The 72,089-nt window shown below is 48.4% G+C and overlaps 1 long non-coding RNA gene across 1 annotated transcript; it reads left to right on the top strand.

Moving 5' to 3' along the window:
* The first annotated feature begins 48,071 nt into the window (after positions 1–48,071).
* Positions 48,072–63,335, top strand: LOC311605463. Its single transcript, XR_014781965.1, has 4 exons — positions 48,072–48,388; positions 59,059–59,248; positions 60,226–60,358; positions 62,857–63,335. It is a non-coding gene; the product is annotated as an uncharacterized lncRNA (long non-coding RNA).
* Positions 63,336–72,089: the final 8,754 nt, after the last annotated feature.

The following is a 72,089-nucleotide window of genomic DNA, read 5'->3' as shown; positions in this document are numbered from 1 at the left end:
AAAAAAATAAGAAAGAAAAAAACATCCCTCTATTTTGATGATTTAAGTGTTAATGACTCAAAACCATATGGATCACATTTCCCTCCCATCCACACAGTTTTAAAAAGTATCAGAGAGACTGCTCAGGGCAAAATGCATTTATGATTCCATCGATCCAGCAGCACTGTGGAGGGCTGCACTCCAGATTTGAGGGGAACAAGGCCCACTGAGCCAGGATGTGGGTCCCCCTCCTCCACTCCAGGCCTCTCCACATGGTCTCCGGGGAAAGCCACACTGGACTTCTGGGAAGAGTATTCGATATACAAGTTGAAAATATCCCAAGGGTGTGTGTGTGTGTGTGTGTGTGTGTGTGTGTGTGTGTGTGTGTGTTTCAAAACCTCCAGAACTAATTTTAAAATGACTTAGGTTTTGGCAGACTGAAGAGGTGTTAACTCAAACCCGGGTGGATTTCAAGGGAAATGTAATTAGAAAAACCCTTTCCTAGTGAGCTGAGAGACGGCACTGAGCAGTAAAGGCACTCGTTGGAGGACCATTCGGTGAGATGAGAACGTGCTGCCGCAAGGGCCAGTGTGCAGACAGGCGCATGGGCCCCACCCCAGCCAGGCCCTCTGCCCATACCCAGCACTGGGGCCATAAAACCCAGCATGGAGGGGTTACCAGGCCGCAGCTAAATCATGTGGGGTTAGTAGTTCCAGTAACTGAAGTGGGGTGAAGTGAGGGTCACTGATGGATGGAGAGCACACATTTTGATCCGTTTGATTCCTGGGCCTATTCTCTTTTCAGGCCTGTGAGATGACCCTGACGATTGGCTAGATTTGTGCCTCTGTATCCTGGGAGCAGTGAGGTACCAATTCAGACCCTTCGTGGTAGGTCGCAGGTCTGCTTGCTGATGTTACCTTCCCGCCGCCGCCGCCGCTGCCGCCGCCGCCGTCAGTTTCTTCTGCTAGCATCCCTTCCCAGAATTCTTCCCTGTCCAGCTTTAACATCCTTCTTCCTGGAGACCAAGCTCTCTTTACCTCCCAGGGTCCTAATGGGAGTTTGTCTCTCTATTCTCTGTGACTCTTGATCATAGTGGGCACATATCTATGCCCAGTACACTGCACCTTATTTCCTCACCAGGACCTGCATCCTGTCATTGGCTTTGACCTCCTGTGGCAGGAGGAAAAGCACCTGCCATAACTCTGTATGGACCGTGCTAAAGCTGAGCTTAATCAGGCTTGGCATGTGGCTTGGTGCCCAACAAATGCCAGGTGGACCAACCAGAAAGAATCCTGTGAAAATCTCTAGCACTATTGCATCAACTCATTCATGTACTCATTTACCTACCCATCCATCTCCACCCTCCACACCTGTCTTTCCATCCATCCACCCACGCATCTGTGTTGTCTACCCATTCATCTCTCTACCCATCACCGACCATCCATCCTTTCGTCTACCATTCATCCATCCTTCCACCCACTACCCATGTACGCCCCTGTCCTTCTCCCTGCCTCACATCTCACCTGTCTAGTCACTCATCAGACGCAACAGATTTGGTACCGTTACTGTAATCCTGTTGTATTTCATATCAAATGATCTTGGACTATTTCAAACACGTAGAGTCTATTGACATACTGCAACAAACAGCTAGGGACCACCCACTGATCTATATCTTTTATTAGTATTATACCATTTGTACTTGAAATGCCCCCTTTTTAAAACAGTTTTTATGGCCCCATGTGTAGGCTTCTGTAGTTCCAGTCCTTTGTCTTCTTCCTGGGAGATGGTGTCTCTCATTCTCATACATGTCTTCATGTTTTTAAATCATGTGTGCTTGTGTTCACAAGTGGCATAGAGTGTTTTTTCAGGTTTTAAACTTTTATGTAACTGCTGTCTTGCTGCATCTGTCACTTCATAACTTGGTTTGTTTTTGTTCATTCTTATGATTCCATTGTATTTTAAAATATCTTTTGTGCAGGGTAATTTTATGTCAACTTTCTAAAGCTAGAGTCTTCAGAGAGGAGGGAGCCTCAGTTAAGAAAATGCCTCCATAAGATCTGGCTGAAGGCAAGCCTGTAGGGAATTTTCTCAATTAGTGATTAATGAGGGAGAGCCCAGATCATTTTGGGTGGTGCCACCTGTGGGGTGGTGGTCCTGGGTTCTATAAGAAAGCAGGCTGAGCAAGCCATGGAGAGCAAGCCTATAAGCAGCACCCCTCCATGGCCTCTGCATCAACTCCTGCCCTGCTTGAGCTCCTGTCCTGACTTCCTTCAGTGATGAACAGAGATATGGAAGTGTAAGCCAAATAAACTCCTCCCCAAGTTGTTTTGGTCATGGTGTTTCATCACAGCCATAGCATTGTGACATCCATTTTCATAAAAGTACAATGGTGTGTCATGTGATTCTTTGTCTCTTTGTTTGAGTCACCAGTTCCTGGATGGTAGAATGCTCATCTGTGTATAACTTTCTGCCATGCCTGGCAGGGTCTTTGAGGGGTGGTTGCATGGATCATGGGTAAAGTTTTGTGATGCCTGCAATGGCCCAACCTCCGGGGCTCTGTGGTGGGTATCTGGGAGTGATGGAGACTTACTCCTAGCTCTTAAAGAGCATCATATTAACAGACAGATGAAGTGTTGGCCTAGTGGTGAGGATGGCAATCTGCAATTATAGGTAGGAGACCTGGTGGAGGAAAAGGGTCAGGGAAGGGGAAAGGGGAGCAGGCCAGTCTTGGCAGAAGAAACAGCACAGTGTAGGCTGGTGGAGGAAAGCCACTTGTCCCTCCTGCTCTGCTCTGGAGGGACCCCCCTAGCAAGATGGTTTCTTCACCCAAGGCATCCTGCCTCCTTTGGTAGGTGAACCTTCATACCCAACTCAGGCCCTTGAAACTCTTTCCCATTCACCTATGCCTTCTTCCTCCATAAAGCCAGCAAATTTCCTGGACAGCTACTATGTGCTGGACTCTGTACTTGTGCCCGGACAAAGCGAGTCACAGGAGACACTTCTTGTTCTTAGTATCAAGGGATGTGATAAAGATCGTCGATGGCAAAGATTCATGCAGCGACTCAGATGGGTTATTGATTCATAGCTAGGGTGGTCAGATAGTGTCTCCAGGAAGATATGTTAGTCAGCTTTCTATTACTGTAACAGCAAACTGTAACAAAGAGATTTATTTAGCTTAGTTCCAGAGGCTGAAAGCTTGCATATGCAATATTCCTGGTGAGAACCCATATCACACCAGGAGAGATGGCATCATGGCGGGAGTATGACAAAACAGGAAGCCAGACAGTTCTTAGTGGGGCTGGTTTTTAAAAGATAACTGACTCTCTCAGGAAAGAAGTGAGGTTCCACAAGAGTTACCTTAATCCCACCAGAAGGCAGTGTCCCAGAAACCTACCTACCTCCTGCTAGACCCCACTTCTTAAAGGCTCACCACTCCTCCTATCAGTACACTGAGGACCAAGGTTTTAACATATAAACCTTTGGGGACAAGCCACACTTGGACCATTGCAGGAGGGGACACTGGACCTTGAGCTCTGAATCTAAGGTCTGGGAAGAGTGCACAGACGTGAAGGAACCTTGGCTTGTTCAAGGCTGCTTTTGCTCAGGGCAGAGGAAGAGTGGTGGCCCAGGGCCAGCAGTCGGATTGCATATGGCTTTGCAAGGCAGAAAAGGGGCTCAAGTTTTATTCCAACCAGATGAGGAGACTTCAGAGGGTTTTAAACAGACAATTGATGGGATCCAATTACTTTCCAAATTAATTGAAAGTAGAGGATCGTGAGTTGAAGTTGGAGGGAGGCCAGGAGGCTCTCTACAGTTCAATTCCAGGTGGCTACAGCGTGGCCCTGGTTGTGGACAGCAGTGATGGAGAAAGGGGGCCTGGGATGTGTCCCTAAGGTGCAGCTGAGAGGAGATGGAAGCAGAGATGGAGGAGGTGAGGGAGAGAGAGAGGTGGGGGAGGCAGCGAAGAACAAAGAATGGAGACTCTGGCTGAGTCGGGAGTGGTGGTCATTAGGAAGAACAGATTTGGGGTTGGGTGGGAAGGGGGAGTTTGACACTGGTCCCACTAATTTTGAACTGAGTATGAGACAGCCAAGTGGAACTTATCAGGTGAATCCTGCAAGTGTCCCAGGGAGGTCATGACAGAGATGCTCTGCACACGTGTTGCAAGAGTCCTGATCACCTGTCCGGTAGCATAGCACACAGTCCATTCACTGCCTATTTCCTGAGGGTTAGGTGGAGCAAGTTTTAACATGCCCATTTTGCTGCTGGGAAGACTGCTGCCCACAGGTCAGTGACTGGCTGAGACCACTCAGGCGGAACCTGGAGCCCACCTTGCCTCAGCCTGGCTTCTCTTCTTTATTTGCAGCTCAACATTGCACTCTGGGAGACTGAGCAGGGCCAATGCCAGCTTGTCTGGCACTGTTTATTTCTTTATAGACCCCTTTTTCTGTTTTCATGACATAGCCAAGGTCATTGCAGCCCAAAGATGTCACAGCCAGAGCCCAAGGCCTTCCCTATGTGTGCTCCATGGTGTCATGACATCCTGATGCCCAGTGCCAGCCAGAGGCTGACATCACCCATCGTGACCATGACATGCTTCTATCCTCCACTGTGTCAAGTAAGGGCATGAGAGTTCACCTTCCTAAGTACTTAGGGCTAAGTACTGCCAATAACCATAGGCCTAGAAAGTAAACAGAGTGGCGGCTCCTCACTTTACAAAGAGAAAGTGAGGTACAGGATACACACAGCAAGGACCAAAACTGGATTCAGATAGGTAAGTTGAACCCTTTGCTACTTGCTTCCAAAACTGTTGTGCTCAATCAGGAAATAGTTGTTCATTTGCTTATTTAGGGAGAGGGAAACTGAGGCCCTGGTGTGAGCAGCTTCTAGCAGCCGTGTGAGAAACCAAAGATCCAAGGACCTGAAGATCTGTTAGGTGGTTCTGGGGCCAAGGGTCGCTAAGACCAGGTCAGCTGTTTGTGACAAGTCCTCGACAATGCAAACAACAGTGCTCTGAGGAAACAGGAAGGGCAGACAGAGGTGCTGGCTGAAGAAGGACTCTTTGGCTAGGCTAGGCTTCTTCCCTGGAGGAGCTGCTTATAGGAGAGGGGGCAGTGGAGGCCTCTTAGGGCTGGGCAAGCCTGTTCCCAGCTCAATGGTATGCCCAGGGCAGGTTTGCAGTAGGTGGGACTCACAAAGTAAGGCTGGGTTAAAATTAAATCTCCAGCCGGGCATGATGGTGCACGCCTTTAATCCCAGGACTTGGGAGACAGAGGCTGGTGGATCGCTGTGAGTTCGAGGCCAGCCTGGTTTACAAAGCAAGTCCAGGACAGCCAAGGCTACAGAGAGAAACCCTGTCTCGAAAAACAAAAACAAAACCAACCAAACAAACAAAAATATTAAATCTCCAAACATTGAGTACCTGCTGTGTGCTCTGCTCTGCCTAGGACCTGCCTTCAGCCAGTCTACTGTTTAGTGACGGTGTTGGCAAGCACATACTAAGCAGTCTGTTACTGTCTCTTCCTGGAGAGAGGAAACAGCCAACTTGGGCCTTCCCAGGAGGAGTGTCAATGGAGCCATGGAGGAGCCTGCTTTTTAAAATGAACCCCGAAGTAGCCAGGAGGGAGTAGGGATAGCACTGGCAAAAGCTCACAGGCAGGTAAGCAGTCACATCCACTGTGGAAAAGAGCTTGGTTTCTCAAAAAAAATTTAGTTAAAAATTTTATTTTTTGCATGTATATGCACACATATGTATGCATGTTTGCATGCCCGTGTAGGTGAACAAGTGTGCAGGTGCGGGGTGTGCACGTTCACTGGACCTGGAACTTTTTCATCTTAATAGTCTAGCTGACCAATCTGTTCCTGATAGCCTGTTCTGTATCAAGAGCCCTGGAGGGGAGAAGGGAGGCGGTTATAGGTTGGTCATTACGTTTGCCAGGCTTTTATGTGGGTGCTGGGGTGCCAAACTCAGGACCTTAAACTTGCAGCGAAAATGCTTTATCCATAAAATCTTCTCCCTGGTTTTAAAAAAATCTAGGTTGAATTCACATAAAACAAAACAAGCCATTCAGGGACACAGATCAGCAGTGTTTTGCATAAGCACATTCTTGTGCGGCTGTGCCCTGTCCAGCCTCATTGTCTGCTTTCCACAGGTATCTGAGGTTTCCCGGTCTAAACTCCACACGCCTCACTCCTCACAGGAGAAGTAATTTGTGTGTGTCATGACAGCACACATTTTGTTCGCAGGGGTGCTGTTATATGCATAAACTCACCTGGAGGTAAAATTGATATACTTATTGCACAGATGAAGACACTGGGAACAAAACTGATGTGATGTGTCCAAGGTCACGTGGCTGGGGCAGAAACAAGGTTGGCATGCAGGCTAACATCTCAGGTCCTTCCGACTTCCAAAGATGCCCCTGCAGACCAACAGGGCACTGGTAAAGAATCCAAGATTCCCAACTAGAGCCCAGGTATCCATCCCTCAAAGCTTCTCAGGCCTAGGGCCTCACCAGCCTCCTGAGAGCAGACAGCTCAGTCTAAGGCCCCAGGCACAGTGATCTGGGGTCATGATACCCTTAAGGTGACATCAGCTGGTAGTGGGAGTGTGGGGACAGCAGGGCACACAGGTGGAGCAAGGACAAAGGCCCCACCCACTGCTGGCCTCCCCAGGCAGGCATTGGCTCTGCTGACACACGGAGTCCAGCATCTCTCATTAACTTGTGGAATGGTGTGTGATAGTAAAACGCCCCTTAAACCTGCCTGTGAGCTTTTGCCAGTGCTATCCCCACTCCCTCCTGGCTACTTCGGGGTTCATTTTAAAAAGCAGGCTCCTCCATGGCTCCATTGACACTCCTCCCGGGAAGGCCCAAGTTGGCCTCTCTCCAGGAAGAGACAGGACACAAATGACTACTTTCTCAGGTCCTAATCAGGATCATTATGTGTGTATGGAAAGATTTTATAAGTGTTTGCTGAACTCCCGGGTTCACCGTGACCATGTCTTGGCTAGCAGGGGCCTCTGTGAAGAGACATATCCAGAACCCAGGATTGCCTTGGTTCTCTTCAGAGGCTTCTCCATGCCAAGGAGCCCTTCTGTGTTCTGCATAGGACACTCTAGGTCTGAAACATTAGTGGGTAGACGGAAGGGAAAAGAGCTGAGCCTACTGCTTCCTAAATCTGGACTTCTGAGCCTTTCATTGTCTGTCTCTGAGCCTCAAGCCCCTCCCTTATACAGAAGAGATAATATTTACTCCCCATGTTTCTCAGAGACCATGTGGGGTAAAGGACAGTCGTGGGATCCTAGGCCTCCTGCCTCGGCCCTTCCCGCCTTTCTTCCAAGCTCTGTTTGCCCTCAATGCAGATGCTGCTCTTCAGTGGTCTTCCCCTTGTTTTCCATCCTACTGTGTGTTGTCATCCCTTCCCGCCATGGTTACAGCTCATTGTGTCTGCCTGCCTCTGGTCTGTGAAAGGTGTGGGTCTGAAGCACCCAGGGCTGGAACCAGGACCCTCTCAACAAGGGCAAGTCCAGAAGAGAAGCCCCTCCCCCACCTCCAAATGACAGGAAATTGTAAACAGGGGCGGAAGCTCCTGGAAACCTGCCAGCCAGGACTCAAGGCACAGGTGGAGAAAGAGCGAGAACTACAATGGGGACAGGGTAGCCATGCTCACAGAGTAGATGGCTATGGTTGGAACTTACTGGCTATTCCCCTACAGTAGCTTGAAATAGCTAGAAACTGCAGAGTGAGCCTGCCGCTGAGCAGGGGCCAAGGGAAGGAGTGAGAGTCAGGCTGCAAACCACACAGTGCTCTGAGCCGTAGTCTCTGAGCTATAGCAGCACTTAGTATGCTTAGATTTACTTTCTGCTCCCTTCTCTCAGATTAACATGTTCTACCTCAAGTGTCTCTGGTGCAGCTAGAGGGAGGGGCAGGAAAGGATTATAAGATTCTGTTTTAAGAGAAAAAGAAAAGAGAAAAAAAAAAAAGTCCCTCCCTGCCCTTAGTTCTTTTCTCTCCCCTTAAGGGAAAAATATGGAAAGGCGATTTTCCCCTCCCCTTACTGTGGCTTTGGCGGTTTGTCTAGCTCCTCCTGGGCACTGTGAATTTACAGTGTGGCCTCTCTTGAAGTAGCTTTAGGGAGAAAGATGGTGGAATTTTATTCTTCCTAATTTAAAACAATAATAATTGTTCACGCGTTAGGAAGCATTCCTATTAAATCAATCCAATCTTTCAGAACAACTGGGAGAATATGAAGCCAAATTTCCAGACTGGGCCTCTGCTGGCTTCTGGGGAGCTGTTTCTTCCTTCAGCCTCAGAGCAGACAGAAGCCAGCTCCATGCTCGGCATGTGGTGGGTCAGGGTGATGGGCAGAAATGACATGGGCCAGTCTAGCTGTGGCATTGTCATGATGAGAAGGGAACAGACCTATGTGTTCCTCGCTGGGATGCAGCTGTGGTCCTGAATGTACAAAGGCCACTGTGTGGGTAGGTACCTGCCAGTATTTTCTGGTGCTATCAGGAATCCCAAAAGTCTAAGCTCTGGGAGAGATAGCACAGTATAGGGTGGGGACTGAAATAAGGTAAACTGAGGCACGAGTCAGCCAGAGGTGGCTGTGAGCAGTTTGGTTACTTAGAGAATCCAGGGATACAGAACGAGATCTTAGCTCTGAGTCAAACTGAATAAGGCAAGAAGACAAGGTCGTCAGCTGGAGGACAGACTCAAGGCCCAGGCAGGGAAGATGAAAGCATTAGGGAGAGAGCTGAGGCCCTGTCCCCATTTACAGCTCCTTGTGCACGTGGTGGGCCTGGTCAGGTAAACAGGGAAGGGACAAGACAGGCTTCATCTAGAAATGAGGGTTGGTTGAGCCAATAGGAAGGTGACCTACATGCCATCCTCAGAGATGCTCAATGTCAATGGTGATTTTGGGTTTCCTTGAGGCCACCTGGGGACCTGAAGCTTGGAGGTCTGGGTAGAAGGAAGCATGCACACCCTACTTGTTTTTTGAACCTGTGGCTGGTGTGAACAAAAAGAGCTCCTTTCAATCACGATAACCCAGCTGGGTTAACAATGATATCATCTGCATTGCCATGTTCCTTGGGCTGGGCCACTGCAAATCTGGGCATCCAAAAAAGGCTGCTGTTAGCTCTAATTGGCCTGGTGGTCTCTTGGTGTTGCAAAGGATCATCCATCTTACCAGTGAGACTAGAGTGTGTCTTCTAGAACTAATGTGATAGAGAAGTGAGTAAGGAAGATCTTTATGGGTGATCCCTCAAGGGCTCTCCGGGAGACCTCCATCTTGCCTGGTGCCTGTGTGTCTCCTCCTCTCTCTCTCTCTCTCCTCAAGCTCGATTTCCGTGTCCTTGTTAGTCCCACCATCTCTGCTTGTCTCTGTGGCTGTCTCTTTTGCTCTCCTCTCACTTTCTGACTGTCTGTCACTGTCACTCTTGGACTCCATCTCTCTCTTGTCATTTTCTCACTGTTCGTCCTTCCATCTCTGTCTGCTTCCGTTCTGCAGAGGTCAGTCCCCTAGTCTACCCATTCCTGCAGCAGGGAGGGCTGAGATGACTGCTCTGGGACAGGAAACACAATGTGTTTGCTTTTCTCGCCTCCTCCTCCTTTCTTCTTTCAGTTGAGTGTCTTTGGGTTCCTAGGAAGGTCAATGGAGCTTTTTGGATAGTGAGCAAAGGCAGGTGGCTCAGGGGTATCCACACCCTGTGACAACATTTCTTTTGCAGGCCTCAAAGAAGGTCAAGGGTTGGGGTGTCCCAGAAGTAGCAAAGCCTTTATGAAGAGAAGTACGGATGTGGAGGGAGATGGGAATTCTGCTTTCTCTGGGGATGGCACAGGGGTTGCCATAGTGACTCAGGAGAGGAGGCCAAGTCCCTCGTACAGTGTCTGTGTTTAAGAAGGAGGGACATTTGGCCTGGAGAAGGCTTAAGGGGCTGAAGTTCACTGCTGTTTGAGAGACAATGTGTTCCCTTCTAAAATCAATCCATTTTCAACAACCAAGTGGTATGGAAAGGCTGCTATAGAGGCCACAAAACACGCTAGGGGTGGGACTGTTGGCTTCCAAGGTTCTAGGCCTGGGCTTGCAGGACTGCCCCCACTCTTGTCCTCTCTTCATCTGTCCTCTTCTTTGGCAACCAGCTCCCTTATAGATGAGTCAAAAGACAACCTACTGTGACCTCCTCCCCAGCTGGTGCTCCAGGATCCACCAAAGCCTTCCATTCCCTCAGTGCCACAAGGTCACTGCATTCACAGTCCCTAGGCTGCCCTTTGCAGCCACAACCCTCCTGTACACACAGACACACACACAGACACACACACAGACACACACACACACACACACACACACACACACACACACACGGAAAGGCAGAGTTAAGTCTGGTATGACAAACACCCTCGTGTGCTCTGGCCTTTTATCACAAGCCCGTGGAGATGAAATTCTGACCTAATAATCAAAACAAGCTGTAATTGCAAACAGACCCTCCGAAGGCTGCCTAGGCAGCTTGGCCTATGGGCCTGGGGAGAGAGGTACCTGCTGAGAGCAGCAGGCTGGCCCTTGTCCTCCTCCTCTTCCCCCATGGATCAATGTGGCTGCCCAGCCACCCACCATGCACTATTTTGCTGGCCTGGCTGGCTGAAGCCCTGTTCATATTCTGTCCCTGTGGGAGCCTAGGGCTCCCTGTGCAGACAAATCAGGTTGGAGAAAGCCAGCCCCAGTCAAAAGATGACTGGCTGCTCAAGAGGAAATGAAGGGTTAGAGCGGGTGTTACTCCAAGCCTGCCTTAACTCCACCTCCTCCTGGCTTTGGAAGAGGTTCTCCTGGGTGCAACTCCAAAGCTGGAAGACCTTTCTGTTTCTTCACAGCCCCCATCTTTTCTTTGTGTGTATGTGTGTGTTTTGTTTCAGGCACACCCTCAGCTCAAATTTGCTTTGAAGGTCAGTAATTTCCATTCCTGCTTTTCAAAACAATTGCACAGTTCTTCAGGGACTCGAATGTTGATTCTCTTCAGTAAGGAATGAGTCTTCCCCAGCAACAAATACATCCCAGAACTATCCATCTAACACTTCCAATGGGCCAGACATCCAGAAGAGGCCAAGGATATGTCAATCTGGTCTAAATTCCCCCTCTAGGGAAAGCTCAGGCAGGCAACGTGTGCCACATACTAGGTCAAGGTCTTTCCATAGGTCCTGAAAGGATCCCTAAGTTGGTGACATTAGGTGCTGGGTTAGTTTTAATGCCGGTACTATAGCCTCAGTCTTTTCATTCTAAATTGTTTTAGCGTCTTGGGAACTTGCAGAGCTAAGGCCAGGTGCCCTCACTTAAGATGCCCCAGCAGTCACAGCTTGAGAAATCAGAGTACATTACCAAAAGGGACCAATGCCATTTGAGGCCACCCAGAGGACCCTGTCTGGAGAGCTTGGGTTGGGCTTGGGCACATAAGCTCTGCTTCTTGATGGATCACTTTTCGGAAATCTTGGTCGGATCCAGACTGCATAGTCCTTTCTAGACTGGGAAGCTGGGAGGTTGGTGAACAGGTGTGTTCTAGGGGATAATGCAATGCTACAGAGCATATGCCAGGGCAGGGCTGCCTCAGGAATGTCAGCCCTATAAACCCAGTTGGAAAGTCCCTGAGCAGTTATTGGCTGGGGTGAGCTGCCTTGATTCCAGCCACATGATGGGGCCTCTGCCTCTACTTCCTTTCTTATTCCTTCAGGTCCTGCTCAAGCCAGAAACTGGCTCTGAACCCTAAGCTGCCTCCTTGAGTTGTGTCACCCTCTCTGTCTTATCCCAGACTCATCTTAGAGAAGGAACCTGTCCCCTAACTTTCACAGTACAGTGTCACTACCCACAGGGGTCTGGAGTCACCAGGGGCCTTGACTATAGCTAAGCTGGCACGTGCTCTTTAGCCTTGCATTGTCCCCTAGAACAGACCTGTTCACTAGCCTCCAAGCTTCCATACTCCCAAGAAGAGGGCAGAGAACACGCCCCTCTGGTCCCATGTCTTGGGACTTTTCACTAGGGAAGCTGGTGGGTCTTGGACTGGAAGTCAGGGACATATCCATAGCCAGGCCCACCTCTGACCTGCTCTGTGCCTGCCAGCAAATGACTAGTCCTCTCCTGGGGATGACTGCGATACTGGCCCCACGCATTCTGGACCCACCAGAAGAAATGACTGACACCGCTGGCCTTGGAGAGCAAATGGCTACAAAACTGGAAAATTTGGGTCTAGATGTTTTGATTACTTGCTGACTTCCTCTCACTGTTTGCTTGGTTTCTACTGATTCTTTTTTATCCACAAAGGATAATTAATCATGAAGCAATTTGTGGTACTCTTACCATGTTCTACAAATATCCCTAAAGTGACAAATTTATAGGAGAGAGGACCAAGGCTCAGAGAGATAGAGGAGATCTTGCACTCCAAGGTCATTTATAATCCCCATCTCCGACAAGCATTAGGTTAGACTTGACATTGAGACCTTGGACCAAACTCATCCTTACCTATACCTATCAGCCCAGGATGATGCCAAAGATGGCTTCAACTTCAGACTGTTGATCTCCAAAGTCGAGAATGCTTCTTATACTGTCTCTGTGCTGGCTCTGTGAAGGCAAGCTTTTCCCAAGGGCCTGGGAGGGCTGCTTTCAGATCTCTTTCTAGAGACACAATGGAGGGACATGTCTGTAGACTGTCTCTCAAGATACAGGACACACGCCTCTGTGAGGATTTGAAGCCCTCTCCCCAACTCCCCCCTCTCTGATCGATCCTGCGGCTCTGTGCTGCCCAAAGTTTGTTGAATTTGGTAGGTTGCTCAGCTGTGGTTCTGATTCTCCTCAGCATGCCATAATGCTTTGTTGTGTGACACTCTCCATGGGGAGATGTGAACAGACATCTACTCACCTCAGAATAGGAACCAGCAACAGACCAAAGTATGGATACCACCAAAGTCTGAGTTGGGGAGCCAATGAGTTCTTGTGTTTGCTTAGAGGAGTGTGGGTGAGGGGATAGTTACAGCAGCAGAAATGACTCAAAGGCAGCTGCATCACCAAACCCCATCCCAGCACAGGGGACAGCCCACCAGTAGCACACCCAGTACACAGCCTGCAGGAAACCCAACACGTTTAACAATGTCAGTTCCTGGTGGCTCAATTGCTCTAGCCTTTTCTGAGTAGCTTGGTTTGCCTTTGTTTCTTCTAGGCTATTTGGCTGGTCTCTGCTTCTTCCAGACTGCTGGGTCTGAGCCTCTTCTAAGAACCTTAGCCTGTTTGAGAGTGACTTTCAGCAGTACTTACTGCTGAGGAATCACTGCTTATATACTCTCATATACTCTTATAAGTATATACTTATATACTCTTGGGGAGGAAGGAACCTAATAAATCTGGTCAGTTTCAGGGACTTCCTGAAGCTATTTTGAGTGGTTTGCTTCCTGTCTTAAGGAAGGATAGAATATTTCATCCCCTCCCCACCAACATCTCGTTGTGTCACCTTTTAACATTCTGTCCTATGTATCCTGTTGTTTTACTTCCCTTTATATCCTGTGTCTTAAGTTTCCCTCCAAGGTGGAAGGTTTGAACCTCAGAAGGAACTGTCATACAACACGTCTCTTCCTTCTTCTCTTTGTAGAGCACAAATATCATATAAACCCCGTGATCACTGTGGTTCTACCTGGCAGTAGAGAGGGAATGAAACACTCTTGTTATTGGGCACTGGAGGGCCTCCTTCCTTCCTTCCTTCCTTCCTTCCTTCCTTCCTTCCTTCCCCTGTCTTCTGTGCTCCATGTGGACTCTCACTAGTGCTGGGAAACCATCCTTGGCCTGATAGCACACTACCCCCTGTAGGACTTCTCCAAGCTGTGTGGCTGCAAAGAAGGGACCTGATACCTTCCCATAAGGCATGAGATTTCTGAGCTTCCTTCAAAAGCCTGCGCTGAAGGGTTGACTATGGCTGACAATATCCATGCACGCCAACGAAAGAATGGTGATATGGTGAACCACAGCGAACACAAGAAGCTTGCTGGGGCTTGGGTAGGACAACCACAGTGTGAACCATGGGGGCCAGGGGGACTGGTCATGCTCATAACTGCAGAAGTCAAGGCCTGGTAGGGCACACATCATACCGTGTTATGGAATGCTACAGGTAGGTGCCTGGCCCAATTTCCACTCTTTGAGGTTTGTGAAGGAGTCTGAGATGTCCTATCTTTTTGTTGTCTAGATCATAGAAGAAGAAAATATGGCGACTCCTGGCTTGTTTCTTTGAGTGGCACTACTTCTTTTTATCTGTTCATTATTCTTTCTTGTTGGGGGATGGGTCTGCTGTATTTTGATGTTAATTACTGCTTTCTGTCTGTGTCCCACCTTTTGCTTAATAAAATGCCATCCCACCTGGGCAGGGCAAAGGAGATAGGTGGGGCTTGGAGAGAGAGGAATTCTCGGAAGAAGAAGGACTGCCAGGGGGAGAGAAAGGAGAGAGACCTGAAGGGAAGAGAGGAAGGCCGCCATGGGTTAGCTGGAGGAGAAGCACATGGCCAGCGTCGTGGATGGAGAGTCCAGGCCAGATGAAGAACATTAGCAAGTATTTGGGATTATGGATGGGAGGTAGCTTGATCAAGGTTATTAGAAGCAGACGGCATGGGATTGAGACTGGGATCCCATGCCTGTCCTACTATGGGAGGTAGTTTAGAGGATTGATATCTGCCCTGCCCCAGGTTAACTAAGGCTATTTTAAAATATAACAAGTGTCTGTGTCTTAATTGATCGCTAACCAGGCCTACAGGTAATACAGATAAGTTTTAAAAACAATACTTTCTTCTAAGAGAAGTTCAAGTGTCTTAGTTTCTTTTCCTACTGTTGTGATAAAGGGAGGGAGGGTGTATTTCAGCTTACAGTGCAACACAGAGACCAGCGAGGTGGGAAAGTCAAAGCAGCAGGAACTGGCAGCAGCAGGTGACATGACATCCACATCAGAAGAGAGCCCCTCAGCCATCTGTGCTGGAATCTCAACTGGCCTGATCTCCTGTAGACCTTGTGCAGGTGACAATAGCTGCTGGCAGTTCAAAAGTGCGTGGCTATGCCCAGAAGACAGCATGTTATGGCACCCTCTCCATCCACTGGCTCTTACTCTTTGTGGGAATCCCATCTTGTCTCCAGGGTGGGGTTCAGCAACCTCCTCAGGAACCCACAGGCCCCTTCTCCCTACCTCCACCTGTGTGGCTTAGCCTGTTCTCCCCAACACCTTGGCAGTGGCAGCAGCTAAACCAGTTGTCCGGGTCTGAGTAACATTCCTGGTGGCCCTACAGAGGACCCCTTCCTGCAGCTGCTTCTCACCAGCTACAGGTGGCCAGTGGCTTCCCAGTGCCCCAGCACATTGCTCTCATCCCAATAGCCTCCCCTCGTCCTAGCAGTTCCAGGGATGGGCCACCTGTGCGGTATGGCAGGCTCGGTGCTCAAGGCCAGCAATCCGGGACTTCTGTTCTGCTGAAGGCATGGCAGTGGAGAGGGTACCTGGAAAGGCCTAGGGTATAGAAAAGGGGTGCGGCTCAGTACTTGGGAGTGGAGAAATATTCCACAGCGTGCCCAGAGAGCAGGCTGGGAGATTGATGGTGACGCGGGCCAATGGAGAACCCAGGCAACTGTGAAGGCCACACTAGGAGAGCCTGACTTGAACTTGATGGGGTCACGGCAGAGTTCACAGAAAGGGAATGATGCTCTTTTACTGATTTCTTAGGTCAATGTCCATGGAGGCCAATAGAAGACATTCAAACTAATGGGTGAACGAGACAGACAGGAAGATCTTTGAATAGTCCTGTGTGTGTATATTATGACTCCTCTACCCCATAGCCTCTTTACACACACACACACACACACACACACACACACACACACACTCACACACAATGGCTACATCAGTAAAGCACTTGTACAAGCATGAGGGCTTGAGCTCAGATCCCCAAAACCCTTACAAAGAGTTAGATAAGATATTATGCGCTTATAACTCCAGAGCTGGGAAGGCACAGACAGCCACGGCCCTACGGCTCATTGGCCATCCAGCTTAGCCCGACTGGTGAGCTACACACCAGTGAGAAAATCTGGCCATCAAGTTGTAGCTCCAAAGTTGACTTCTGCTTCCATATTCACACGCACACACTCCATACATGTGTGCACCATATGAACACATACAAATAAAATTAAAATTTATTTAATAAAGTCTGAAGTACTGATAAGAGGCAAGCAAATAAACAAACATAAAAACCAACCAAACCAAACCAAACCAAACCAGACCAAACCAAACCAAAAAAACGCAACAACAGCAAAAAACAAAACAAAACAAAACAAAACCCCCCAATATCCATTATACCACACTGGAGAGAACAATGGATTTTTCCAATTATTCTGTTACTTATACAGAATCAAAGAGATCATTTCCCCAGTGTGCCCTGCCTGTGATTTTAGCAGCAAACACTCTTGAGTATTTTTCTTGACGTTTCTTTTGGCTATAACAGAATAAACTGTTTTTCCTATGATCTGCCTATGTGCTCACCAGAAGATAGTAATTCCCCAAAGAGCCAGTCTCCTGGCCTAGTTTGCTAAATGGCACATCAGATTTCCTGGACGAATGAGGTGCATGGCCACATCACAGATTTGGCATGCCACAATACGCACACGTTGAATGCAGCTCCCTGGAGCTCCCAGGCATATTCATGCAGACTGGGGGTGCCATGCCTTTCTCAGACTGCTGACACCCTTTGAAAGCCAGGGAACCTAGACCTGATGTGTTGATGGTCTATGGTTGGCTGGCATATGATGTCAGGTGTTGTGGAAAATATTTGGCTCCTAATTGTTATTATTAATATGTATAATTATTTTGGCAACTTCTTTCATATCAATAAGACATACAGACACCTGATAGATTTTAGTAAGTCTTATTTCACCTGGGGCTGGGCAGATACTAACCCCCTAAGCTATGTTGTTACCTCCCAGTGCTGCATCCCAGGCCATTTGCTCTAATCATTCCTATCTGGGCTACTTCCCATCCAAACTAATATAAATACTTGCACATGTTTTCCATCTGGGCTGCTTCTCTTCAGCCAGGCTGATCCTCAGAGTAAATTCCTCCCAGGAACATGATTCTTCTGTATGCTAACCCATGGCAGTCTGCCTTCCCTTCTCCTCCTCTCTACCTGTCTCTTCCATCTCCTTCCTCTCTTCCACTCCTCTCCCGTCATCCTCTGTCGTCCAAGCCTGTGAGCTTTAGCTACCTCACCTGTGCCCTGCCTAGGTGTGCTGGCAACTTTATTTAACTGGTCAGGGATAATTTTGGAGGCAAGGTTACACAGTATTCTTTTGGTATACTTGAGGGGCTGCTGGTAGAGCAGTAAGAATGTTGGGGTTGGGGCAAGCAATTAACATCTAATATGAAGCAGCAGCCCATGCTGTAACAGTGAGGCTTGCCAGCCAGCTAAGGACCCTGCAAATAGACAGACATGAACGTGTGTACACACGCACATGCACACACACACACACACACACACACACACACATACACACAAGCACACACACACACACACACACACACACACACACACACACACACACACAAGCACACAAGCCATTATCTGGCCCTGCACCTCAGACTGATGCTTAGACCTGTAGGATATTATTGCTGGATGAAATTATAACATCATCTAGGGTGAGCCCCTTATATTTGTGATTTACTGCACCCTCCAGGGAAAGGGACTGGCCTACAGTTACCTCAGCAAATGGTAGGATACGGGTGGGCTTGAATCCAACAGTGGCTAAATCCTTAGAATTCCCTAGAGTGGATGGTTCCTGCTTGGCTATGCCTTTAAGGAAGGCTGGCTAGTTAGTGTGATGGGACGGGAATCAATTAGGAGATAAGCTGCTGGGCACACCTGTGAGAGATTTCCTTGACCAGGTGTTTTGAATTGGGAAGATGTACCCCAAATGTGGCCAGCACATCCCAGAAAAAAAAACATATAAAAGGAAGTCTGAGATGCACTTATCCTTTTGCCTCTTTCCTTTTATGTCTCACTGGTGAGTGCATCCAGCTTGCTGCTGTGGCTGCTCTTCCGAGTTCCTTTACTAGTATCAGAAGCCAACTTCTTTGAGCTTCTAACATGAACTGGAGCCCAGTGACTCTCTTGGCCTTTGGTGCCAGACTGGGACTGTTAAGACATCCAGACCCAAGAGTGACAGTCACTGCCTTTCTGACTCTCCAGTGTGAAGACAGCCTTTCTCTCTCTCTCTCTCAAGATTTATTTATTATGTATACAATATTGTGTTCACATGTACACCTGCACACCAGAAGAGGGTACCAGATCTCATAGATGGTTGTGAGCCACCATATGGTTGCTGGGAATTGAACTCAGGACCTTGAGAAGAGCAGCCAGAGCTCTTAAACTCTGAGCCATCTCTCCAGCCCAAGACAGCCGTTCTTGAATTGCCAGATCATATCATGTAAGCCGATCTGATAGATGCCCTTGTACTATGTAAGCCACTCTGCTGGTTCTGTCTCTCTACTAGACACCCACTAATAGATATGGTCATCTTTTGGGGAGGGGCCCTTCTTAGCTGGGAAGAGCCACTCTTGGAAACATCAGCTAGGGCATAAATCAGGTTTTGTCAAAGGAGCAGGACACATCTCAGAATGTTTTGTTTGTTTGTTTTTCAGTAGGTTCCATTCCCCAAATCCTGTTTATTGGACTTAGCAGAACACTCTGGTTGCAGGTTGTAAAAGCCTCTGGGGCGCAGTGTCTGAAGCCTGGGGCTGTGTTGGGCTGGCATCCCTTGTCAGAATTGATGGTTATCTGAAGTTTGTGCCTCTTGAAGTTTGAACACGTCCTTTCCCTTTCTCCTTCAGTCTCTCTCAGATAGATAGATAGGAGAGGAAGGCTCTGCTGGCTTGTCTGTTAGTGCTTAACCTGGCAAGAGTGTCAGAGGGTGGAGTGGCTGGTACTTGCTGCACATGTAATAATTTGCTTGGAATGGAATGTGTGTGTGTGTGTGTGTGTGTGTGTGTGTGTGTGTGTGTGTGTGTGTGTGCATGCGCGCGCCTGTGCCTGCGTGTGAGTGCGTGCATGCTTGTGTGTGTGGTGTGGACGTTCACCCGTCACACTCCCCTTTGTCTGCTCACTGACTCTTACTAAACTGAAACATTAGCGTTTGCTTGCTTTTTAAAAAAAGTGATCATTTCAGCATTTTAAAACAAACTTCTCTCTATTCTTGAGACTTTCACGAAAGAGTACAGTGAAACATGAACACATCTACTTCCTATTTACCTCTTTTAACTCCTTCCAGTTTCACCCCGATGAACACTTTTTAAAATAATCCACTGAGTCCAATTAGTGCCGCTTACATGTGCATGGGGTGTGCTATCCACTGAAGCTTGGAAATCAACATTAAAAAAAAAATCACATTAAAAAAAAAAGATTCTCTGTTCCTAAGCAGCTGTTGCCTGCCAATAGCTTCTCAGTAGGGGATGGAACTAAAGATCATCTGCCTCATCCACGCTTAGATTTTGGCTGGCTTGATCTTGTGTAGGTCTTGCACATGTAAGCAGAGTTGCTATTAGTTCATGGGTATGATACCCACGTCAAGCCCTTCAGTTTGCATTTCACAGTTCTCTCCCCATCTTATACTTTCACTGCATCCTCTTCCATAGTGTTCACTGAGCCTTGGTAAAGGGGAGCAGGTGGGGTGGGAAAGATGTCCTATTCAGAGCTAAGCCTCCTGTCTCCTCCTCTCAGTCCTTGGACCAGTTATTCCTCTCAGCATTGGCTGCCTCCCACTGGAAAAAGAAGCTTCTCCAACCAAGGCTGAGGACAGCCTGGGTCAACGGGTATAAACATAAATATTTAGATGCCAATTTGACAGTATGAACATTTAGCAAGGTAACATGTGCCTGCTTACTTCATAAGGCCTTGCTTTAACACCTTGATTCGCATTGTTTTTGAGGACTTTTATAGTCTATTGAATTCTCATTGCCTCACAGACAAATGAGACCACAGATGCTTTTCCTGTGTCGGAACAGTTTCTTGCTACTACGGCCCTAGGAAGATTGTTATTACTATAACCATTTTCTCAATGACAGTCTTACATGAATTTTGCTCCGGGTCAAACAAGCCAGCAATGATGGAGGTGAACCTATTTCTAAAGACACTGTGCTACATGGTTAGAAAGAGGTAGTGAACGCCTGTGTGTGTGTGTGTGTGTGTGTGTGTGTGTGTGTGTGTGTGTGTGTGAGAGAGAGAGAGAGAGAGAGAGAGAGACAGACAGACAGATAGACAGACAGACAGACAGACAGAGAGAGACAGAGACAGAGACAGAGACAGACAGAGACAGAGACAGAGATAGAGACAGGGACACAGAGAGAGAGAGAGAGAGAGAGAGAGAGAGAGAGAGAGACAGACACTGAGCACCCCTGTGTGCATGTGTGTGTCTGTGTGTGTGAGAGACAGACAGACAGACAGACAGACACACACACACACACACACACACACAGAGGCAGAGAGACAGACAGACAGACAGACACACACACACACACACACACACAGAGGCAGAGAGACAGACAGACAGACAGACAGACAGACAGACAGACAGACACACACACACACACACACACACACACACACACACACACACACACACACAGAGGCAGAGAGACAGAGGAGAGAGAAGACCTTTAGTTATAGGCTCACTGCCTTCGAGGAGCAATTCTAGCCAGGCAGATTGCACTATGGGATACGAGAGAGCTTGCAGCAATGCGCGAAGCTGAATAGGGAGGGGCCCTTCATATTCCTGAGACACCCCCCAGGAGAACTTACCAGAAGTATTTCTTAGTAGGGGTTGCTTTGTGTCTAGAGGACATTTTGAGGAATGTATCTCCCCCCCCGGCCCCCCCCCCGTGGCTAGAGATGGAACCCTCACACATGCTAAGCAAGCACGTTACATTTCCAGCTATATCTACGTACTGAGCTACATGCCCAGCTCCCAAGATTATTTTGACTGTCACGAATTGGGGATGTTGGTGTCTAATGTACAGAGGCCAGTTGTGTTCTTACACATCTGTACACACATAGGACAGGTCTTCAAAGGATCCTCCAGCCCCAGACTTCCATAGACCCTGTTGCAGAGGTCAGACAGAATCTTCAAAGGGAAAGCCAGAGAACATCTCTCAAAGAAAGGGAGTTTATTATCTTCTATCTAAGGAGCTTTAATACATCCCGAAGAGGACCATTGTCCCCTGGCTGTCATGATGACAAGCAGCAGTATGTGGCATGTTGCCTGTCATTGTTCACATAGGGCAAGGCAGCTGAAAGTGCCCTGTAGGGAAAGTGAAGGAGGCTTGAGTCAGGACTGTGCCTTGCCTTGCATGCGTGTGCACGGCTCCGTTCACTGGGCTCTGATTCTGCCAAATGAACACTTCAGTCACCACCAGCCTGCTTCAGCTGTGGCATTGTCCTCTTACCTCTCATGGCCTTGTCTCTCTGTCCCCTCTGGGCTGCCTGGGAATTCCCAATTCTGGTGACCTTTGATGCCTTTTCTCTAAACACACCTCAACTTACTGTCGATCTCATAAAAAGCCAAACTTGGTAGAGAGAAGATTAAGTTTGCTTCTCATAGCAGAATTTGATTTAGGGCCAAGAAGGTGACAATTGCTGCAAAGTGGAGATCGGCTATTTTAGGAGTACTGTGAGTGATTTTTTTCCCCCGTCTCCAAATGACCTTACATACATTCTGTCTCCTGCTGGCCTCCCGGTGGGATTGATGGGGCTGCTGGGCTCGATTTTCTAGGTGAGCCAGGCTCTGCTAGGCTCCTGCTGCTCTTAATAAATCTGCCTGATGGACAGAGGGGGAGGGGACCGTGATGAAGGTTTGCTTTCAGGAAGTAAGTGGAGTTCTTGTCCCCCAGCAGCCTCTGCGATCACCAGGGCATGTTAACCTGGTCAGATGGGGGCTGTCCGCTGTCCCCAAAGACTCTGCTGAAGCAGGTGGTGAGGTTGTGCTTGCCTTAGTTTACCGAGGAGGGGGTCGTCTCTTTATTCTCCCTGGCTTTTTGCTTCCTTTGTCCCTACAGATACCTACACTTCAGCTTCTCTTCCCAGGTCACTGTCATTTCTGTCCCAGCACCCCAGAAGGTGCCTTATTGGAGTTTCCCGAGTGCTGTAGATTAGAAATCGAAGCACTTGGGTTTGGATATTGAAAAGTGGGATTCCTGGGCAGATGCGCTCTGCTGCCAGGCTCACTGTCTTTAATCTGTAAGCTGGGCAACAGTAGCAAACCTATCTCCTAGGATAAGTGAGAGATCTCTTCTTTTCTGCAGGTTATTGGATGGCAACTGTATCTGGGATCAGTCTTCCAGAAGACACAGAGAAGGGAGTTTTCATAAGGGGACATTTTGACTTGGCTACAGCCAAGCCTGGTTAAACGGAAGTTGTTTATCTTTATTTTCAGGTACTGTTCCCAACAGATGTCCCTACAATCCACCCCCAACTTTTGCACACTTCAGAGCACCCTTCTTTAACCTCTAATACAACTCTCACCCCTTTATAAGAGTCTCCAGTGTGGTGCCGGATAGGAAGAAGGAATTAGTGATTGTGGAAATAGCTAAGAGATCCAACGTTTGCTTTTTAGATGGTGTCTCAGCATCTATACAGCACTGTCACAACTTGGGATCACAACCAGCTGCAATGGGGCTGGGAGATAGCTCAGTAGTTAAAAATGCTTGCTACTCTTCCAGAGGACTAAGGTTCTGTTCCCAGCACCCACATAGAGACTCAACAAATCTGTACTTCCAGTTTTAGGGGATCCAGTATACACCAAGCATGCACATGGTGCACAGACATGCCTGCAGGCTAAACTCTCCTACGCATACATTAAAAGTAAACATGTTTTTGTTGCTTTGATTTGTTTTGTTTTGTTTTTTGAGACAGAGTTTCTTTGTGTAGCCCTGACTGTCCTGGAATTCACTTTATAGCCCAGGCTGGCCTCGAACTCAGAGATCCTCCTGCCTCTCAACCTACCCAGTGCTGGGATTAAAGGCCTGTACCACCACCACCTGGCAAAAATAAATAACTAAATCTTAACAACAATGACAAAGTCATAATGACACACCTACGGGGCACATGGGGCCATGAATACTTCTGCGACACAGGCTGCTCTACCTGAACTTGTAGGAAAGGATCCCAAAGGAGCTCAGTGGGCTTCAGTCTTGGCGAGCAGTCCCTGCTGCCACACCAGGCCACGAGAGAGGAGCAGGGCCATGAGCAGGAGCTGCCAGGCACATGCCAAATCCTGCCTCTCTACCCATCCCATCGTTCTCCGGTGGGCGCATTTCATACAACCGGCAGGATCTAGGGCACACAGGGACCAGCCAAGGGACATTTCCCTATAGCTACCTGGGAAGGGCTGCCTACCTGGAGGTGGGACTCGGGTCCCTGCTTCTTCCTTCTCACGACAGCACTTCTGGTGTGGGACCATTCTCTCTTGTCAAGCTGACAGTGTTCACATTAAAAAAGTTTCTCTGTGCTAAGTCTTTACATATGGCCAAGACCAAGAAAGGACGATGGAGGGGAAACAGCATGGCGTACCTGCTGCATGTCCCAGATGTGTGATGGCATCCTGTTGATAAATAACAGTACTTATTAGCGGCTGAAGAGCAAGGGCCCACAAAACATGAGCTGCTTCCCCAGAGCCACCTAGAAAATAAGGACATATATGAACATGCAAACAACCCACCACTGAGACATAGGAAAAAAATAGTCATTTCATACAACTCAACCTGGTAAATGAAGTCTCCAGATGTGACTAGCACTACGGAGAATACCAAAGCTGTTGGGGTGGGCTTCGGAACTCAAGGACACAGGGACACAGGGACACAGGGACACAGGGACACAGGGACACAAACGAACAAGCTCATTTGACGGCACCATAGTCCTATCACAGGGGCTGAGGGTGCAGCCCCAAGTCCTCTTTATGTCCTTAAGGCTTTTCAGGTACTGGCCTGCTCAGCTCTGTCCTCCAGGCAGAACTCAGGCTTCCAGAAGAACCTGCTGTGTGTGCCAGGCTGTGGACATGGTGATATGACCCTTGTGTCATTGTGGCCCTTCAGGCCCAGCTGGAACATCAGCACCCAGCCGCTGGCTGGCAGTTTTAATTGCTCCCTCCTCTGCATCCACATGCCACTTTATTACAGCACTCAGAGCTGCCCTTCTCTTCAGCGGCCGCCCTGATTTATTCATGCGCCTTATTAATGGGTCTATTCCCAGTGGCTGTTGCAGTGCCTGGCGTGCAACAAGGCTCAGGGCAGCTCTGATGAGCGAGTGGACGAGAAGGGATGCTGAATGGGAGGCACCAGGGATGCTGGGCATAAAAAGGTGACAAATTTGGGAAAGGAGTAAGGGAGAGTGCAAGGGCTGCCTACAGCCCAGGAAGCCTCCACCTGCTTCTGCCTACCCACGCCTGTCTGCTTGTCTCAACTCAGCCTGCCTGCACCTGGCCTGCTTGTGTTTTCAACTGCCCACATTTGCCGGTGCCTGCTCACACCTGCCCTCACCTGTCCATGCCCACACTTGCCCATGCCTGCTCACACCTGCCCTCACCTGTCCATGCCTGCTCATACCTACTCTTAACCTGCTTGTGCCCATACCTGCTCGTGCCTGTTCATAACTGCCCTCACCTGTCTGTGCCCACACCTGCTGACATTTGCCCCAATCTGTCTATCCTCACATCTGCTCATGCCTGTTCATGCACGCTCTTACTTGTTCATGCCCACACCTGCCCATGCCTGCTCATACATGCTCTTATCTGTTTATGCCCACACCTGCTCGTGCCTGTTCATACCTGCCCTCACCTGTCTATGCCCACACCTGCTTACATTTGCCCCAACCTGTTTATCCTCACATTTGCCCATGCCTTCTCATACCTTCCCTCACCTGTTTATGCCTGCACTTGCTAGTGCCTGCTCACACCTGCCCTCACCTGTTTATGCCCACACTTGCCTGTGCCTGCTCATACCTGCCCTCACCTGTCCATGCCCACACCTGCCCTCACCTGTCCATGACCATGCCTGGCAAAGCTCCATCCCTCCCATGCCATTTAGGATTACTTCCTGTTTTCCAGCCACACTGCGTTTAGTGTTCTTCCTGTTTCAAAGGCTCTTATTCCCTCCCCATCTCTCTCCTGGCTTCCTGCCAGTTACCCCCAGCCTCCTTTGGGGATGATTCTCCTGTGTGCTGGGGTAAGGAGCCCATTCTAGAATGAACCCTCCTCCCCACCCCCCACCCCACCCCCACCCTGAGCATGGCCAGGTCTTCCAAGGTCTGACACAGGGGAAGCAATGGCTGAGCTGATGTACAGACTGCTCGAGTCTGAGTGTTTGCTGTGACAGGAGCAGTGGGCTATCTTTCTTGTTTTTGCATTGCTTGTCATCAACTCTCTAGCTATTCTGACCATGTCTGGTATTGGGAACCCTGAAGGAGCCATGACATGTGGTGTGCCAGCTCAGAGCTGGGCGTGCAGGAATGGCTCACTTGGCCCTCTCTCCCATTGCCAGGCTGTCTCTGTCTCTCAGAAAGTCAGGACCTGAGTGGCTTCTTGGAGGCACATGGAGAAGCTGGAGGGAAGCTGAGTTGAGTAGTTCTAGGAGCAGTGGGAGAGTGCAGCTGGGCCCTGCCGAGAGGAGCCTGATGTGGCTCCAGTTCAGGGGAGCACCCTTCCCTGTGAGATGAAATATGCTCTTCTCCCTGCCCATTTGCCCCAATCTGTCTATCCTCACATCTGCCCATGCCTGCTTATACTCGCCCTCACCTGTTCATGCCCACACCTGCCTGTGCCTGCTCATACATGCCCTTACCTGTTTATGCCCACACGTGTTTGTGCCTGTTCATACCTGCCTTGGACCCGCCATGAGCACCGTTGCCAGAGAGCACAGTGAGGTCCTGAGTCTCCTGCCCAGGCTTCTGTGAGATTATATGTTCCGCTCCAGCCCTCGCCACAGTTCTCACGTGCGTTACCCCTTTCCTTACTCGTTCATCGTAAAAAATCTCCAGAAACAGGTTTTGTATAAAGTGAATGAGGTTGTAGATTCTGCATTTCTGACAGGTCAGCAAGAGAGGAAAAGCCTGTAATGGGGATGCACCCCCACTCTTATGCCCTGTGGAGCTCTGGCTGATGTCAAGGGAAGAGAGACCATATAACAAGGAGGGGAAGAGGCTGAGGTGGGCAGCTGAGCCCACCCTGCTGCCGAGCCCAGGATATTTTACTGACAGTAGGTCTTCTGGTTTGATTATCTGGTTTATTGAGAAGCTGGGCAGAATACACCATCCATCCATCCATCCATCCATCCATCCATCTATCTATCCACCAGTAATCACCTTGCACAGAGGGGAGGTGCTTAATTCCTTCAAGTGTTGCCTTCTTTATAAGAAGCCTTCATGCAAGGACCAAGAGTACTTGCAATTCCGGTCATAGGGGAAGATTGATTTCCCTGGTAAATAAAGAGCTCCTACAAATCATTAAGAAGAATAAACAGCCTAATAGGAATTGGGGCCCGGGCTAGGAACAAATACCTCACAGGAGAGATGAACTACAAACAGCTCCCACACCAATTACACACAAATGCAGCCTCACACTCACGCATGACAATGGTGGCTGCCGTGGAAACATTGCCAAGATGCCACGAACCCCTCCCCTGCCCGGTTGCCCAAGACTAGGTTAGTAAAGGGGGCACAGACGAGCTTCTGGGGGTGTGCATTGCCACAGACACTTGAGGATCAGGTTGCTCAGGCTTGGGTGATGATGAATTGGCAGGATCTCAGCTCCCTGTGTGTGTTCAACAAAACACCTTTAGAAATTGACCTCCTGTCTATATGTGTAAGATGACTGTTTATGAAGATGATTATTCAGCTAAGTGTCTTCTCTATCAGCGAAGGCTGGAGCTAGCCTAAATGCCCATTACCTGGGGACCAACTAAATGGTGGATTTATACAACTGAGTGTGATACAGTCATCACAAGTATATGACTATCACACATATGCACGCACACATACACACAGACACATGCACACACAGACACACAGACACACACACACACACACACACACACACACACACACACACACTGTTTATTTGCCCTTATATATTTCCCTCTGGAGGGATAAAGATATGTGAGCAAAGGCTGTTCTGGGGAGTGAAGCCAAGATCCAGGAGGCGTCCCAGGTGACTGGGAGCAGGAGATGCCTCCCCTCTAAACCACTCTCTTTTGGATTTTGAACAGTCTGAACACATTACCTAATCAAACAACTATATCATTCCCATTTGAAAAAGAATATTCCAGAAGGGAGATCAAGACCTGGGAACTGAGTAGCCGAGGAAGAGAGGAAGAGTCTGCATAGATGGAATAGAGACAAGGGTTCCAGGAGGCAGGGGCAGGACCTGGAGGTCCAGGACAGGGAGCCAGTTGGAGCATAGTTTGGGTCTTTTTGAGGAAGAAGATGGCTGATAAGAAACACAGGGCATGGACTTCCCCATGTGAAACACTGGATTTTATGAGGTGGCTCCTGCAGCCTGCATGCAGAGTGGCCCAGCATTTGCCACTGTTTGTTACTTCATCATGAGTAATTCTAATAGCTAGTTGGAATTTTGTTACCCATGGGGAAACTGAGGCTTCAGAAAGAAAGGCATTTGGCCTGAGCTCTTAGAGCTGAGGGTCCAGACTTGAGCTCAACTCTATGTGTCTATAAGTGTGTGTGTGTGCATGCGTGCGAGGGTGTGTGCGTGCGTGCAGGTCAGAAATCTTGTGGGAGTCAGTTCTCTCCTTTCACAATGTGGGTCCTGTGGGTTGAGCTAGGGCTGTCAGGTCCAGTGTCAAGCATCCTTACCCACTGATCATCTCTGCGGCCCAAGCCTGGATTCTGAAGGCAGCGTAATGCTTGCTGGCTTCTTTGTTACAGGCTCCATGTACCCTATGGTATTCATAGGGCAGAGACTCCTGGTTCTGATGGGAAAGTGCTGTGTCTGCCTACTGCAGATACACAGCCAGTTCTGTCCAGAGTTTGCAACGGGAAGGTCCCAGTAGCTTCCATCAATGTTGAGAACTTCTGTCTACCACCTCTCCCTCTCTCAGCGGGGGGTGGGGGGGAGCTAGAAAGGTCTCAAGGACTGGCTTTCCTCTCTGAGGATATCACAAGCTAGAGGCTGCCTTCTCATGGGCAGAAACAGGAAAGGTTAAGAAGCTTCCTTAGGATAGAGTCAGGGGAGACACATTTGGCTCCAATTATACGCAGCTTTCTAAACTTTCTGGTCATTTGGTTTGCATTTCCCCAGGATTTCTTCGCATACATACACCTCTCCTATGACAGCCAATCTAACCCTGTGACAATGGAGAATCTGCCAGGCAGCAGTCCACCTAAGGCTACTCGGTTTGTTAGAGGATGAATTGGTTCTCTACTGGGAGCCATTCATGCCTTGGGCTCCAGATGGTTCTACCACAGCCTACTCTTTGTTACCATGAGTGTGGATATATTTTGTTTCTCTGAAACAAACCCATACATGCTTTGAGATTTTTTTTATAGACAATAATAAAATTCTTAATAATACAAATTATTATTTCTTTATAAGAAGAAATTCTTAATAATAGCTGTCTCTGTGGTGATAAAGGGATTTGTGCCCCTTGTGGTCAAGTGTTGGGCCTATAGATGCTGGGCCCTGGAGCATCATGGGTGCCTACTGGAGGCTGGATCCTAGTAGCCAGGGTGGAACAATGGGCAGCTCAGAAGCCTGGGCCTTTGCCTTGAAGGACAACCATTGGCTGGCTTAGGAGCTGGGCGGGTGTGCCAGGAGAAGAAGGGTGCATTGTATTGTAGGGAGCTGCTAAAGTCAGCCAAGGGAGCTGGGCCTGGGAACCCGAGGCCACCGGGTCCTTCTGGAGAAGGCCCAGCACCCTACTGCATGGAGTTCTGTGGATGCTGCTGGCTGGGTCTAGATACAGCAGGACTCACTCCTAGGTTGGCTACGCCCCCACATGTCCTCCTAGCTTTTCCTATGTAGGGCTGGATGGTCTTCAGGGTTCCTCTAGGCTCCTTCCTGACTTCCTGACCTTAGATAAATCATTTGTGAACTTTCTGAGTCTTACTTTAAAAAAAAAAACATGCAAATGAGGACACATAATATGTATGACTTCTATGCCCACAGCATTTGGGGTGAACTAACTGGCTGACTGGAAGGGAGCCTGCGGCGTACCAATCACGTGTGCCACGCGTGACGTGGACAAGAACGGCTACCCTCAATTATCCCTGTCTTCAATGCCACGCTCTACCCCTAAACCCCGAAAACAGTAAGATCAGCTCTTATTTTTCAACTTTGAAAGCACCTTATTGCCTTTTCCTAATTCTGATTAATTAATTTTAGCAGTATGGGAGATTGTACCCAAACTCTGGTCCACACAACACAATTGTTCTACCATTAAAGTCTATAATCTTAATCATGATTCTGATTCTAAAAGCAACACAGGTTTAGTGAGACACACTCAAAAAACAACTTGATGAAAAGGGAAAAGGGGAAGGGCGATGGCTCAGTCGCAAAGTGCTTGCCTTGTATACGTGAGGACCAGAGCTTGGTCCCTAGAACCCAGGTGAAAGTTTCCAGTATGAAGACTCAGAGGCACTGGCATGCAGGAAGAAAAGACAGGTGGATCTCTGGATCTGGCTTCTTACCTGGCAGGCCTACCCTTAACGAGCTCCAGACCAGTGAGAGACCCATCTCAATGAAAACGTGGAAGGTGCCTGAAGAACATCACCTGACGTTGTCCTCAGCTTCCACACGCATATGCACATGCACACACGCTCACACACACACACACACACACACACACACACTCACACACACAGGCACGCACACACGCACATGTGCGCGCTCATGTGCACATGCACACATACATGCACACACACACTCCTCCCCCCACTAAAATAAATAAAAAACTTTCAATAATGTCACCAAGAGATTTTTAAGGACTTTGTTTTTCTCACCTGTCTTTGGTTCCCTCCATCCCCTTCATAGCCAGTAAATTCATCTGACAGACAGCTGACAGTTAGACTGCCTCTATTCCATCCAGTGACATCCCTAGGAATGGTGGCAGTCCTCCCTGCTCCTCCTGAGGGGCCCTGCTGCTAATTCCTCTGTGGAAGACCTGTGCGGCCTAGGGCTTCTCAGTTCCGGCTGCAGAGAGGCCAAGGCCAGTGGCCTCTGAGGAGCATGGAGAGTCCCTGAATTCCACCTAGTACCACGGGGAGTTTCCTTTCATGGTGTTCAAGCACCTTAAGCAGAGTGTGGCAGGCCCTGTCCTCCACAGGGGAGTTCCAGATAGCTTCAACTGGATTGAAACCCTCCAACGAGAAGGCCCCTGGAACGTGGGAGCGACTTCATGAGTCACATCCACAGGCATGTGTAGGCTCTTCCCTCTCAACAGGAAGCTGGGTGGAGCTGGATACGTCTATCAAGCTGGTCTCTCAACAGCACAGAGGCAATGGAGGCTGCTCGCTCTGTGCAGTTATCACCACAGCGCTCTTACACGTTATATCTGGGATGTGAACTAGCTCAGGCTTCCCCATTTTACACACGGGCAAACCTGAGAGGACAAGGTCAGGGGTCAGGGGTCAGGGGTCAGGGGTCCCAGGCTCTTGGCTGTTGGCTAGTTGATGATAAAATCAGGCCCAGGATGCATATTCTGGGGTCTCTGCTTTTCTTGAGCAGCTCGCACAAACTATGAGCAGCCCCAGCAATTTGGAGTATTTTTCTAAAGACTACCCATGTCGGGAGGAAAAGTGTTCAGTTCTGTAGTGCCTGTCACCACTCCAGCATCCACCCCTAGGTCCCCTGGGAGCTCTCATCATCCGAAGAGGTATGAGGCAGGTATGAGAATGCACTGGCATAGTGTGGAGTGGGGGGAAGTCCCCAGAGCCAGCCTGTCAGGGGTATTTCCCAGCATTGGCATCTACTAATGGTACGGCTCCTCCTCTGTACCTTAGTTTCCACACTAGTTAAATGAGAACGATTTACACTTGTCTCACAGGGTTGCTTCAGGCTTGGAAGAATTAATCACACTGATACCCCCAGAGTAACTTCTGGTAAAATGAGGGCACACCACAGCTAGATGTAACAGGAAGGATCCAGAATCTCAGGCCAGAGGGCCATGCAGGAAGAAGTGAGAAGGCACGTGATTTCATTGTGGCACTCACAGTGGCTGCTTCCCTCTGGGCCCTCTTCGGAGAGGCCCAGCAGTTTCCTTTCAGCATCTGGCTGAAGTTTAGTGACGTCCTAGCGCATCTGCTCCTCTTCCAGGAAGCCTTCCTAGATGGATAGGAGCGGGGCTCAGTCTCCTGCTGTGGGATCCCCTCCCCCACTGCCAGTGCCACCCTTTGGCTTCAGACAAAGCGGGCACCAGCAGCAGCAGCAGCAGCCGCCGCCGGGCTGGCTCGGTGGCTTTCATGAGGCAGGGGCTCCGGGGAGCCCAGCCCGGGCTGGTCTGCTTTGAATGCTATTTGCATTGCAATAGGCCAGCCTGGCCTTCAATACAGGCCCCTTCTTTTTTGACACAGCAGCTTCACAATCGCCTATTGACCGGGCACCTGTTCCTGCCCCAGACGCTATGCAAATGCCGGCCAGGAGCGAAGCCGCCAGCCCCTCGGGCCATTGTGCATTGAACCCTGATGGCGCCCTGCCAGCTCCCAGCCGGCCTTTGTTCACTAGCTGAGCTGAGCTACCCCCGCCACCGCCTCCGCCCGCCTGAGGTGCCCTGCCGAGGAGCCGCCCGCTGACAGCCACTTGGGTCCTTGCACCTGAAGAAAGGCTGCTCAAGCTGAAGGCCAGGCCCACGCTGAGGCTGGGCCATAGGCCCCCGAGGAGAGGAGGCAGGCAGCTCGCAGGCTGGGGCCCTTAGCTCCTGTCCCCGGGGACCGCGGAGAGGGGCCTGGCAAGCGGAGGAGGGGGCAACCCGGACCATGCCATCTGGGGGCGGAGAGATTATAATAATCGCTCTCACATCTGCTGAGGGCCTACCCGCAAAGCCCTCTCAGGGCTGGTCTCCCTGCAGGCACACCTGCCTCTCGAAGAGGGCTGGATTGTGCCTTTGAAGGGTGGGGTGGGGACTGTGGCCCCCTGGGGGTAGCTGGCTGAGGTCGCACAGTGGGGAGGGGGGCGCAAACCCAGGACTGTGGACGCGTCTACCTCTCAGCCTTTGGGTATAAAGCTTTGCTGCTCCCTTTATCCCATCCACCTGTTCTTTATCGTGATGAGTTGCCGCCTCAGGGTGTAACACCCTGCGCAGCACTGCCTCAGTTGTCTTCCCTTCTCCTCTTCTGGACTCTTGGCTTTAGCCCTGCAAATGGAGTTTTAGATTGTTCTAGCAGCCTCAACAGGCTAGGCTCTGCCACCCATCCCAATATGACAATTAAAGAGACAGATAATGAAAAGCATATATGAAATCAGCGTGGTGATGCTGGATAGAACATAATAGGAATCCTGCTTCATCTCTGGCATGGGCTTTAGGTTGAAACTAAGGGAGAGGGACAAGGGGACGAAGGTATATGCATAATTACACAGTCTTGGTCCTGCCCATCACTGCCTCTGCTCTGGTCTTGGAGAGTTGTCCAGAGAGGCAAGCTGGCTCTTAGAAGATGCTACCCTGCTCCAAGGTGCCACCCCACTTTCATGGCCAACTGACCTCATCTGCCCTTTTGCTGTTCTTGGAATTCACAGTCACTTTTTTGGGGGTCTGAACAGGACATTGTAAAAAGCTGACAGTAAGACAACAGGGTGAGGTAGGTTGGAGTCGGCCTGGTTCTCAATGGCACCTCCTGCGCGATGAATTTCTCTCTATACAGAGTCGTGCAGCTGGTTCAAAGCAGAGGAAACACAAAAGAGAGGCCGAGGCATCTGGCCTTCACCCCACTTCAGTCACCCTGTGGGTCCAAGTGAGGAATGAACGCAGTTTCTAAGTGCCTGCAAATAGCATCCTCCACCTTGGGTCAGGCTGCAAAGTTACACAGCATCTCCTGGCACCTGCTGAAACGCCCAGTCCACCGATCCAGTGCAGACCTGCTGGACCAAAGGCCGAAGTGGCGGTGCTCTCCAGGTGTGTCCTGAGTTTCCATGTCAACTGATGAACAGACCAGTTTGAAGACCACCAGGCCCCAATCAGCACTGGCTCTCCTTCTCCATCCAAGCCTTGGCTGACATCATCTCCTTGTTTATAGCCTGGCTTCTCTCCCTAGACCATCAGTGCCTCCGTATCTATTTCTTACTGACCTGCTGTTTCCAGGCTAAGGGCATCCAGATGAATGAGGCCTGCTTTCGAGCAAGGGTAGTGGGGAGACACCTGGTCCTTCCATTTGACCATCTCAACTGCTCAGATAGAGGGGAGCTAAGATGGTGCTGGGGATGAGGCACGGAGAAGAGGTATCTAACAGCTTGGGGACAGGGAACAGGAAGCAGTCATGGGAAGGGCGATGCCTACATTATCTTAAGGGAAAGGTAAGGAATAAGTCTAATCATTCCAGAATGCAAAGTTTCAGGTTCCCTGGCTTAAAACTCCAGGGAGGCCCCTGTTACGTATGTGCGTTATAGGCAAGTCTGGTTGGGGGTGGGCGTGGGGAGGAGAAGCCACACTGATGTAACCAGAGTGGTCCAGATGTCTCGTCACACTTTCTACGCACCCATGCTTAAGTAGAGACCCGCCTGCCTACTTTGCACCTGGAAAGAGGCCCATAATCCAGGAGGCAGGATGAGGGCCTGCCTGGAGATGGGGTTCACAGCCTGTGAAGTGGGCACCACCAGGGGTGTGATTCAGAGAGATCCCCAGCAAAGGGACATCGTGCTGCTGGAAGCTAACCACCCTGTAGCTGTCGTAGGAGAGGACTTTGGTGTGGTGGTACCCTAGTCTTTCCTCATCCTACTTTTTACACAAGCCCCCATCCATCTCTGTTTCATGTCCACCAGGAGGAGACCTCATGTCAGGTGTGGCACAAAGCCCCAGCATAAGACCCCACGTACCATCTAAGGTGTCCCACCCTCTCCAGCCCTTTGGCCCTGGTAATCTTTCACTTGATGCCAACTGCTTTAATGAGCTTGGCCCAAAGCAGAGAAATGTGATCTCATGAGATGCTGGTGCAAGGCTTGTGGAGAGCCAAGGGCTGCCGTGACTCACAATTTGTCTTCCTCAAGTGCTTTCGGAGCACTCTCTGCAGAAAAGACAAATGAGAAAGAAACATTAGCACACCAATTTCCCTCCAACCATATTCATTTGCATGGCAATCAAGGCTCTTCTGGGCCTGGTCTCCATGGCCTTTCCAGGGTGTCCTACCTTGGCCTTACTGTTTTGCTAAATCATACCTCTGAGACTCTGTGGGCATTATAGTAGACAGGGTACCACACCAACATTTCTTCCCTCTGGGTCTCTAGGACTAACCTTTCAAGCTTACAAATGCCCATGCCTGTGAGGACTCTAATTCATTCTGGTCAAGAAAGATTTAGTAAAATCTATCTGTTGGACACTGAGAGAGTCCAGGAGAGGAGCCATGCATCTCTCAAGGAATTGTACTCTGGAGGATAAGCTGGAGCCATGTGTGATGTCATCGAATGAGGTCTAAGTGAGAAAGGAGAAGCAAGAGACCCCTGGGCTCAGAGTGGATCCCACTGGAAACCGGTTCACCTGGTGGAGGGGCTATAAATGAGGCAAGGACTAGTTCTGACTGTCGAGTTTGCAAATGTGCATATAGTAGTGTTGCAGAGAGGCCCATGGGGGCAGATGGTGGAGGGACAGTAACCTGTTCCCTGAGCTGAGAGTGACTTGTCCATGGCACTGGTGGAAAGTGACATCCTCTGAGAGGTTTGAGATGGTCTCTGGGGGAGGGTCTGTACTATCACTGCCACTTTGTTTCAGAGTCCCAGATGGCAGTGGGCTATGAGGGAATGGTCCTGTACCCTTCACAGGGTATGTGCTCGGCCTCTGCTGTCCCTGTGGCATAGTTGCACAACTCGCCTGTCCTCACAGTTCTGGTCGGTCAGCCTCTTGGTATCTAGAGCAACAGGAGTTGGGGTGGGGTGGGGGCACAGCTATGACTTCTGAGTCACAGAGTCTGGTGGCTTGAAGATGCATTGTTTTCTTTGCAGCCTCACCTTATGTGACTTACTTCTCTACAGGGATCTTTGAGGACACGTCTAAGAGCATTTGGAAGGGAAGCTGCCAGCTGCCAGCACCATACACCCACCCCCGACCCAGTGAATCTACATCATGTGGCAGGCACAGCTGCCCCGAGAGGGAGGTGCTGCTGTCCCAGTTCGAAGGTTCAGGAGGGATCAGCAATGAGTATCCTAATCTACCCTGTTGTCAGAGCAGAGATGGTACAGAATTTTAAAAAAAATATGATTTTATAGAGTCAAGAGGGCATGGCTTCAGAGAGGAGCTGTGCACATTCGGGCTTACACAAGGGAGATCTGTGTCGATGCTTCTTGGAGGTAGCATCCTGGCACTGATGGACTTAGGAGAAGAAAGGGGCCCAGGCCCAGATATTCCAACTTTTTCCAGGACTTGGTAGAATGTTTTAGTCTCTCCAAGGCATTGCTGCAAACAAGCAAAGAGATATTGGGGGCTGGCATGGGGTGTGTTCTGTTATAAGTTTTCTGGTACTTTAAAGAGTAAAAGGACATCCCTCTTTTAGCTAAGCCTTGTGGCCCGGGCCTGTAATCATAGCTACTTTGGAAGCTGAGGCAGGAGGATTACAAGATCAAGGCTGTCTGAGCTACAGAGTAAATTCAAAGCTAGCTTGGACAGTTTAGTAAGGCTCTGACTCCTAAACAAACAAATAAAACAAGCACCGGGGATGTAGCTCAGTGGCAGGGCACTTGTCTAGCATACGTGAGGTCATGGGTTCGATTTTGTCTTTGCTTTGTTGGCTGTGAGAACAGTAGTGGAATGGCCGGGCTCTGCACTCCAGCACTAGCAGGGTTTGAACCAGAGGGGCTTCCTCTCATGTTCTTTCTCCATTGTTCAACCCAGCCTATTAACACAGCAGATCTGAGTGTGTCTCTGACTATGGCTACTTCAGGGTGCAGGATGCCTGTCCTTGCTGGTTGTGCACGCCTGAACCTGACTTGAGGAAGTGCCTAGCTTTGGGGAGGGGCTCCCAAGAGTCCTTCCTCTCATGGGCTTGTTTCACCCACCCCTTGACAGAGTTCAACTAATTGGACCGGACGAACCCACCCAAGACTCACTTCTGTTATTATGTCACCAAGAAATCTGTAAATCCTTTTCAGTTTCATGAAGAGGGGAGCATGATTATATGTCACTTTATCTGGTGACAGTCTCTGTCAGCTCTGGACAGCTCGTCCTATATGCCTCCATTAACAGTGATAAAACAAAACAAAACAAAACAAAAACCAAAACCCCACTTGCCCTCTGTGAACTGCTCCCTGGGAATCGTGATTCAGGCTTCTACCCCAAGTCCCCAGCCCTTTATTTACTATCCTGAGAAATTGTGTTTTCATTGTGAACCAAGAGTTGGAGGAGGAAAATGGAGCATGCGCTTTCCTCAGCTATCACGAGGTGAGACCATGCGAATGGCTCTCCTCAGATACTTCTCTTTGGAGGTGGCTTTCTGCCAAGAGGCAACCTGAGGGCTCTCAGTCAAGCTGGCCTTTGTCTCTCAAGGGCTTTCTCCTCTCCTCTCATTCTCACCATTTTCTAAGGGCCCCTGTCTCAGTCAGCTACCAGGCTTGGAGGCCCCCCCCCCTCTGTTCAAAGCTGTTGTTGCAGGCCCACTGTGTGCCTGACCCAGGGCCAAGATCTGACTCTTCCTCTTGCTCGTAAAAGAAATGTTTCTTTTGTAACTTGTCTTCCACCTTGAGTGTGAGTTTACCATCCCATTTCACAGAGGGACAGCTGGAGGCTCAGTGGCATGACAGGGCCAGGCCAGGGCTATGAGTTGGTTTTAGATGATTCTGGGGCCTAGAGTAAACCACTGCCTCCTTACCTGTTCTTCTTTTACATTCCCACAATCCTTCAGGCTTACAACATGAGGGCCTGGGAAAGCTGCCAGGTTGTCTGCTGGGCTCTCAAGCTCTTCTCCACCACTCATGTCTGAAATGTCCCTTCTTGGCTCTCCAAACTGCTGGGGGAGGGGTGGAGAATGTACAATCTCACCGTGGGAGTGTGGAAAAAAACATTTCTTGTAGTGTCATAAAAGCAGACAGTCTGAATGATCCAGTGCTGGGTGGACCTTTACATCTGGCTGCTATCTTCAAGGAATGTTCTAGAATCTTTTTAGTCCAAATGTAAAGTAGCTGTTGTGTGTTCCGCTGTGTCTCTTTCACTCTTTTCTTTTAATATCAACCAAAGATCAAGAATACCAGCCATGCCTGACCAGGGTCTGTGATCTGCGGGCATTAGAGGCGCTAGCCCAGGTCTGATGCCCGGAGGCAATACTTAGCAGCAGGGGCAGTCGGGTGGGTGCACTGGGGCTGAGATGGGGCTGGGTGGTTCTTCTAGTTTTCATTTGATTGCTCCTGCTTCAGTGTCTAGGACGGGGGACCCAGATGGTCAGCTGTGGCCGGAAGCTCTGACTGTTCCACCTAGCCCTGCCTGGTACCCCTAAATGGCTGCCCCTGATGGGCTCAAGGAGAGTGACGGGGATCCCTTCTGTGTCCCCAGTTCCTGGGAACCAGCAAAGAATCTACGCCAGGCCCTGGAAATTGTGAGCTAATGTTAGCCAGGCCTGGTGCTTAAGGCAGTCTTGACTGGGATGAATTCCAAATGGGGCATAGAGGCTTTGGGTTTGGGGACAGTGGAGACACATATGCCTGTTACTTCAGCAAGGAGGAATGCCTAGAAAGAACGAATGTTTTACTGGTCTTTCTTCCTATCACTTCTGGGCTGGCCCCTATACGTGGTGAGATAGTGTCCTGGGGCCAAGGGGCAGTGCCGATTTTATTTGGGAAGTCTTGGCCTTCTGTGCCAAGTTCTCTCTCACCCTCTCACTGTTCACTGAGCTTCAAGGGAAGCTAAGTAGCCTCCACCCAGCTTGTATCTGGCTTACAGAGCCGTCCCTGCTTCTCTGCCCCCTGCCTTTAACAGTACTTTCCCAGACAGAGTGGAGTACTGGCGTGGGTGTGACCCAAGTGATGATGCCAGCAGCCTCCCTGACCTCTAGATCTTGTTCCTGGGAGGAGAACGTGAGCTGTGTTCCACACAAAGGGCTGTAGGCTGTGAGGAGGAAGATGCAGTCTCCCCCCTAGGCTTGGGTACTGGGGAGAGGGTGTCTCAGGGAGCTAGGGAGGAACTGGAACATGATGGACAGGTGGGAGTCACTGAGGCCCACCTGGCAGGGAAATGCAGAGTGTATCTGCAAGGAGAGAGGTCTGCAAGCCAGAGGGGAGGGAGGAGGAAGGAGAGGGGTGAGTGGGAGGAGAGGAGGAGGAAGTGGAGAGGAGTGGCAGCCAGTGGTTCCTCCATCCAAACAGAAGACACTCAGGACATCCAGGGCTGGTGCTAAAGACATTAGAGCAGCAGTCAGGATGGACAGTGAGGAAGAGACACAGCAGCCATGTTACAGAGTTTAGTCTACCTTGGCCAGTCCTGCTTCTGGAAGCTTCTTCTAGCTCCTGTATGGGAAGAAAAGAGGGAGAGGAGGCAAGACTGGATGCAGGCGAGTACCTTGGAGCTACTGTCATCCACTAGGCAAGGGGGGAAAGTGGCTTTGTAGATGGAGGAGGGCCAGGTACAGTAAAGTCATTTAGCAGGTGTGGTAGCACAGACTGTAGTCCCAGAAGCAGAGGAAAGTGGAGCTCGAGTTGGAACTTAACGTAAGCCAGACAATGAAAGCCTGGTCCATACCCATCCCTGTGGAAAACAGAGAAGAAACAAAACAGTTAGCTCGCTGTTCTGGAGTTACCTTATCAGTGATGGAAAGGAAGACAGAAGGCTCTAGAAAAAGCCCTGGGCAACATTCATGCCAAAGTTTGCAGAGATACACCTGCATACCACCAGAGCCAGGGAGCTCATCACCTGTGTATTAAGACACTACATGTTGCACACGGCCACTTCTCCAAATTTGAGATGTTCCTGAATCTAGAGCCTTTTGAAAGTTGTTTCAAGTACTTTAAGAAAAGTACTCACGTGATCTCGATCTCACTTATCAAGCTCATAGCCAGAATGTAATTATGCAAAAGTGTCATGTAATGTACGGTTGCCTTTAGGCCATGAGCGATGTAGGGACAATAATCAAATTCTGTGTTTAGGTTTTGGTGCTACACCCAAGGCATTTCATTATGTGTACACAAACAGTCCAAAATCAGACACACTTCTTCTCTCAGGGACTTCAACCTGGGTCCCTGAACCCCTCCTTAGGCAACATGTGGTCCCCATTCCAGGAGGCCATCATAATGTTGCTAAACTTAGTGTGGACACCCAATAGTCATATAGTCCAGAACTCCTGGACTCGACTGGTTCTCCTGTCTCGGTTTCCAGAGGAACTAGGGTTACAGGTATTCACCAACACCATCAAGCCTGGCCGGTTCCGAGGATTTTGGAGACTCTGTTTGTACTTGCTTCCTTTTAGATCATTTCCATGTGAGTCTGAGGCTGCAGGCATTAGAACAAGCCTGATACAGAAAGGTGTTGTGGGAGTCTGAGGCATTTTGGGCAGGCACACTCTCTTTTACTCTCCCTTCATGCTTTGTTGTTCTTCCTGGTGTCGTGTGGATGCTCTCAGATTTCTGGGTTGGGAGTTCTTGCCTTCTTTAATTTGGTGAAGAAGAACAGCAGACAAACATTTGCAAGGGCAGCTACCTTCTTTTGGCTCAGCTTCATGGACACCGTTCTAGGAAGAAGTTAGATTGTAGCAGGTCTCTTGGCTGGCCTGAGAATAGTCAAGAGAAGACAGGGACCCACGCCAGTATACCCAGGAAGTAGCTTCTTTGTCCCAAGTCACCCATTTGTAAACTAAGATTTCAGGCTTGCTCCACCTGCCTGGGGAGTGCAGGCTGTTTGTCTTACCTCTCATGCTGGATAGACGGCAGGGTGGATGGAAGTCATGAGCCATGTGGGAGGCAGTTGATGGGCCTGAGTGGGAGATGGGTTAGGTAGGAGCTGGGGAGGGGCCAGGTAGCTCTCCTAGCACTTGACTGACAGTCTGGATTGGGGGCTTGGGGGGCATCACTGGTACCAAAGGGCTGGTGGCACAGGTATTCATGGGTCATATTCTTTGTTCCCTGAACAGTGCCCAGAAGGGAGGATGGATTGGAGATGAGTGGCAGGAAGAGCTGCTGAGCTCAGGTGGCATTTAGGGGTAGTAGAGGTTTCTGTAGAACACTTCTCCCAAGACCCCCCAGCAGGGAGTGGCTCAGCCTCGGCAGCATTGTCTCCCCAGTGACCTTGGAGTGTAGATCCTTCTAGGGCATTCTGCAGCTGGCTGTGCCCCAGATCCAGAACAAAGGATCCAGGGTCCTCTGGAGCAGGAGGCTCTGCATGGAGGGATAGATAGCTCAGCACTGCCAAGAGGCTGCTGTCCTCATAGGAACCTTCTCCCCCATGACAACCAACAGGGCCAGACACAACTCCCTAAAGAGGTGGGTGTTGCCTTAATGGTACATGTGGGGACTGTGGTGCTGTCTCTCTGGGGTGAGGTTGACAGATTTGGAAAACACGGGGTCCTGGGAACTCAGAATAGGTCAGGGCTGGGACTATACTCTGCAGGCGAGTCAGGAGGCTGTGAAGCTAGCATCCTGGCACCAGCAGAAGGAGCACATAGCAAGTAGAAACCCTGGCCAGACTCCTGGGGAAGACGGCCCAGTAGCTGAATGACCCAGACAGGATCTCTAGGCATTCCAGCCTCTGCCTTTCTGTCCTGTACACAGCCAGGCACTCACTCATAACTCCACAACACCTGCCCTTTGTTCTTCTGCCTTGTTCAGAGAGTCCCAGTCCAAAGCAACTGCAAAAGCAGTGCCTCAGTTGCATGGATAAAGAGAGTCTGTGAAAGAGAGAGACAAATAAGAGATGGAGGCGGGGGTGGGGAGCCGGCAACGCACTCAGAGAGGGAGCCACTGTCACTCAGACACAGCTGGATCAAAAAGAGGCAGAGAAGTGAACGTAGAGACGAAGGGAGAGACTGAGGTAGGACAGGTACAGAGAGGAGGCAATTGGAAGAAGGCAACTATGTACTGAGAAGAGTGGGAAGGGCTGGGCAGGGAGCCCCACAGGGAGGACTTGATAAGGACAAAGAGGTCAGTTGTGGCCCAGAGCAGAGACTGTGGCCAGGAAGAGGTACAGGGCAAATGGGAGAATCAGAGGCAGTGAAAAGGGAGAAAAATGGGAGGAAAGGAACAGAGGTGAGGCGAGCAGGATGGGAGTAGTGGGAAACAGTGTGTGTGTGTGTGTGTGTGTGTGTGTGTGTGTGTGTGTGTGTGTGTGTATGGGGGAAGGGTAGGACAAGGTTGTCACTCTGTCCATGGAGGAGTGAGGCCAGCAGGAGAAGGGGACACTGATCCCACAACCTTGCCAGTTTGTTGGCAAATTGGCCTCTGGATGTCAAAAATGCTCCCATGCAGGCCTGTCCTCTGTGCCCAGCCACTCGAGGTTCAGCCAGCACAAGAGCTTTAGACAGTTCCAGCCTTCAAGCTCCTTAACCTAGTGGAGTACAGATGGCTCCTCTATTCAGCAGCCTTGCCAAACTCAGGGTAACTCGACAGATCTATTTTAACCTCACACTCGGGCTACAGTCACACTGCCAACTGCTACCATGGGAGGCTTCAGATACCTTCCCAGCCCTCTTCGTATGCAGGAGACCAAGCTTTAACTGTCAGGTCTACATACAATCTACCTTGTTACCAAACTCCCTTTTACCATTCTTTTAGCTAAAGGACAGTGACTACTTACAGCAGTTTCACCTATGTGGAAGACATTTAATGCATGTTAGAAAGTCCAAGAAGGCATTTTAAGGTTGATACATGCAAGTTAAGAATGTTAGAAGGTTTAAGAAAGTGTCTTAAGTTGGGTAAATGAAAGTTATGAAGGTCAACATGTCTAAAAGGATGTTTTATTTCTTATTGTTGCTGTTCTATTGTTCTAACTGTTTAGAGTGTTGATACTAATCAATAGAGCTCTGATTTATTAATTTAACTATGGTAAAACATTCCACTATAGGGTCCTATTATAGTTCCAAGCTCAAGATTTTAAATTTTCTTTTGTTTGTCTTTTACTTAAAATTTTTATCATTGTGCTTAAGATTTTGCCCTCCTGCTCTACAGGAGACTTCTGTCCTCCCCTTGCTACTGTTCAACAGATGTCAAAACGTCCCATAAGGCTTCTGCCTCTCCTAAGCTCACCTCAAAGATCATTCATACTTTCAACATAAAGTTCTTTTCCCAAGCCTCTACTATGTTGTATGTCTACTGCCTTTTCCTACAATGTGTACATTCTAATAATGTGTATTTCACTGTAGATTTCAAATAATGATGAGGCTAAAGTGCCAAAAATTTATCTCCCTTTATGAACTTAGAAGTATTCCTGTAAGCTGCAGGAAATCCACCTCTCAGGTCAAATGGAATCCAGATAAGCACTGCCAATCAACAGTCAGTTCCCCACCTATTGTCTGTCTCAGGGTGGGACTCCTCCCCCTTTCCCTGGTTTTGGGACTCCCTAACTACCTGATTGCCATTTTTCTGCACCCAACACCAGCTGAATTCTCCCTTCCTAGTAGCTTAAATGTTTCTCTTTGTCCAAGAAACTGTCGGCCCCTCTTTGGTTCACTGAGAGCCAAGGTACCCAACCCTGGTCTTCATGACTGTGGCTGGTCCTTCTCGTTGACCTACAAGGAGGACTATTCCCACTGGGTGAGACCTCTGACACAGTATGCCCCCCTGCCTACCATTTGGCATCCAAAAAATTCTAATGCAGTAGGTGGCTGTGTCCCTGGGCCAGCTGTGCTTTTTGGTTGCAGACCAGCACCGACAAGTCACCGAGAAAGTCTGTGTACCTGTCTTTTGAGTCACAATCCACTTCTGGGGATGCCTTAGGGGATTACTGGCTTCACCTCCCCCTGAGAAACAGTCCATCTGCCGCCTCTCCAGGATCCTCTGGGATGCCCTCTGGAGAATTTCAAATCCCTATGCCCACATTAAAGGTTACTAAGCTTTTCTGCCTCTGCAACCAAACTTGGACAGATCTAAAACTAAACCATTTTAATTATTGTCAGCAATCCGGTAAAAATGGAAAGAAGCTCCTTATATTTAAACCTTTTCTTTGCTCTTCCAAAAATTTTCAAGCATTGTCTCTTTCCTTACTTTCAAGATTTTTCTCTTTTCTCTCCCTTCAAATGTACACCTAAAGGGAAATTTCTCCCTAACCTACTAGCTTTGTCTTCTGCCTACATATATGTTCCAGTATCCTGCCAGACTTAATACATTCAGGACTTTTGTCAAAGCCAGCTACCCACACTTGCTCCAGTCTAGCCTCACAGATCATGTCAGCTGGACCTGCATTAACCCTCCCAGCCGCAGATGTTCTCAGACCCTGGATAGCAAATGCAACAGCCTCTTCCTCCAGAACCTGGCCAACGTTTCAGCCTTTTAACCCTCTGTTGCCACCACCACCCTACTGTCAGCAGGAAGCAGTCAAAGACATTGATTATTTCATCCCTTATCCATTTACAAAAGGCTGAAATGGTGTGCTTCAGACCCGGGACAAACAGCTCCAGGTTCTCCCAGCACTCCTCAGTCCCTATCTACTGCAGGCCATGGCTGACAAGCCCCGCCCTCTACCCTGAACTTTCAGGACAGAGCTTTTCCTTCCCCCTCACCATATCATCTGGACATTTTGTTGCTATTGCTTTTTCTCTGTCTTTTCCCCCTTACCTATATTTATATACTTTAACTTACCTTATATAAAAAATAATCCAACATCCTCATTTTTAATTATAGGAAAAGGGAGGAATGTTAGGATTCTGCTTCAGTCCATCTACCTGTGATGTCATTGCCTACCTGCTGTGGGGGCGTGGCCCTGCCCAGGATATAAAAGGACAGACCCACCTTGCCGCCTCTCTCTGTTACCTCTCTCTTTCTTCCTCTCTCTCTGGAGTACCCCTCCTCCCCCATTTTCCTTCTCTCCCCACGCTCACTTAATAAACCTCTATATAATATCTGTTGCCTGGCATCTTATTTTCTTACTATTAATTATAAATGTCTGGTCTGAGATCCCACTGACTTGCTTTGCTCTGCCTAAGGAGACAGCTACCTCAGGCTACCTCCTATAGAGTCTGGTGAAGTCCTAGTCTCTCAGGCTGTTGTGGTTGCTGTGTGCTCCTCTGGAGAACCAGGCTTTTGGGGTCTTGTGGGCCCTGTGCAGCGCTAAAGCTGAGAGCATTCTGTCTGGGTGTTGTCACCTTTAGTAACCCCTGAGGGCCAGTGCATTGTAAGGACAATGAAATCACTGTTGTGTGGGACCTGAAGTTTTAGGAAGAGTTGCCTTCATTTTCAAGAGGAGCTACAGCCTAATGAAGCACCCCATCACACTGCAGTGACTGGTGGTCCTGGGCAAAGGCCAGGGAGTGGGCTGGGTGCAAGTGGTAGAGCCCCCCTTCTCCAGTGGAAACCCCCTATCATCATGGAGCTTGGCATAAACTTGCCCCACATTCCAGATGTGGCTCCAGTGACAACTCTGGCTGGGAGGTAAATTTCTGCTTCCCTGAGGGTTCTCAGGAAGAAGGAGGTCCAGTCCTACATTCCATAGCAGAGTGTTGGGGTCACATCACACCCTCCAGCCTCCCAAATCATGCTGTAAAACTGTGTCTTCTACAGCCAAGACAGAAATGTTGATGTGTGACTTGAGAGTGTTGGAGATAAAGGGCTCCTTCAAGGGTCTGTTCGAATAAGAAGAGTACCTTCCCTCAGCAGATATTACTTGAGCTCTATTGAAGGATGTTCAGATTTCCCACTGGGAAAAGCAGGGATGCTAAGTGGCTGAGCTGCCTGACCACTCATTGCTACAAAGGTTAGAGTTACAGAAGGTGCTGTGGAGGAGTGGATGGCTTCACAGTATGCAGTGAGTCTAACATGCTAGCAAAGGAGGGTGTTCGGGCTGTGAGGCCAGCACCACTGCCTGCACTCCCAGCATGTGTGAGACCTGCATCACTGCCTGCACTCCCGGGATGGAGGCTTCTTGCAGCATCTTCTTCCATGGCTGGCCCCACCTGTGGAGGTCAGCTCAGATCAGGGATTAAGGAGGATCCAGGGAGACAGAGCTCTCTCTCTCTTCAGGAATGGCCTTCTAGTTTCTGGAGTCCAGTATTAAGCACTGGCTGATGAGAACAAGAGTTGGCTCTTCTTGACAGAGTGAAGGAGGAGACACTTTTGCAGCTCCTCTGCTTGCATTCTTGCTAACTCCCTCCCCCAGATCCACTCACATTCTCTTAGGCTCCCGTTCTGTGCCATATCAGCACTGAGCGGGATAGCGACAAGACTGGTATCAAGGAGGCAAATGTAGTCCTGGGTCACCGGGGCTCCTTATTTATCACAGGAGTCACTGTGGCCAGTAGACCATCAGGATCTGTGGATGCATCTAGACAGAAGGAGGAATTACAGAAGGGCTCAGGAGCTCTACGAGGGTGCTGGAGGTTGGTGCTTTCTCCCTGGAGACTGGGGCTTGGGATGTGCAGTCAAACACTAGGCTAGATTTGCAAACTGTCCACTCTAGTGAAGGCATTTGGACTCTGCCCTGAAGGCACTGTGGCGTTATAAGCCATGGGGATCATGATTACAGCTGTGATTTAAGAATGTCTGTGCCAGGCAGGGGATGGACCAGCAAGGGTACACAGGGATGGAGAAAGACACTGGAAGGGGAGAGGATAATGATAAAATGGATAATGACAACGATGGAGGTAATAATGATGTTTGCTGATTGTATGATAGTACTGATAGTGAGGATGGTGATAATGGTGGTTGAGGTAGTGGTGACGGTGATGGCAAATAGAAGATAGTGGTGGTGTTGACCATGATGGTAATGATGATGGAGATGGCGGTGGTATATGTAATGTTGATGCTGATATTTGTGGTGATGATGGTGATGGTGCTGATGATAGTGGCTTTGGTGGTGATAATGATGATGGGTCAAGGTGATAATGTTTGTGATATTGGTGGGGGCCATGATGATAGTGATTTTTTTATTTGGTGGTGATGATGATGATGATTATGGTGATGACAGTGGTTGTGGTGGTACTGATGGTGGTGATAGCGATGATGATGGTTGTGGTTGTGGTAATGATGGTAGCAGTGAATCCTGACCAGGATAGAATATATATGATGTGGAAGGGATGATTTAATGGTATCTGATGAGAGGACTGATTTGTATTAGGGAGGTGTGAGGTACAGGAATGGCCAGAAGGTTCTGCTTTGGATGTTCATGTAGCTAATAGGATATCTAGATGGTGTGCAAGTGGACACTGAGTACTGGTGTGCGGAATTCAACCAGACAAGGATGAGAGAGGCAAAGAATCCACATGCTTTGGGCATATAATGCCGGGGAGAGGGGACAGAGGAAAGGAACAGGAGCCGGGGTCTCTGTGGCTTCTTAGCATTCAGAAGGAGGCAGAACCAGGGGTTCTGAGGAAATCCAAGGCTTCGAGATTCCCAGGCTGTGCCCAGGCTCTGGGGCAGCCCCACAGCTGGGCTCGTGTTTCATCTTCCCCAGCACACCCAGCTTGTGTTTTTATTCCTTGCCAGGTTCTCAGGAGGATGGCATTTGAAAAAAAAAAAAGGGTTCTGTGCTAAAAAATCTTTCTAACACAGGTGAGGGAACAGAGGTCCTGTAGGGATAAAAGATGCTCCTAGGTGACCTATTGTGGCAGCAGATTCAGACTGGCAACAGCCTACTGCTCTACAAAAGGAGCACACAGTGTCCCTTACTCTTGGGGCATTAGACTGAAGGTGGGGATCTCTTACAAGGATTGCTCCCTTCTCTTTTAACAAGCCCAACCAGTACGGAGTAGGGGAGCTCCAGCAGACTGTGGCAGGGCATGTGGAGAGGCTTCTGACAGCATATTGCCTAAACCTGGCCAATGGCTCCAGCCAGACGTAGCTCCAGCGAGCACATGGCCCCGCCATGGCCTCAGTTTGGCTGCAAGTGACTGCCTGGCCTTTCCTGCCCTTTCCTGCTGCAGGCTCTCACACCAGGCCGGAATGTCCTCAGGAAGCTGTACCTCTGTACAGAGGGAGCTTTGCTTCTGGATTCTCAGCTGCAGCTCCAGCCAGGATGTTTTGCAATGAGCCTGGGGGAAAGCATCCATTCCGGGAAGATCAGGGAGTGGACTGTGCTTGCCAGCAGGGGTCTGGGTGAGAGGGCAGTCACTGCCTGCCGGGCTAGGGTGGGAGCAGGGCAGCTCTGGGACAGCCCATTCCTCAGGCCCTCCAGGGGACCTTGGCCTCTAAGCTGTTTATCTGTCAGTCTGCCTGTCCATCTGGATTAGAGGGGCTGGCTTGCTTGCATCAGTTCCCCAAAGGGCTCCCAACTGCAGGGCAGCTTGAGCCTTGCTTTGCTTTAGTTCATCTTTGAATATTTTTGAATATGACTCGAAAGAGATTACTGAAGAAGAAAGATGCACTTGCTTCCAGCCGCACTGCCCCTGCCCAGACTCCTGGGTCCCAGGACTAAACTCCCTCCAGTCCCTTTTGTTGCTGGTTGTCTAGTGTTCTGTTTGCAAACAGAAATTTCTGCCTTTCCACATCCTTTCCTACCCCAAAGGAAGCTTGCTATACATGATGCTTTGGGCTTTGTTCTCTACAGGGGCCACACGATTGTTTGCACAGGACTCCGGTAGGGGTGGGTGGGGCTTGCCACCCATCCATCGTCTTCAAACACTATATGGATCCCCCCAGTCAGGGCTATCCCTATATTTACGTTGGAGAAACACTGCTGCAAGTGCAAAGCTCCTCCTTTTGTGTAGTTAGAGCCACACCCTTGCACGGCCTAACCTGTTCCTCCTATCTTTTAATGTAGCCATATCCTGAGAAGACCCTGAGGAACTGATACCAGGAAGCATTCCCAAGGGAAAACTATGCGTGACAAAGTCAAGGACTTCAACCCAGGTGGACTGGCATTCAGCTCTTGTCTCTTCGTCTGATGTACTGCTGGGGACTTTAGAGCTTCTAAACCTGGGAAGCGCCAGCTAGTGTGTCAGGGTCTCACAGCTGCCCTGCAACTGCTGCCCACTTGTCCTGACACCTGGAGCTCCCCTGTGTGTGTGACAGAGTCCCTCTTCTCTGCATGCCCAGAAGAGGGCTTCAGGCCTCCACAGCCAGCCGTACTCACAGAAGTCCGTCGTCAATCCATTGAACAGATGTGTCTTACAGATGGGTATGTTGAGGCAGCCGAGAGAAAGCAATCAGTGACTTGGGTTATGGTTGAGGTCAAGGTGGGTTCCAGGCCCCAGGCTCCCACATGTCCCCACCTAGCACCCTCTTGTCCTAGTCTTTCTTACAGGGTCACTTTGGGTTTTGTCCCTACAAGCTTCTTCTTGTCTTCTCCATGTCTCTCAGCCTTGCTTACCTACCTATGGTCCCTTTCCTTAGTGTTCATTGACCCTCGGCGCTCCCTCCCTCCCTCCCTCCCTCCCTCCCTCCCTCCCTCCCTCCCTCTCTCTCTCTCTCCTTCTCTCTCTCTCTCTCTCTCTCTCTCTCTCTCTCTCTCTCTCTCTCTCTGTGTGTGTATGATGTGTATTAGCTGAAGCTCACACATATAAAGCCTGGCCTTTGCTCCATGATTTTGGTGGTATATCATCCGTGTTCCTTCAGAGTTACATGCCCAGAATTTAACATGCTCTGCTGGGTTATCAATTCTCTTGGGAGAAAAAGTTGAGGAATGACCTGAGGTGACCCAGTCACTCCTATGTTCCAAGGGACCATGAGACCCACACTCTACCTGTTCTGGGCCACCTTTGATAAGCAGGAGATCTTGGAAATCTCTTTCTGTGGGCTCAGTTTGCCCTTCTGTAAAGTGAGGACGAGACTCTTTGTTTTTGTTTTTGTTTTTATTTCCAAAAGCACTGAGGGATTGAAATAAACTGTCTGCTGGAGATCACAGGGGTGTCATTTCCAGTTCTGAGCACTCTAAATTTTGCAGGTAAATCAAATCTGTCCATTTGTGGTTGCAGACATGTCTACTTGTACACATGTATAAATCCTAATTCATTTTGGAGACGAGGATCATATATTTGAATATGAGGTACTTGTATATGTTAATTAAAATTTAATGATAGTCACGCCCCCTCTTATATCTCTTGAGGGGCAGAGCGGGGCCTGGTTGGTCTGCCTGGGTTCAAATCCAGATGTGCTGGTGGTTCATGTGCTCATCTGTGTAATAAACTCACCAGTGTACCTGTCTCAAGGCATTTGTGGAGCCCTTTTCCTAAGTCCTCTCCCACAAGACTCACCCTGAAAGAGCTACTGGTTCTTGTGTTATCCCAGCAGTGAAAATGTCTGATCCTTGAGAAAGCCAAGGGTAGCCCATGCCTCCCAGGTTCTCACCTCTTTTCTTTTCCCATCTGTGCAGGTTGAATGACCTTGGTTGAGAATTTGGTGCTTGGCTGGGCAGCAGTGCTGGAGTAAAGTGGATGTAGAAACTTTGGGGGTCCGGGATAGACTGGCTGTTGTACCAGAAGAAATCTCACAGGCAGTGTCTGCAGCAGGGCATTCGTCATGGGGCATTCCTTGCTGTGCATCAGCACTTTCTTAGTTGGTGCTTCCTGGGTTGCTGGCAGTCTGTAATGTTTTTAATGCACAAAATGGGGTTCTCTCATCAAGCCAGTCTGGGGAACATTTCTGGCTGTCTTTCCTGTGGACACCAAAATGCTTGTTATTATTGCTATAGAGCCTTCAGTAAACAAATACTTCCAGCCTGGCTTAATGCAGAGCCTCCCAAATGCCCTCTTCCTTGGTGTAATCTGTTCTACAAGGCTCTGTAGGATCCCTGTGGCAGGCACAGATCAGATGCATCAATGGTATGGAAATCAGCAAAGCAGTGCATCTATGGGTTACTCTTGGCGACAGGAAAATGATCTGTCATAAAGCAATGCTGCTCAGCCGCAGTGACAGCTCATATGCAGTGGCATCTCGTGTACTTGGGAAAAGGCAGACTCTGATTCGGCAGGTCTGGGTGTGGCTAGGGTCCTGTTTCTGTGACAAGCTCCTTGGGGATGACATTGCTGGGTCAGGGACCACAGTTTGCAAAGGGGGATTGTAAAGACTCCTCTGTGACAACAAATTTCTGCCCATGTCCACCTCTGTTGCAGCATTTGGAGGTGGCTGTTTCTGAATTAGGTCATCAGATAGAGCAGCAGGACCCGATCTGGTCTTTCTGTGCTAAACAAGAAATCCTAGCAGGGACAGAATATGCAGACAGGTTAGTGGCGGCAGTGGACGTGATGCACTGACTGTTGCTGAGGACAGTACGGTCCTTCAGGTCTGTGCAGTGCTAGTGGAGTCTTTCTGAAGAGATGACAATCTCTTACACTTCTGTCACTTGCTCTTTCTCAGCAAATAAGGTTTGAGGTTGCTAGTGGTTTAATTTTTTATTTATTAATTTTTAAAGAGACATTTCCCCCTTTTTTTTCCTTGGGTCTAGAGTCATTAAACAGGGATTAGCTGGATAAATAGAGGAAGTGATTTTTAAACTGTTTGCAAACTTAATGCGAAGAGCCCAGCCTTGCAAATTATCACATCTAATCAGAGGCCCTCGCTTCGCTGCTCCAGTAATTGTAGTGGTATTAGTCAAGTTCTTGTTGTCTCCTCATTAGCTGTGAAAAGGAGACTCAAGACATACTTCATTAGAGTGTCCTGGAAATGCACCGCTAATACAGAGATAGAGGCAGAGGGCAGGAGGGCAGGAGGGAGGGCAGGAGGGAGGGCAAGAGGTGTGTAAGATGGGCAGAGGGTACCACACTCACATCTGAAAAGGTGGGCTCATCATCTTTCATTGCTTCATGGGCATCTTCTCAACTTACCTGAAGAGGGGCAGATGGCGAAGGAAGGGCCCAGAGATTCAACACGCAGAGGCTGAAATCCGGGTGGCTTCCCTGAGTCTTCTCTTTCCTGGTCAGGGCTCAGTTTCCCCTGGTTGGGCTGTGAGGGTGGCTGGTTGCTGGCTCCTTTCTGGTGCTCCTGGCCTGGGTCTGAGTTCTGAGGCCTTAGTGGACCAAAGCTGCCTTCATCTTCAATTCTATGGAGGCCATGCTTGAAAGCTTTAAGATTCCATCTTATCTGTGCTGTTTTCTGATGAAAGGACAAGTACTACACGAGCTTACTCATAGGGGGAGTGAGCGCTCTTAGAAGTTGACAATGGAATGGACAGTATGAGGAACTGGAGAGCAATCAGGGAAGGGAAGCAAGGCGGTGAAGGGAAGCAAAGGGAGGTGAAGGGAAGAAAAGGGAGGTGAAGGGAAACAAAGGGAGGTGAAGGGAAACAAAGGGAGGTGAAGGGAAGCAAAGGGAGGTGAAGGGAAGCAAAGGGAGGTGAAGGGAAGCAAAGGGAGGTGAAGGGAAGCAAAGGGAGGTGAAGGGAAGCAAAGAGAGGTGAAGGGAAGCAAAGGGAGGTGAAGGGAAGCAAAGGGAGGTGAAGGGAAGCAAAGGGAGGTGAAGGGAAGCAAAGGGAGGTGAAGGGAAGCAAAGGGAGGTGAAGGGAACAAAGGGGAGGTGAAGGGAGCTAAAGGGAAGCAAAGGGAGGTAATAGTATGGATGAGTAGTTAAGATAATGAAAGTTATTCTGATTTGACAATGCATCAAAATACCAGATCATACCCCTAAAACAATATACAGTTCTTGTGGGCCAATTGCAAATAAAGGAAAAGGAACCCTTTAATCAACTCATTTTTCCTTTCTCCCCTCCATCCCTGTCCCTCCTTCAGTCCCACTTTCCTCTTTCTTTTTCATCTACAGTTTGTATAGTCTGGCAATCATTTAAATTTAAATGAACTGTAAAGAAACTAAGCCACATCTGGTGGCTCAAAGCCTGTAATCCCAGCTACTCAAGAGGCTGAGGCAGGAGGTTCACAAGTTCAAGGTCTTCTTGTGCTGCAGAAGTGAGTTCCAGGCCATTCTGGGAAACTTCATTAGACTTTGGTTCAAAAATACGAATTGAATCTGCAGCTGGGCTTAACTCAGTTGTAGAGGCCATGCTGAATCCACAGAACTGCGGACAAGCACACTGACAACATGATCCAACTGAAAAGTTCACTTCCCAGTTGACCAGCCACATTCAGGTGGCTCAGCAGCGGACCTTGTCTAGTGGATGCTACATGGAGAATGTAGGGAATTCACTGGACAGCCAGCATCCTGCGGTTTGACTGGGTTGCTGATCCGTACAGGTGTGAGGAAGGATCAGAGCCAGGAGCCTCACTTCGTGGTGCTCACACTCATCTGAGAGGGAGACTACAAGGTCACTGTAGTTAGATGCAGCTGGAGTCAAGAGCAAGATGACAGGAACGCCTGCAGCTAGCAGGCAAGTGAGCTTCTGGGCCAGCCTAGAGGCTAGAGAGAGCCAGAGCATTATCCTGGTGAGCAGGGGCTCCACAGTGTGAGGTCTGTCTACACCTGTGCTTGTCTGAGGATAAGACTGGTCCCCAATGCATAAACCCCACTTACAAACTTCAAAGAAAGAGCCCATCTTGGGGGCCTTGCCATTCTTAAAGCCAGAAAGACCTTGCAGAGGCACACCCCTGGCCACAGCACTCTGCTTGTTCGCACCCACATCTACATCTTTTCTCTCACCCAAACAGCTCTACGCATCTTGGATGCCTTTAATTTATTACTATTATTATTATTATTATTATTTTACATTTTAAGAAAAAGTCTCACTCTGTAGCCCAAGCTGGCTTCGAAGTCTAGACAATCCTCCTGCCTCAGCTTCAAGGTGTTGTGAGAATAGTCAGGAGCCACTATGCCCAGTTATTTTGACTGCCTAGCTTCTTAGATCTGTGCTGTCTTCTGTATCTGGCCTCTGCACATGTTGCGTCTCTGCCCGGGACACTCTTTCCCCACCATGTACCCTCTCACTAGGGAAGTCTTTAACCGCCTTGGCCTCCAGGGTCAGACCAGGCCTCCCATCCCAGCTGGTCTCAAGCATAAGCAGCAGCTTGCAATGATCTACTCGGTCAGCGTCTACACATGGATGTCAGTGGGACTGGCTCCAGAGCTCTGGGCACAGAGTATGAGGAAGGATGTAGGGGCTATGCTCTGGACCAACGGGTTAACTCCATAGGGGAGAGGGGTCCACAGAGAAACAGGCCGGCCTAGAACCTGCCCCGGATTGGACCCCCACGGTAGTGGGCAGAGCACAAAGAGATTGAACAGCCTGGAGCAGGGGCTCAACATCTGCTCCATAGGGACAGTAGAAAGGCAGATAGTGATGGCTCAAAGGAGACCCAAGACTGCTGCAGAGGACAAGGATGTAAACTTGGACCCAGAGGGAAGAGTTGGAAGCTCATCTGCGCCACTTTCTAGCCCCATGAACTTGCACCAGCTCGGGTTTGTATGCATTAGGCTTATTTACAACGCCGCGGAGGTATGTAAAGTGCACGGCAGTGGCAGAGGCCTGGCAAACCTGGCCAAGTGGAGCCATAGCACGGCCATGGCGAGCTCCGCCTGCGGAGGGCTTGCAGATGAGAAACGGTTTCTGGGATTGCTGCTTCCATCATCAGGACCTTCTGTGCAAAGGGAGGAGGAGTGACACCAGGACCAAGGAGAGTTTCTCGGGCTGCCAGTCAGTTACTGGGGAACTGGGTGTGGGGTTGGGATGGAGATGGGGTGAGTCTGAGCAACCTCGGAGGCGTGCAAACAGGTCATGTATCACTTGTGTCATTCAGACCTCTATTTGGCAGGGCAATGACAACTATATGACTATGAAATTTGTATACAGGCACAGGCCACACCAGTCTCTTGCTATTACTTCTGTGCAGGAGCCAGGTGCTCCTGGGTTCCAGGTCTGACGAGTTTTATCTGGGTATGTAGGATCCATCCCAGGCCACAGGGAAGCCCAAGTCATAATAGTTCATGGCGCTTACCACCCTGCTTTGTGTCCTTACAGATCCTTCTAGGCAATGACAGAGGCATGGCATGTAACAGTGGAGAGCAGGGTAGGTGAGCTGCATCCGAATCTGAGCTTAGATGCAAGTCTTAGCTGTGTAGTAAGCCACTCTACCATAGAAGCCGCGGTTATGGCAACTGTCCAGTGGGGAACTAGTAATGAGCTTGTTGGGATTAATGATATTTGCACAGTGCCTGCCTTAGAGTCGTGGGCAATACATTCAGCCTCCCTCCCTCCCTCCCTCCCTCCCTCTCCCCTCACCTTCTTCTCTCCCTTGCTCCCTTCTGACGGGCTGCTCTGGTCAGCCTGTCCCTCTGCTGTAGCCCTTTGTGTCTCAGGCCTTGAATACTCCCCCACTATCCCCTGAGCCTTGGAGTCCAATTTCTCTTCCTCAGTGAGGACAAAGGGCTGAGTCAGCTCTCTGGGGATTCACTCTTGAGGTTCCAATGAGTCTGGGTGTCTCCGCACCAGCACTCAGGCTGCTAATGGCCTCAGAATGGATTTGGGCCCTGCACTGTGGAGTTCACTGGAAAAGCTACAGTGGGTCTTTTTTTTTTTTTTTTTTTTTTTTTTTTTTTTATGGCTTCCACACAATAGGTTTCCTTTTAATCAGGAACTGGTTGTCTGCCTTTCTGGCTTCTGGTGACTTCCTCTCTGGCCCTATAAAGGCCACAAGAGGATCAATTAGATGTCCCTGGTGCTGAGAGATGGAAAAGGGCCAGAGGTGGCTGTGTGCCTCCTCCCTGCTGTATTGGATAGTGCAGAGGACAGTAAAGCCAGCTTTCTTGGGCTTTCAAATGCTCTGCCTATGGGAGCCTTCAGGACTCCAGATGCACTTGCTCAGTGAGGGTAAGAGCTTGGGCCACATGACCTCAGCATCCCAGAGGGGTTAAATAGCCTGTTAGAGGTCATGAGGCTAGTGGCAACCTTCTCTGAGTCCTTGCCACACTTGATCTTCTGTATCCCAGGCTAACCACCTCTGAGACCCTATGACACTCACTCACTCACAAATGTTGGATTTCATTGTCCTAGCTACTGTTCCCAGATGACCAGCCCCATGTGACAGTTGTCTTTCAGCCAGGCTGCAAACATAGACTATCTAGGATGAAGGGGCAAAGGTCCGGTTGAGGGAGATCTGAACTTCTGTGGCCTTCACTGAGCTGCCCACTTCTTACAGCATATTTCTTCTGAAAACCTATGGTGGTAAAATGGTCCCACCTTCCCTCTTCCCCCGTTCCCTCTATTCTTACTCCTCAGATAAAGGTATCCCCCAACAATCCATGGCAGCACTTCAAGTCACATGAGGACTGATCACACCTTCATCCTCTGGGCCTGGTGAGGCATCTGTGCCATGGGGAAGTGATAAAAAAGAAGGCAACAGAGTCCACGTCCGAGACAGGCCCCTCTCCTCTTTCTGAGGGACCCACATGATGGCCAAGCTACCCATCGACTATGTATGTGTAAGGTGCCTAGGTCAGTCCATGCATGGTCCTCAGTTGGTGCATCAGTCTCCGTAAGCCCCCCCCCCCCCCGGGTGAGGTTACTTGGCTCTGTTGGTCTTCTTGTGGCGCTCCTGTCCCCTTCAGGTCCTTCTATTCCTGCCCCCACTCTTCCACAAGACTCCCTGAGCGCCACCCAGCCTGTGAGTGTCAGCATCTGCTTTGATCAGCTTTTGGAGCCTCTCAGAGGACAGCTCTGATAGGCTCCAGTCTGCAAGCATAGCAGAGTGTTGTTAGTGGTGTCAGGGTTGGCTCTCTCCCATGGGGTGGGTCTCAGGTTGGGCCAGGCATTGGTTGGACATTCCTTCAATCTCTGCTTTATTTTTATCCCTGCACATCTTGTAGGCAGGGTACATTTGGGCTTAGTTGAGGGTTTTGTGGATGGGTTGGTGTTCCCATCCTTCTGCTAGGAGTCATGTCTAGTTAGAGACAGTCTCCATGACCCTTGCTAATAGGAGTCTCAGCTAGAGTCACCCCCATATCCTCTCAGGAGTCTCCAGCTTGTCTCAGAGATGCTGCCACCCATGGCTTCTCATCTCTCTGTAAGCCCTCTGTCCCCCACCCCCTCTCCCCACTTCTGAGCTCCACCCTTATTTCTCATTTCTCTCCACCCTTGCTCTCCTACCCTGTTCTGTCTCTTCAACCCCTTTTGCTGTCTATTCTCTTTCCCCCACTGAGTGAGACTTAAGCATCCTCCCTTGGGTCCTCCTGGTTACTTACCTTCTTTGGGTCAGTGAACTGTAGTATGGTTATCCCGTTCCATATAGCTAATACCCGCTTATAAGTGAATACACACCAGTCCTTTTTTTATACCCCTGTTTTTATTTTGTATGTGTACGGACATTTGCCTGCACCTGTATATGTGCATCACACATGTGTCTGGTACCCACAGAGGAGGGTGTCAGCTCTCATGGAACTGGAGTTACAGACGATTGTGAGCTACTGTGTAGGTGCTGGCAATCAAACCCGATCCCCTGCGAGAGCAGCAAGTGCTTTTGACTGCAGAACTGTTTCTCCAGTCCCAGATCTAATCTATGATCCTCAGACCACCAGCAGTGTCTAGGAACATGGCTTTCAACCTGTGGGTTGGGATCCCCTGAGGGGATCAAACCACACTTTTAAGAGTCATATATCTGATATCCTGTGTATCATATATTTACATTATGACTCATAACAGTAGCAAAATTACAGTTATGAAGTATCAATGAAAATAATATGGCTGGGGGGTCGCCACAACACGAGGAACTGTATTAAAGGGTCCAAGCTTTAGGAAAGTTAAGAAGCACTGATCTAGGAAGTTATTAATATTTAAATCCCTAATTCCCTCTCCATACTCTTGAAACAGCAATCTGTGTTTTTAACAAGCTCTCCAGATGTCTCTCATGCCACCTACCTTGCCTATAGTCTGGATTAGATCTTCTTTTCATGGGCCTAGAGTTAGGGGAGACCACTGTAGACTGAGCTATGTGGCTGGAGAAGGCTTTTCCAAGTTGGTTGTATCAGAAATGGACTTCTGGAGGACAGGTAAGGGTGACAGGCTGGGTGTGGGTGTGAGAAGCCGTGCGCAGGAGGGGCAGGGCGGAGGGCAGGGCTTTCACATCTTTTCCTGTCCTGCCAACCGAGAATGAGCACCAAGGTCAGGGTTGGAATTCAGAATCGACCCTGATTGAGTTATTATGGCTTAAGGATGTTACATATGTATTAAATTATAGAGGTCTAATTTGGGTCAGATGCCCATCCCATCCGCTCACCCATCAATCCCCTGTCCATTTGCCCACCCATCCACCTGCCTGTCTACCCACCCACCCACCTAATTATTAATCTATCCAACCATCTATGCATGCATGCACCCTATACATTCCTCCATTTTTTTTTTGAGTCAGAGTCTGGCATGGCTGAGACTGACTTTGGGCTCCTGAGACTCCTGCTTCTCCACCCCAGACACCAGAATTACAAGTGTGAGCCATTGTCTTGGCTTATTTTTTTTCTTTTAATCAAAATAAGCCTTCCTCATCATTAGGCTTCATTCAGCTGGGCTCGTCCTTTGCAGAGATGGGGTAGCAAGAGGTACCAACTTGCAAGCTCAGACACTTGAGTCACTGAAAAAGCTACACAGAGTTTTTCTACCAAATGTTTTCCCATCACTGTGTAAAATATTACACCAAATATTTGTAGGTGTCATGGGATAGGACCAATATGTAACTTCAAGTTCTGATTTTGTCTCTGAGAAGGTGTGAGTTTGATGTGTTCAGAGTGTACCTTCAGCCAGGCAGGATGCCCCCAGTTAGCTGTACTCCTTTGTTTAGCTCTTACAGCGGCCTCACCTCTCTTTCTTACCAACCTTCTTATTTAATTTTGAGAATAATATTGTGAAGTCTGGGGAAATTCAAACCCAGAATGTAAATGACTTGTTCCAAGGTACAAAAGAAATAAGCTGCAGAGGGACCTGTGCTCATCCGTGTGACTTCTATTTACAATATTGGGGACATTGTTACCTGGGTTCTGTTTTAGGCAAGACGAGGTCATGCTGGGATGTCCAGGCCACATACACCATCCATGCTAAGTGTGGGGCCATGCCCAATGCAGAAAACAATTCTAGAAACCCAAGATCCATGTCCAAAGGGAAGTTAGCAAGTCCCTCAAGTGGAAAGAATAGGGAAACCCCCAACCTCATCACGAGTAGAGGCTCTGATAAAAGAAAAAGAAAACCCTCAGTCTTTAAACATTTGATGGTCCCCATGAATTTAACACCTCACACATGTTGGTAGGTCACTGTGAAAAGGAAATCAAAACATATAGTGGTAGTAAAAATGTGGCTCTTTGAACAATAGTAAAACACTTCAGCAACCCTCCATATAGAATTAATTAACATGAAACCCAGCATCCTGGTTTCTGCAGAGCCCTAAAGTGGTTGCCAGAATTTAATTAGACTTAACCTTTTTCCCTACACCAGCACCGCTTTATAATAACTGCAGATCATTATTAATTCCTTTGGTGTTCGCTGTAATAACATTAATCACGATGAACTTCTTTCTGTGGTAATGTGTATGTAATATGTAATTCCATCGCAATTGAGTATTAGTTAAAGCTAAATTGAAATTAATTTCACAAAAAAAGACACTATTTGTTATTGGATACTGTATATTCATAAAATAACATTTTAGAGCAATTTATAGTAAGGTGGCCAGATTAGGAGGCATTTGGTAAGCTGCTGAAAGTTCACTGGCAGAGCCGTTTGTTGTTGATGACTGCAGCCCTTCTGACTGCTGTCATCCAGTATCCCAAAGGCACTTGAAATATCAAAGCAGAAAATGAGGAGGCTATTCTGGTGGTCCTCAGGGAGACGGCACCATAGCAACCTCCCAAGCCTGGACAGACACCTACATGGAACCTGCCTCGCTTCTGCCTGAACTCGGGTTACACGAGCTCATCATCTGCTTCCCCCCCCAGGGTCAGTCTTCTCTTCTGTAAAGGGTGCTACAGCCTCCGCCTGCCATGGGGAGCTCCGGGAGAATACGCACAACCTTTGCAAGATGGAAGCCCATCAACATCTCAGCCCGGACGGGGGAAGAGCCCGTGAGGCTTCATCTATAGCTGCAGGTGGAGAGGCAGTCACTTCACGTCAGTGGTGTCGCCACAGGTGAGTTGCCTGTGTTTCAATTAATAACTCCCACGCCTGTGTTCATGCAGGTGGCCATAATTATTAAAACACATGCCAACACACGCACACACACACACACACACGCACACACAGAAGAAGGGCAACTTTCTTAGAAACAGGAGGTGGATGAGGGAGGGTAATGACATGAATATGATCAAAATGCATTATATGCGCGGATGAAACTGTCAAAGAATAAACTAAAATATATTTTTTAAAAAACCATGGAACGCAGGGAGTACTGTGAACATACGCAATCACAGTACTTGATAAAAAGGAGCAGCCCCTGTCGGCGCTGCACCGTCTAGCGGAAATAAGACGCCAACAACCAGACTTCTTCTCGAGATCTTTACTCAGGATTAAGCTCAGTGGGAATGGCCCTGAAGAAGGGAAGGGCCAAGCTTAAGTACAACTCAAGGGCCAATCAGCTCATGCCAGGTGTCACCTCCTCATAGGTCTGCGTCAGAGCAGGACTGCTCGTCATCAGATCACCAGTTACCCTTGCACAGCCTTTTGCCATATAAGGACTTGTTTATCTTAGAGAGCGCTCGCTGTCGGGATGGCGGAAGGTGGAAGCCTACGCCATATTAAGGCGCGGCACCTCGCAGCTCTCCATAAGCCGCCCCCCCCACAATCCGAGTCTCATTTTGTTTTTGTCTTGCTGAGCTCTGTGATAAAATGTTTGAAAGTAGAGGTTTTAGAAAGTTGCTAGGTGTGGTGGTGCACCCCGGTAATCCCAGCACTCGGGAGGCAGAAGCAGGTGGATCCTTGTGAGTTTGAGACCAGCCTGGTCTACAAAGCGAGTCTAGGACAGCCAAGGTTATACATAGAAACCCTGTCTTGAAAAACAAACAAACAACAACAACACAAGAAAGCCGAGGAAGGGGATTTTTTACATATCAAGAGTATATGTCACTAACTTTCAGATGTCAACTTGCTCCTGCCTCTGCCCTTTGTAGTGTATGTCGATGCTTATGCTGACGAAACTGGTCATCCATATATTCATTTCTTCGAGGAGAAGTCAGAACACAAGAAGATATACCCTGCTGCCTTCAGGATGCTGGTGATCCAGGAGGAGATGGAAATAAATAGGTAAGTGTAGTATTAATATAGCACACACAGGAAAGGGCAATATTAAACTTAGGTAAGGCAGGGCTGGGGATAGGGCTTAGTTGGAAGAGTGCTAACCTAGTGTATACAAAACCCAGTGTTTGATCTGTGGTACCACGTTAAGCAGGTGTGGTGGCACACACCTGTAATCCCTGCACTCTGGAGGTGGAAGTAGGAGGATTAATGTTCACGGTCATCCTCAGCTATATAGTGGGTTTGAGAATAGCTTAGGCCGTATGAAGCCATGTCCCCCCAAAATATGTAAATCAAGCATGTAAATGACAGACCCTGAGCAGACAGCATGGCAGGAGGGCATCAGCCCAGCTCGGAGCATCATGGGATCCACAAAAGAGTCCTTTAGCTCAGTGAGAGAAAGAGTTGGAGTTCGGTGCAGCTGCGGCAAAGCTCAGGGATCACAGGTAAGTTGTAGTGGTGAGGGTGTGGAAATGGAGAAGTTTCCACTGGAGAGGATGTGGTATCCTGAGGAGGAGGGGCCAGCCTCCCAAACCAGTGTGCTCGCCGTTATGGAGGGCGGCCATGGCTTCACTGAAGAACCTGGGCTTGGCTTGAGCTGAGGCAGGGGAACAGGTACTTCACGCTGTTGGTTATTTATATGAGACCTTGTCTCACAAAAATGGAAACAAGCAAGGAATCCAATTGTTTTACTCACTCCTCTGACCCTTCCCCTGTTCCTTTCTTCTTTTTGAATTACCTCAGTGTTAGGGTCAAAATGATATGTGTCAGATAAGAATTAAGCATTTGTGTGTAGAGATAGATACCGTAAATAAGGTCCAAAGACACATGATAGACAGCAAAAGAAAACATTTAGAAAAATTGATAGCTCTTATCTAAATAAAGCTTTTAACAAATTGATAAGAAAATGACAAACACTAGAGGAGATAAATGGACAGGAAACCTCACTGGGCAGCAAGTTAGGGGAAAAGCGGTCCCAAGAAAGAACCAAGGAAAGATAAATTAAAATGACAAGATGCCAGCTTTTAAACCAAATTGGGCCAAATCTGAAAATGCAGGCAGCCTTCGTTACTGGAGTGGGAAGAGCAGCCATCTAATACTGAAGTGTGTTTAGGGTACGATCTTTTAATCACTAAGGGTTAATGTATGCATGTGGTTTTAACCCTGTTCAGAAGACCAAGGCTTCCCACCAAACAGTTGTGATGCAGGAAGGCGAGGCTAGATGTTTTCTATTTGGCCGTGTTCATATGCGAGGAAACACTTAGATTAAAATGTTCTCCTGCTTTCATATACTGTCCAGTGACCTAGAGGGGTGCCCTGGGTACAACTACAGTAAAATATATTCCATAAGCTTTTTGTTGTTAAAACAACAACAACAGCAACACCACTACCACCACCACCAACGGTCTGGAAAGATGACTTAGTGGTTAAGAGAACTGACTGCTCTTCCAAAGGTCTTGGGTTCAATTCCCAGCACCCATACGGTGCCTAACAACTGTCTATGACTCCAAGTTTGGACATCCTCACATATAAGATAAGGGAAAAAAACCCTCAACAAGGAGCATATGCTTGTTATATAGAACTAGTGAAGTTGGCAGTGCACAGAGATGCTTGTGTGTAATCCGAGCATCAGAGAGCGAGGGGATCAGGAGTCTCAAGGTTTCCTTCAGCTGCAGAGTGAGCCTGAGACCAGCCCGGCATGTATGAGACCTTGTCTTATAAAAATAGAAGCAAGGAAGCAAACAAAACCAAACAGTAAGCCCCGCTCCCCACTAAGAATTCAAGAAACTAAGAAAAGTAGTGACAAAAAGATAATCTCCACAAAAATATAATTCCAAGAATTCAGCAGACACAGGTATTTCGGAAGAAGCCTACATAAACATACAGAGCCATGTGACATAAGCCTCCTGGCAATAAAAAAAAAAAAAAACCATTAGCCTAAAATGCAGTTAAGTTTGAGCGAGAAAAAGAAACAAAAGCAAAAGAGAAGAGAGAGCTTTTGGGGTCTAGAAAGTTCTTCAGCACAAGAGAGTCTCTCTATGAATTATGTGCTAGGACGTGGGGACCAGTTTTAAAAGACAGATTTAAATAAAACATATACAAGACCTGGGGCTCACATCTTTGCCCCAAATAAATAAATAATAGAGGACTTGGGTCTGGCAAAGCTATGGGTGAAAGTGCTAGTTTTATGTGGGGCCCATTAAATTTCTCCCTGACACTTAAGATTGACATCCTGCCTTCAGGATATATGTCATACAATTGAAAACTACAAAAATAATATACAACTAACATCAGGCAGAGAAAGGGGCCAATGGGGACGGACACTGTAAGTGCTGGTGTCATTGTTTCTGAGAACAGGAGCCCAGTCAATACTGGACGAATTTAAAGCATGCCCTTTAATGGATGGAGAGATGGCTCGGTGGTTAAGAGCACTGGCTGCTCTTCCAGAGGACTCAGGTTCAAATCTCAGCACCTACAGGGCAGCTCACAACCATCTTTAACTTCAGTTTCCAGGGGATCCAACACCTTCTTCTGGCCTCTGTGGACACCACACACACGTGTGGTGCACAAACATACACACAGGCTGAGGAAGCCATGGGGAGCAAGCCAGTAAGCAGTGCTCCTCCATCGTCTCTGCTCCATGGTCCCTGCCTTCCTTTCTTGGTGGACTGACCATAAACTGAGCTGAAATAAACCTTTTCCTCCAGAAGTTGCTTTTGGTCATGATGTTTATTACAGCAATAGAAAGCCAACTAGAAAAATAGTTTTAACCAGAGAGGAGGACACGGGTTTTGGAAGGATGTAGTCTCTACTTCTGGATTCTGCCACCATCACAGTTGGATTTAATTTTCTTAAGAAATGACTAGACTCCTTTTCAGAGCAGATTTGCCGTTTGCTTTCTTGTCCTCAGTATTTGAGAAGTTACCTGACTTTGCATTCCTGGGATTCACCCCATTCCTCCAGAGTCCGTAGCTCTTCTGCATATTATAGGATTCAACTTACTAATTTTTTTATTATACGTTTTTGTGTTTATGTACATATATTGACAATTAGATAATTCTGTGGCACTTTTATGTGTCAATGGTGAGGAGACCTGGCTTTCTTTTTAATTGTATGTATTCTTCATTTTTGTGTCAGAGGAATGTGGGATCCATTGAAAGAACTGAGAGGGGCTGTCTTGTTCACTTGCTGGAGAAGCTCATGGATAATTCCTATTTTCTTTTCCTTAAATATTTGACTAAGCTCATCAGTGAAGCTATCTGGATTTGCAGTTTTTCTTGTGGGAAAGTTTCGAACCACAGACATAACTTTGGAAATCAATAAAGGGCTATACAAGATATTGATTTCCTCTTGAGTAGGTTTGCAGGTACTTGTTTGTCAATGACTTTGCCCAAATCACCTAAGGAGCTTGAAATTATTGGCATAAATGGGTTCCATGACCCTTTCTACATCTATGAATGGGTGGTGACATCATATTTCTCAGTCCATTATTGGCAACCGGCTCTATCTTCCTTCCTCATCAGTCTGGATAAAAGTTTACTGTTTTGGGGGCTGGAGAGATGGCTCAGAGGTTAAGAGCACTACTGTCTGCTCTTCTGGAGGTCCTGAGTTCAATTCCCAGCAACTACATGATGGCTCACAACCATCTATAATGCGATCCCCGGTGCCCTCTTCTGGTGTGCAGGCACCCATGACTGTATACTGTATATATAATAAATAAATAAATTTTAAAAAAGTTTACTGTCTTAATCTTCCTTAGGATCTGGCTTTTGAATTTGTTGATTTTATTTTACCTCTGTTTTTCTTATTCTGGTTTGTTTTTTTTTTTGTTATTCTGTTTTAATTATTTATTTCTTACACTTTGCCTTTTACTTGTTCTTGTTTTTCTGATATCTGATTTGAAAGCTGCCATCACTGAGGGCCTCCTCTTCTCTAGCGTAAGCTCTTGGAGCTATTCCTGGTCCCCTAAGCACACTGTTAGAAGAATCCTATACATATTGATATGCTGTGCTTTTATTTTTTTTCCACTCAGAATATTTTCATATTTTCTTTTTTCTTTGTTTTTTTTTTTTTCCAAGCAATTGCTCATTTGGTAGTGTCTTATTTAATTTTCACATGCTGAGGAATTTTACGATTTTTCTTTAAAATGGTTATTTTATTTGTTTATTTATTTATATTTATTGTATGAGCATGGTGTGCATGGATGTCTGTGCACCGTGTACATCCCCGGTGCATGTGGACAGCAGAGGAGGACATTGCATCTCCTGGAACTCCAGCTACTGATGGTTGTGAGCCACCAAGTCAGCAGGAACTGAACCCTGGTTTTCTGAAAAAGCAGCTAGTGCTCCTGACCACTGAACCATCGCCCCCGCCCCCAAGATTTTTCTTACTGCTTCTTCCTTGGTTGCATTGCTACTGCAAACATACTTTAGCTCTATTACAATATAAGTTTCAGCTATCTTGTGTTGGTCCAGAAGGTGCTTGTTCCCACCTCTGTCTGAAGTTTCTAACTGTTGCTGTGGATTGCATAATTTTCTTTGCAGTCTGTAAGTCAGTCTGCTCTTTCAGTATCCTGGAGTTCTGGCATCACACATAGCAACCTGGTGGACTCTCATGTCCTCCTGAGGGAGCGGCACCATTATCTTCATTATACGACCCTCTTTTCCTGTGGTAGCCTTTTCCCCCTCTCTAAAATCTGTCATGTTTGCCACCAAACGAATGACTTTTCTTTTTTTCTTCTTTGAAATTAGTGTTCATGTGCCTTGTTATTTTTTTTAACCTTCTGCTCTCAACATAGCTGTGTCTTTAGCTTTTAGCTTTTTTTGTAAGTAGCACATGGTCAGCGGATGCGCTTTTCTACTAGTCCAGCTTAATCATCTCTTTCTTTTAGAGCCCAGAGGCATGCCTAAAGATTAAAAAAAATAATAGTTTACTTTTTAAAAAAAATTATAACATAATCACATCATTTGTCTTCCTTTTTCTTCTCTCCAACCTTTTCTACATATCTCTTTGCTCTTTCTCAAATTCCTGGCTTTTCCTTTAATTGTTCTTACATATATACATATGCGTATATATATTATTAAACACACAAACACAATCTGCTCAGTCAGGAGAATGTTTTCTGTGTGTACCCGTATACACACCTTAGGGCTGGCCGGTTGGTATCAGAATGTTCAAGCTCTTGAGTTTGTAACATGACACGATCACGCTTTGTACAACTGAGTTATAAGAAAAACGTAAAACAAGCCTCATGTTTATGTTCTTTTTGCTGAACCACATTCACAGCTATCCGAGAGTGTGTGAGACCTGCGGGCTGCAGGGCAGGCACAAACGCTGGGCCATCCGTATGTAGCATGACTATAGATATACACACATACATATAGATTTACACCATCTTACTATTTGTACCTTAACCATTCAATCTGTTCTTGGTCTTCAGCTTTCTTATTTTCACTTTCCTTAATTAAAACAACTTAAGTAATTAGAAGACTACAGGAAGTTGCAAAGAAAAATACAAGGTTTCTTGCACCCTGCACCTCAGCCTTCTCAACAGTAGTGCCTTGAGCCATCAAGTCATGGAAGAAAACCCAGGAAGCTGGCATCTTTCTCTCCAGGCTTGATTTCAACCTCGTTGTTTGTGTGTGTGCACACTTGCAGTGTAGGGAGCTGGGGGTAGCTTTCTCACACCTGTGACACTTGCAGCAGCTACACTTGACATTCAAGGTTCGTCACTGCACTGTGAGCCATGGAGCTCCTGTCCACTCCTCCTGTTATCCCTGCCCACTTTCCGTCATGTCACCCTCTCACAACTACTAGTCTGCCTCCTGTTTCCAGAACTGTTCTTTATGAATGCTAAATGTTCTTTTACAAATGTTATAAACAAGGAGTTATGTCACATACACCCTGAGACAGGTTTTTACTAACATGATTTTCATTCTGTTTATGCAAGCAGTATGCACTGTTTGAGTTTTTTGTTTTTGTTTGTTTGTTTGTTTGTTTTTGACTCAGAGTTTTTTTTCTGTGTAGCCTGGCTGTCCTATGAATGAAAAAAAAAATAGAAAGGAAAGGAAAGGAAAGGACATGGCTACTCCTAGTTATGGTGGGAGGAGAAAGTTTTTTGTAGATATGAGGGCATAGTCAGAGGCAGACACATCTGGGAGAGTCCAGAGTAGACATCACCAGACTTAGCTGGGCCACGCAGGGGGAAGGGAAGGAGAGAGAGAGAGAGAGTGGGGAACCAGGTGCAGCATCCAGAAGGCCCAAAGGTACAAGGAGAGCAGGTAGCCAAATGGTTGGATAACATATAGAGAAGAGCAGCCCAGCCCTCAGGGATGAAAAGTTCAAAGTAAGAGATGAGGAATGCCAGCCATACCCCAGTAACGGGGAGCGACTGAGGGACGTTGGGAGACCCTAGAGGCCAGATCCAATTTTATATGTTAAACAGGGAGCTCAGCCACTTGTTCTGAGTTTGAAATCTAGCATCCTGGAAGTAGCTCTGTAGACTAGGCTGGCCTCGAACTCAAAGATGCATCTGCCTCTGCCTCCAGAGTTCTGGGATTAAAGGCATGTGCCAACATGCCTGGCTACTAGTACTTTATTATCTGAATGACTTTAAAAAAAAACTGAATTATATTCCAATATGGACATATCATGATCTGTTAACAATTCATCTATTGATGGACATATGATGTTTTCCTTTTTGGATGTTATGGTGAAAGCTGCTACTAATAGCTGGTAATAAGTTTTCATTTCTCTGAGATGAAATTGTCCAACAATGTAATTGCTAGATTGTGTAGCAAGTGTCTAGTTAGTTTTCAAATCAATTACGAAACTATTTTCCAGAATTACTGTCTCATGTAATAACCCTATCATCCACTTGTGAGTGTCTGGGTTCCCCCACACTGTCATCAGTATTTGGTGTTATTCCTCCTGTTTTATTTCAGCCTCAAATGAGTAACATTCTGTGGATCCAGGCCTTTCTGTAAGAGCTAATGGCTTGTTTTTTTATTGTCCAATAACCTTCTGTGTATATCCTTCAATGAAATGTACCATTAGTGGCTTTGCTCTTTTCTGCGTTGGTTTTTAAAAAAAATACTAGATTTTCAGAGTTCTTTATATATGATAGGCACAAATCCTTTGTTGTATGACTAATTATTTGCACATATTTACCTCTAGTCCTTAATCTGTGTTTTATCTTCTTTACAACATTTTTGGGTATTTTGTTTGTTTGTTTGTTTGTTTCAAACAAAATATGTGGAAATTTTGGTGAAGCCTGGTTTACCACTCTTTGCATTGTGCGCATCACTGCTTAATTCTACAGTCTGAAAACTTTCGTCAGTATGATGCTTTACAGTTTTATATTTTACCTTTAAGTCCACCATCCATGTTGTGCTAATTTTTGTGTAATGTTAGACTCAGTGCCAATTAGCTTTGTTTCTTTGTTTGTCTTGCAATGTGAAATTAATCCATGTAACGATAATTAGTCCACCAACCAGTCCAGCTGGTCAGTTATTGGGGGATCGAGGGGGGTCGCAACCTGTACATAAAGACATGGGCGGGAGAGAGACAGTAGCTCAAGCGAACAATTGCTTGTCAAGAGCTCGTTTATTAAAGGTAAGGGCAGGCTTTTTAAAACCTGCTCTAGTGAGGGCGGGGGTACGCAAGGAGAGTAGTGGAAAAGTACAAAATCTTCTGGGTTGAGCCCGGGAACATTAGCAAGGGGAGGGGTCTTTCAGGTGAGACAAAGCAGGATGTCTCTGTGAATATCTTAGGATCAGATCGCTGTCTTCTCAGGACTAAGCCGGATGCCTTGCATACCTAATGAGTGGCCCAGCAGGATGTTTGCTGCAAATACTGAATGGGTGGGAGTCGGCCTCAGGCCTTTTGGTCCCTGGCATCCTCACCCCTTTTGTTTACTTTGGCCTGAGGGAGACCTTACAGCCCAGCGAATGACCTTTAGGAGGTCACCAGTCATTGTTACAGGATGGCGGTATATTTAAGAATCACTAATGTCCAATGTTTCAGGACAACAGTTATTCTGGACCGGCCAAATTCCCAAGGAGAGGGGGCCTCGCGATGGCCTGAGCCTGCTAGAGGATCGATGCTCAATCTTACCACGCCTATGGTCTGTCCTCCCACCAAGGACCGACCGACGTCTGATAACCGAGACTTATTCGATCGCTCCGTCTCTGACTTACCAGGCACTATCGCGGGTCAGGTCAAGGTGGGCTCAGGCCAAAAGATATAGGGGAGGGCTTGCACAGGTTTACCAAAGGCACCGAGGGCACAACCAGGCTCACCATCCAGCATTCTGCATCCTCGGGAACTGCAAAGGCCGCCCATAGGAACTGCAAAGGCCGCCCGTAGTTAACCGACTGAGGCGTAGGTGAAATCTCCTGGATGGAAATAGAAGTCTCATTTGAGTCCTCAGTCTCCAGGCTGCGGTAGTGAACCTGGATATTCTTGGTGGCAGCTTCAACCTGACTTTTAACAAACCCTGTAAGACGGTTTAAAGTCCATGGGCCAAAGGATAATAGAAGGAGAACACCAACGAGGGGCCCGAGCAGGGTGGGGAGAAGAGTAGTAAGCCAGGGGGAGGCAAGGTTAGGGTTGGGGAAATTCCCCCTTTCAGAAAATTTAAAAATGAGTCGGGGTCATGAATAGTAAAACGGGGAAGAAGAATAACAAGGACACACCAGTCTTTGGAGGAAAGGAAGGTAGGGGCATAGACGATCGAGGTTAAACCAGAGGAACAAGCAAAATGGGTGTTATTTGGCGCGAGAATGTAGGGGAGGGAGAGGTCGGGAATGACAGTCTGGGCGCGAACGTCACTGAGGGGAAGAGGTTGGGGGAGGGAGCATATGGGGACCCAGGAGGCAAGTACCTATGCCGGAAACAGGCTGGAGGGTAATGCGATTGTCGGGAGCTAAGCCGGTGAGGGTGAGGTAACATTAGTAAAGAGCAAGGTGGAAAGAAGAGCAATACCCTCGTAAAAGGGCGGGGAGGGGGAGAAACACATACAACATTCAGGAAATGACAAGGAGGAGTCATTCATTTTTTTTTTTTTTTTTTTTTTTTTTTTTTTTTAAGGCCCATATGGAGGCATTTGTCAACTGGGGAATGACATCAGCCGAAATGGGGGGGGGGCCCAGGGGGAGGGTAGGTCGGAAGGGAGGGGGTGGGAGGGGAGGGAGGCATGGGGGTGGCGGGTTTAGGCGGGGGGGGGGGGGGGGCGGGTCAGGAGCAGGAACGGGAACAGGATGATGGAAAATATGATTAGGCCCAACCACTGCAGCGCCCTTACTGGGTACCTTCTTTCAGGAGGTGTAACCTGAACGTAAGTTCAAAATCGTACTCTGATTTATAAACACGGAGGCCCCATTCAAATCCACGACCCGTCCAAATGGCACGTTTACCGGGCTCAGTGAAGCGAATGGTCAGGGGGTTGCACCAGCCATTGGTGACTGAACGAGCTACATTGCAAAGGTCTTTAAGGGTCCCAAGAAGAGGATGGCTTCCAGTACGTGTCGCCAGTGGTCTCACACCCCCAAGAGGCACAGTAAAAATCTTGGGCCCCACCACAGCGGTGGTTATCAGGACGGGGCCGATGAGAGGGTCCCGGGCAAACATAGAGTCCTCCGGCCCAAGCAATCCCATCCTGGTGTAAGGTTTTGTGGAGCATGATGCGCTCCAGGTCATTACAGCAGCCGGGACTGGGACCACCAACCGAGCGAGAGAAAAAAAAATGTCTTCCACGCCCCAAGAAGAGGGGCCTCCCAGGGCCAGGGCACAGAGGTCAACCTGTAAATCGAGCCACTGGGGATTAATGCCCTGAGAGGAGGAGGAACTAACAATATCTCCCGCTTGGATAATAATGACCCAGATAAAATTATAGATTGTATAAGGCTGAGGTTGGCGCAGAAATGCGGCGAGAATCACTTCAGGGAGGCAGAGGCAAAGGAGCGACGTGGTGAGTAGCAACGTGATGCATCGGCGGTATCTTTTTTATCCTAAAAAAGAGCACAATTACATCTTTTCCTCAGGGGAGTTCCCTGGGAGAGGGGGGTTAAAAGGTTTGACTAGGCGCTCAGGTAACCAGCGCGCATTTTGTTCTTTCTGATCATAAATGCAGGCATGACCTTTGCCCCAAATAAGGACTGGGTCGGGTCCATGCCATCGGTGGGTCAGTGGATCCTTCCACAGAGCCTTGGCATAGGTGGAGGAGGTGGAGGAGTGCCAAAGGCGATCGGCCGCCGAATGGCCAAGATCATCCTTTTGTAGAAAATTTAGGACGAACAATGCATGATTGAGAAGCAGGCGAGGCCCTGCTGTAGAGGGATATAGGATTCCTTTGGAAAACTGTAATTTATTAAGCATTGTTTTAAGTGTCTGGTGGGCCCTCTCGACAATTCCTTGTCCTTGGGGATTGTAAGGTATCCCCGTAACATGTTTAATCTGCAGTTGGGCACAAAAGGACTTGAAGGCAGAGCTTGTATACCCAGGGCCGTTATCAGTCTTTAAGGTAAAGGGTTTGGGGGCAACAGTAAGGCAATACAAAACATGATCAATAACATCTCTAGTAGACTCTCCATCGTATAATAAGGCAATATAAAACATGATCAATAACATCTCTAGTAGACTCTCCATCGTACAATAAGGCAATACAAAACATGATCAATAACATCTCTAGTAGACTCTCCAGCGTGTGGAGAGGCGCAAATAAATCCACTAAAAGTATCTATAGACACATGAATATACTTAAGTTTCTTAAAAGAGGAGAAATGAGTAACATCCATTTGCCAGACCTGTCCAGGCATGAGGCCACGAGGGTTGACTCCCGTATGTGGCTCGGGAAGAAAGGTGACACATGCCTGGCATTCTTTAACAATAGCCCGGGCTTGTTCCCGAGTGATGGAGAACATGTGGCGGAGGCTTTGGGAATTAAGGTGGTGGAGGGCGTGAGCCTCCCTGGCCATAGCAACGGAGTCGCTGGCGGATGGAACGGCCAGCCCTGAAAGCAGGGGGCGCGTGGCTGAGTCCACCTGGGCATTAAGTGTAGTCAAAGGCCCTGGCAGGGTAGAGTGAGCGCGAATATGACCAACGAAAAAAGGCTGAGAGCGCAAAAGAATAAGCTGTTGGATACGGGAGAAGAGAGGAGAGGCATTAGTAGCAGGCTTAATACGAGGAACCGTCTCGAGGAGTGGAACAGAGGATGCTACATAGGCACTATCAGTATATAGATTAAAGGGAGTATGGGGAAGCAATGTAAAGGCGTGTGCGACAGCTTCCAGCTCAACAAGTTGAGCAGAGGTATGGGGGGTTTGTTTTTGCAGGATAGCTCCGTCCACAGAGAGGGCAGCAACCCCGGTAGAGGAGCCATCAGTAAAAACCAGGGAAGCTTGGGGGAGGGGTCTGGAGCGGGTGACTCTCGGAAAGATGACAGGTTGTCGCTGCAGGAATTGAATTAGTTTATCTGGGGGATAATGATTATCTAATAGGCCGCAAAAAGAAATACAGGAGACCGCCCAATCATCTGAATTTTGAAAAAGCCACCTTATTTGTGTGGCCGAGTAAGGCGTGATAATAGAGTGAGGGTCCCTTCCGAAAAGCCTGGTGGCCGCTTCCCGCCCCTGTCGAATGAGAGACGCAACCAGAGTAGGATAGGTAGGAAGGACCTTAGTGGAGGAGGAGGGGAGATGGAGCCAAAAGAGAGGGGTCCGTTGCCAGAGCAGTCCTGTGG

This window comes from Acomys minous (genome assembly GCF_964271855.1).
Source record: "Acomys minous genome assembly, chromosome: 9".
Lineage (NCBI taxonomy): Eukaryota > Metazoa > Chordata > Mammalia > Rodentia > Muridae > Acomys > Acomys minous.
Note: the sequence above shows the minus strand (reverse complement) of the source record. Positions and strands in the feature narration are given on the sequence as shown.